The sequence below is a fragment of the Bactrocera dorsalis genome, chromosome 1 (assembly GCF_023373825.1).
Source record: "Bactrocera dorsalis isolate Fly_Bdor chromosome 1, ASM2337382v1, whole genome shotgun sequence".
NCBI classification, from domain to species: domain Eukaryota; kingdom Metazoa; phylum Arthropoda; class Insecta; order Diptera; family Tephritidae; genus Bactrocera; species Bactrocera dorsalis.
In genome coordinates this window covers 79,256,774-79,313,034 of record NC_064303.1, presented here as the reverse complement: position 1 = coordinate 79,313,034, position 56,261 = coordinate 79,256,774, and the positions used below count along the sequence as shown (strand labels likewise).

The window sequence follows — 56,261 nt, the reverse complement described above, 5'->3', positions numbered from 1 at the left end:
ATTTTAAAAATCTAAGTTGCCTCTGGAAATGTATTAAAATAATAATACGCGCTTAGAAAGGGAACTCATATTTTCAAAAATATAACAAATCATCAAATAAACATATATTTGCGCGTTATGGCATTATTAATTGAGAGTGGCTAAGCACACAAATAGAATACAAATGTTAATGGCAGAAACATCTTCTCCCTTCGCTACGAGCGGCAAGCGTTTTGTTCTCGTTTTCATTCGAACAATGTTGCCATTACTCAATACGCCTATGTAGTTTTGTACACATCTAAGTTTTCAATTATATTTTTTCATAATATAAAATATCAAAACTGAAATCAAACTATTAAAAATAGTTTATATAAATATTTATAAATAATAGCATTCAACTCTGATTTTGAGTTAGTTTAAGAAAATTTCAAACATATTGAAGACATTTTTTATAATTACTACAGTATATCGAGATTGGCACCCCTGCGTTGTGAGAGAGCAATTTGCTGACTCGTTTCTAACCCCATATCGTTGGAAATTTTATGGTAAGTGGGCGGTAGAAGTGGTGTTTGCTAATCATTTACATTGCGCTCTCATAAGATTAATTTCATTACTTTTCAGGCTGAGCTCAGGCCACCAAGGGTCACAGCTTGGCGAACTGTTGACGACCTAAGTTCTTAGGTTAGCTGCGAATATCCAATAAGCAGTCCCTGACCAAGAGCAATGGGATATCCGAGCTAGACGAACTCTTCGATATTATCGGTAGCCTGCGCCCAAACTGGAAAAAGGCAGAAAGGGACACGAGACGCACGTACCCAACTACTTCCTTGGATGCATGCAACGAACAAGCCGATGTTTCAAGGCCAGTGACAACTCTTTCCAAACGAACGGCACCAAGTCCAATAGAACAGGAGTCAGAGAAAAGGGGGCGAGGACCCGGAAACACGATGTGGCACGTAGTAAAAGGAAAAAGGAAACAGCAGCCAAAACGACATCAAAGTGAAGAGCAAATTCAAGGACAAAAAGAGGACAAGCCCCAGAAGCAGAAACGGGCACCCAGAACAAGAGTTCGACCAGAAGCAGTGATAATCAAACCGGCAGAAGTCCGGAGCTACGCGGAGGTGCTTCAAAACATATGGCAACACGTCATGACAGATCAAGACAAAGTGGAAGTCCGAGCAATACGGAAAACAAAATCAGGCGCCCTGCTCCTAGAACTGAAGAAAGGAGAAAAACCGAAACCAGAGCTCTCACGAGAAATCTACGTGGTATAGCTTCTGTAAGCGAGCTAAAGCAGAAAGCCACAATTGAGTTCCGAGACCTCGTCTCCTTAACCCCCGCAGCAGAAGTCACGACCTCCGTAAGACGTGTGCTAGAGAATTCAGATGAAGAAATCACAGTGAGGACAAGCGCTCCAAACACTCGCGAACAAATACGCATATATGTGACGCTGACAGCCGATAGCGCAAACAGGGTACTAAGAGAAGGTCACATAAAAATAGGATGGATCAGCTGCAGGATGAAGCTTATGAAGGAAGTCAAAAAATGCTACACATGCTTCGACTTCGGCCACTTACAATGGGAATGCAAAGGGCCCGACAGAAAAGGCTAAGGATTATGTATAAGATGTGGGAAACCCGGGCACAAGCTGAAAGACTGCAAAAATTCACCGAGCTGTTGTCTCTGTGCAGAACATAAGCATACCCAAACAGATCACATCTCAGAGTCTCGGTCATGCGAGTCGTATAGAGAAAAAACAAGGACATGAAGATCTTACAGTGCAACATGCACAGAAGCAAAACGGCTGACCACCTCCTGCCTCAGCTCATGCTGGAACACGGAACAGAGGTAGCAATCGTTAGCGAGCAATACAAAATAGCGCAAGATGGAAAATGGCTGGAAAACATCACCGCAACAGCGGCAATATGGCAAACGGAAGGGAGTAGTTTCAAAAAAACAAACAGCGGGAGAGGAAACGGTTTTGTCTGGATAGAAAACGAAAGCACTAGGGTAATAAGTTGCTACCTGACACCGAGCGACCCTATCACAGACTTCCAAGCAAAGCTCGATGCTATAGAGGATGCTGCACGTCAAAGAAACCGTCACTTAATCATAGCCGGAGACTTCAACGCCAAGGCCACGGAATGGGGCACACCGACCATAAACTCAAGGGGGCGGAAAATTCTGGACATGGCGACTAGATTAGGCCTTACCGTCGCAAATAAGGGATCCCAAACTACCTTCAGAACACCAGGATGCAACGGCACAACCCCCGATATCACGCTGGTATCCGAAGGGTTCGCAAGCCAGCTAGGTAGCGACCAGGTAGCGACCACTAATACATATCCTCCCTCATAGGCCCAGATAAAAATCCAGCAACGACGATAAGAAGAGAAACACGTAAATGGAACGCTTCCAAGCTTCTCGCAGCCATAGATGAAAACCCACCAAAATATCACGCAAGTAGCACAACTACTACCTGCTGATTGATTGCATTGCAGTCTGCAGACGCAGGTCTAAGGCCCTTGGAACTACATTTCCGAATAGGGATCACATCGACTCACTAGCTCCCAGCAAAATGCTAAAATTTATCGAATTGTTGGGGCTTGGTGAGTTGCTGTGAGTTTAGGAGAGGGCACAATAGACCCAAGGTCGCAGTGCTTACCTCAATTTATTCTATTGTCTATTGTCTATTAGCACAACTACTGATTGTCCAAGCAACTCTGAGCACCATCACTGAGGCATGTAAAGTAGCAATGCCCAAAATAAAAGGCGGACATCTAAAAAAAAGCAGTTCACTGGTGGACGGACGAAATCCGCAACCTTAAACAAACTTGCCTGCGCAAAAGACGACGATATACAAGAGCTAGAAGAAGAGGAAGAAACGGAATGGAAGAACATAAGGAATATAAAACTGTGAAAACTGAGCTGAAAGACGCAATAACAAGGACACAGAAAGATAAATGGGAAGAGCTACGTAACGATATAAACAAAAATCCGTGGGGTCTCGGATACAAGATCGTAATGAAAAAACTCGGAGCAAAACAATCCCTCCCTGAGTTAAACGCCGCAGCTATGGAGCACATCGTAAACACTCTGTTCCCAACCCATGACCTGGGAAGAGACCCACCAGAACATACACAAGAGAGCCCATGTCCGCCTTTCACCTTGGAGGAAATGAAACGGCAGCAAACACCTTAAAGACCAAAAAAGCCCCTGGGCCTGATGGGATACCAGTGGAAGTGTTAAAGCTAATCGCTAAGGAATGCCCGCTCTTACTGCTATCCATGTATAGCGCATGCCTGAACGAGGGTATTTTCCCAGAAATATGGAAGAGACAGCATCTAACCCTAATAAGCAAAGGCAAAGGAGACCCAGGAACACCATCAGCATACCGACCTTTATGCATGCTAGACACAGCAGGAAAGCTATTAGAAAGACTGTTGAAACCCCGCATCATAGCCGCCATAAACGATGCTGGAGGCCTATCAGAGCGACAACATGGCTTCAGACCAGGCAGGTCCACCATCGGAGCCGTGGAAGACGTCGTGCGCAGCGTGGAGGAAGCTCATCGAAAGAACAACTTCTCGAGGCCAATAGTCCTCCTCGCAACAATTGACATACGAAATGCTTTCAATAGCGCAAAATGGGAAAATATGATCGACGCACTAGAAAGTCGCTTCAAAACGCCCTTCTACTTGATGAAAATGATACGAAGCTATCTTAAGAACAGGAAACTACTGTACGATACGAGTGACGGCCCACAAAGTAAGGAAATAACCTCTGGAGCAGCGCAGGGATCAATACTTTGACCAGACCTATGGAATGCCAGCTACGATGGAATTTTAAACGTTGAAATGCCTGACGATTGCTACTAGGAAACATATCCCGCTGGAGGTAAACATGCAAGTTCATTCAGAAACTATTAAAATGACGAAACCTCTAAAATACCTAGGAATAAGAATGGACAACAAATTGACGTACTGGGCTCAAATCCAACATGCTGCAAAGTCAGCCAATATAACGATGGCGCTATCAAGACTCATGGCAAACACCGGAGGCCCACTTGCAAGTAGAAGGAAATTGCTTATGGACACAACACAGTCAGTGCTACTATACGGTAGCGAAATATGGGCCGATACATTAAATGCAGAACATAGACGAAAAGTGCTTGCTAAAGTGCAGAGGACAGCAGCCCTGAGAGTCGCCTCGGCGTACCGCACTGTATCCGAATCCGCAGTGCTAGTGATAAGCGGCGTCATCCCAATAGACCTTCTCATCCCTCCTTCCTCAAAGGAGAGAAGACAACTATGGCTATGGAAGAAAGACGGAATGGAAATACACATGGCCACAAGACAACAGGCGATGAAGCAAACTCTTGAGTTCTGGCAAGATCGGTGGACAAGGGAGAGCAAAGGAGGATGGACGGCCAAACTGATTAAAGAAATAGAGAAGTGGCACAGTAGAAAACACGGCGAGGTTAATTACTATATAACACAGATGCTGTCCGGGCACGGGTATTTCCGAAAATACCTATACAACATGGGAAAAGCAAAAAGCCCAGCTTGTATTTATGGAGACGAACCACTAGACGATGCAAACCATACCATTTTCAAGTGCCACTGGTGGAAAGAAGCCCGAAGGACTGTACAAAACAAACTCGGAGAAGTAAGTGCGGAAAATCTCGTAGAAAAAATGATATCTAGCAGCGAAAACTGGAAAATAATTGCCTTGTACGTGGAACATGTTCTACGCACTAAAAAAAGGGACATGGACGCGGACTCCGATTACTAAAATAAAATATTTGTTAAACTTTTTATTATTTGTCTTAGATTTTATAAATTTATAGTAATTATAAATAAACTTAAAATTGTTAGGAAATTTTACAGTTATTACCCACAGTGCAACTTCCCATATATGCGCGCGCTCTCATTTGTAAATATGGAGTGGTATAATACGTTGCTCTCACTTCCCTCTTCATGTTTGCCCGCGATGATCCCACATATAGCCCTCAAAATGTGTACTCGTGTCCGAACGGGCAAAATGCTACAGAGAGCTAATATGCCCACGCCTGCTCTAGAGTGCTCGACACGGTATTATGTAGTGATGACCGATTTTTATTATCATTTTTATTCCGATCACAACTAAAACGACTTAAGTATGAAATTATTTGTACTCTATATTTATTTTTTAAATTCATCACATAATCTTTGAATTTTATATTACATTATACAACTACCTTAAAATAAAAAAAAAATGTTTGCTTAAATTTATTTCCGATGTTTTGTAAAAAAATTTCGTTTTAAATAATTACATATTATATACATACATATATAATATTATGGCACAATTCCGATTTTTTTGCCGACGCAATTTGAGGGTACCGTTGGAAAGAGGAGTTTAGGAGATATTCGACCTTCTTCTTCTTCTTTACTGGCGTAGACACCGCTTACGCGATTATAGCCGAGTCAACAACAGCGCGCCAATCGTTTCTTCTCTTCGCTACGTGGCGCCAATTGGATATTCCAAGCGAGGCCAGGTCCTTCTCCACTTGGTCCTTCCACCGGAGTGGAGGTCTTCCTCTTCCTCTGCTTCCCGCGGCGGGTACTGCGTCGAATACTTTCAGAGCTGGAGTGTTTTCATCCATCCGGACAACATGACCTAGCCAGCGTAGCCGCTGTCTTTTAATTCGCTGAACTATGTCGATGTCGTCGTATATCTCGTACAGCTCATCGTTCCATCGGATGCGGTATTCGCCGTGGCCAACGCGCAAAGGACCATAAATCTTCCGCAGAACTTTTCTCTCGAAAACTCGCAACGTCGACTCATCGGTTGTTGTCATCGTCCAAGCCTCTGCACCATATAGCAGGACGGGAATTATGAGCGACTTATAGAGTTTGGTTTTTGTTCGTCGAGAGAGGACTTTACTTTTCAATTGCCTACTCAGTCCGAAGTAGCACCTGTTGGCAAGAGTAATCCTGCGTTGGATTTCTAGGCTGACATTGTTGGTGGTGTTAATGCTGGTTCCTAAATAGACGAAATTATCTACAACTTCAAAGTTATGACTGTCAACAGTGACGTGAGTGCCAAGTCGCGAGTGCGACGACTGTTTGTTTGATGACAGGAGATATTTCGTCTTGCCCTCGTTCACTGCCAGACCCATTTGCGTTGCTTCCTTGTTCAGTCTGGAGAAAGCAGAACTAACGGCGCGGGTGTTGAGACCGATGATATCAATATCATCGGCATACGCCAGCAGCTGTACACTCTTATAAAAGATTGTACCTGCTCGGTTCAGTTCTGCAGCTCTAATAATTTTCTCCAGCAGCAGATTGAAAAAGTCGCACGATAGGGAGTCGCCTTGTCTGAAACCTCGTTTGGTATCGAACGGCTCGGAGAGGTCCTTCCCGATCCTGACGGAGCTTTTGGTCCCGCTCAACGTCAGTTTACACAGCCGTATTAGTTTTGCGGGGATACCAAATTCAGACATTGCGGCATAAAGGCAGCTCCTTTTCGTGCTATCGAAAGCAGCTTTGAAATCGACGAATAGGTGGTGAGTGTCGATTCTCCTTTCACGGGTCTTTTCCAAGATTTGGCGCATGGTGAATATCTGGTCGGTTGTGATTTTCCAGGTCTGAAGCCACACTGATAAGGTCCAATCAGTTTGTTGACGGTGGGCTTTAATCTTTCACACAATACGCTCGATAGAACCTTGTACGCGATGTTGAGGAGGCTAATCCCACGGTAGTTGGCGCAGATTGTGGGGTCTCCTTTTTTATGGATTGGGCATAGCACACTTAAATTCCAATCGTTGGGCATGCTCTCATCCGACCATATTTTGCAAAGAAGCTGATGCATGCTCCTTATCAGTTCTTCGCCGCCGTGTTTGAATAGCTCGGCCGGCAATCCGTCTGCCCCTGCCGCTTTGTTGTTCTTCAGGCGGGCAACTGCTATTCGAACTTCGTCATGGTCGGGCAATGGAACGTCTGCTCCATCGTCATCGATTGGGGTATCGGGTTCGCCTTCTCCTGGTGCTATGTGTTCACTGCCATTCAGCAGGCTGGAGAAGTGTTCCCTCCATAATCTAAGTATGCTCTGGGCATCGGTGGCTAGATCACCTTTGGGGGTTCTACAGGAGTATGCTCCGGTCTTGAAACCTTCTGTAAGTCGCCGCATTTTTTCGTAGAATTTTCGAGCATTACCCCTGTCGGCCAGCTTATCAAGCTGTTCGTACTCACGCATTTCGGCCTCTTTCTTCTTCTGTCTGCAAATGCGTCTCGCTTCCCTCTTCAACTCTCGGTATCTATCCCATCCCGCACGTGTTGTGGTCGATCGTAACGTTGCGAGGTAGGCAGCCTGTTTTCTCTCCGCTGCGACACGGCACTCCTCATCGTACCAGCTGTTCTTTTGCACTTTCCGAAAACCAATGGTTTCGGTTGCAGCTGTACGTAAGGAGTTTGAAATGCCGTCCCACAGTTCCCTTATACCGAGTTGTTGACGAGTGCTCTCAGAGAGCAGGAGTGCAAGCCGAGTAGAAAATCGTTCGGCTGTCTGTTGTGATTGCAGCTTCTCGACGTCGAACCTTCCTTGTGTTTGTTGGCGTGCGTTTTTTGCTGCACAGAGGCGGGTGCGAATCTTGGCTGCAACAAGATAGTGGTCCGAGTCGATGTTAGGACCTCGGAGCGCACGCACATCTAAAACACTGGAGACGTGTCTTCCGTCTATCACAACATGATCGATCTGGTTGGTGGTTTTTCGATCCGGAGACAGCCAGGTAGCTTGATGTATCTTCTTATGCTGGAATCTAGTACTACAGATAACCATATTTCGGGCCCCGGCGAAGTCGATCAGCCTCAACCCATTTGGGGATGTTTCCTCGTGGAGGCTGAATTTACCGACCGTAGTGCCAAAGATACCTTCTTTGCCCATCCTGGCGTTGAAGTCGCCAAGCACGATTTTGACATCGTGGCGGGGGCATCTCTCATAAGTGCGCTCCAAGCACTCATAAAAAGCATCTTTGGTCACATCGTCCTTCTCTTCCGTCGGGGCGTGGGCGCAAATCAGCGATATGTTGAAGAACCTCGCTTTGATGCGGATTGTGGCTAGACGTTCATTCTCCGGAGTGAATGATAGTACTCGGCGACGGAGTCTCTCTCCCACCACGAATCCAACACCAAACTTGCGCTCCTTTATATGGCCACTGTAGTAAATGTCACAAGGACCTACTCGTCTCTGTCCTTGTCCCGTCCATCGCATTTCTTGGACGGCGGTGATGTCAGCCTTTATCTTTACGAGGACATCTACCAGCTGGGCAGCGGCACCTTCCCAATTAAGGGACCGGACATTCCAGGTGCATGCCCTCAAATCATAGTCCTTATTTCGTTTGCCATGGTCGTCATCAAAAGGGGGGTCTCTCATCCGAGGCTGTGTTTGCTTTTTCATTGGGGGTGTTTTTTTACGTGGCGGGTCCCAAACCCAGCGCACAACCCTATGCAGGGGATGTTTCGCCTTCTCACGTTAGCTCGCCTTCAAACGGATGTTCTTAGGCTACCCAGAGGATACTTGGTCAAAGACCGGAAGTCGTGAGCTGCTTGAGTCATATGTAAAAGAATCGTTTCTGGCCACTCCCAAGTGAATGGCGATCAGAGAACTTTCCTCACTTGCGTGAACTTCTACACATGACTCCATCCTCCCGACTCGACCTTAAAGTTCAAAAATTCCCAAAACTCGAACATTTCGAGATGCCATTTAACCAAATTAAGCACACTTTATTCACATTTTTTCTCTTCAAATTAATTAAATTAAACTATAAACTTTTAAATAAATCCACATTTTACACTTTTAGCAGGTGTTTTACCTAAGAAATCTTTATTTTAAAAATTACATTTTACAATCGAAGTGAACACCATTTGTTCAAAATTACGACGAAATGGAGCGCTGCCATATGATGATAAGGCAATTCCCTGAAATTCCTCTTTTTCGCAAAAATTTCTCTATCCATGCATATGGATATTTTCTTTTTTAAATTTATTAAACAAATACGTAATATTATATACATATATGTATATGAATTATACTATATATATTGTCACCTAAAATACAAAATAACGTATTATCAAAAATAAAGGGAAATCGATGACAGATATAATAACCAAAATTTAACCATTATATGTATAACGAAAACTCAAATTTTGTTTCTATATGAGTGCATGCGGTCGAAGGCCGCCAACGCAGAAAGGAGTTCTACGCGAAAGTACTTCAGTCACCCTAATATGATATAAATTTTATATTATCATAGAGTTTTAGTTGTTTGTGTTTCTTCTTCTTCTTCTTCTTTACTGGCGTAGACACCGCTTACGCGATTATAGCCAAGTCAACAACAGCGCGCCAGTCGTTTCTTCTCTTCGCTACGTTTCGCCAATTGGATATTCCAAGCGAGGCCAGGTCCTTCTCCACTTGGTCCTTCCACCGGAGTGGAGGTCTTCCTCTTCCTCTGCTTCCTGCGGCGGGTACTGCGTCGAATACTTTCAGAGCTGGAGTGTTTTCATCCATCCGGACAACATGACCTAGCCATCGTAGCGGCTGTCTTTTAATTCGCGGAACTATGTCAATGTCGTCGCATATCTCGTACAGCTCATCGTTCCATTGAATGCGATATTCGCCGTGGCCAACGCGCAAAGGACCATAAATCTTTCGCAGAACTTTTCTCTCGAAAACTCGCAACGTCGACTCATCAGATGTTGTCATCATCCAAGCCTCTGCACCATATAGCAGGACGGGTGTTATGAGTGCCTCATAGAGTTTGGTTTTTGTTCGTCGAGAGAGGACTTTGCTTCTCCTTTGCCTACTCAGTCCGAAGTAGCACCTGTTGGCCAGTTATCCTGCGTTGGATTTCCAGGCTGACGTTGTTGATGGTGTTAATACTGGTTCCTAAATAGACGAAATTATCTACAACTTCAAAGTTATGACTGTCAACAGTGACGTGAGAGCCAAGTCGCGAGTGCGACGACTGTTTATTTGATGACAGGAGATATTTCGTCTTGCCCTCGTTCACTGCCAGACCCACCGATGATATCAATATCATCGGCATACGCCAGCAGCTGTACACTCTTATGAAAGATTGTACCTGCTCGATTCAGTTCTGCAGCTCTAATAATTTTCTCCAGCAGCAGATTGAAAAAGTCGCACGATAGGGAATCGCCTTGTCTGAAACCTTTTGGTATCGAACGACTCGGAGAGGTTCTTCCCGATTCTGACGGAGCTTTTGGTGTTGCTCAACGTCAGCTTACACAGTCGTATAAGTTTTGCGGGGATACCAAATTCAGACATCGCGGCATAAAGGCAGCTCCTTTTCGTGCTGTCGAAAGCAGCTTTGAAATCGACGAAGAGGTTGTGTGTGTCGATTCTCCTTTCACGGGTCTTTTCCAAGATTTGGCGCATGGTGAATATCTGGTCGGTTGTTGATTTGTCAGGTCTAAAGCTACACTGATAAGGTCCAATCAGTTTGTTGACGGTGTACTTTAATCTTTCACACAATGCGCTCGATAGAACCTTATATGCGATGTTGAGGAGGCTTATCTCACGGTAGTTGGCGCAAATTGTGGGGTCCGTTTTTATGGATTGGGCATAGCACACTTAAATTCCAATCGTGGGCATGCTTTCATCCGACCATATTTTACAAAGAAGCTGATACATGCTCCTTATCAGTTCTTCGCCGCCGTGTTTGAATATGCTCTGGGCATCGGTGACTATATCACCTTGGGGGGTTCTACAAGAGTATGCTCCGGTCTTGAAACCGCCTGTAAGCCGCCGCATTTTTTCGTAGAATTTTCAAGCATTACCCCTGTCGGCCAGCTTATCAAGCTCTTCGCACTCACGCATTTCGGCCTTATTCTTTTTCTGTCTGCAAATGCGTCTCGCTTCCCTTTTCAACTTTCGGTATCTATCCCATCCCGCACGTGTTGTGGTCGATCGTAACGTTGCGAGGTAGGCAGCGTGTTTTCTCTCCGCAGCGACATGGCACTCCTCGTCGTACCAGCTGTTCTTTTGCACTTTCCGAAAACCAATGGTTTCGGTTGCAGCTGTACGTAAGGAGTTTGAAATGCCGTCCCACATTTCCCTTATACTCTTACAGAGTGAAATACAGTGATAAAATCACAGAAAGTGAAATACCGCTCTTCACTACTATCATGTCATTCTTGATTTTGTTTTGTAGTGTGTTACTACCTTTAGGAAATAAAACGACAAAGGGTGTATCTATCGATTCTTTGATGTATAATCTGCTGATACAGAAGAGTGATCGCTTATAAATTGTAACTAAATTGCTGTAAACTATTGATCGCAATACCCTATCTTCCAAAAAATATTTAAAATTAAAGAAGGTAAATATGGGATGTGATGGTGGAACTATACCGCGCCGAGATGAACTTGTGCGCACTGCAAAAAAACCGGAGCAGGTAAATTATGTTATTATGCATTTTGTTTATATTTGTACCAATGTTTTGATTTTCAGAAAGATAAAGATGCTGAACGCGAATTTCGCTGGTTACATTGCGCTCTTACCCAAGAATATTTAAGAGAGCCAATTGTAATGTGCGGTTTTGGACGCTTGTATTCTAAACAAAGTATCATTGAACAATTGTTAGAAAAAGAAAAGAAGCCTGAATCTATCAAGCATATTCGTACCTTAAAAGATATCAAAACACTTAAGCTTACCCCGAACCCAGCATACACAGCTGAAGATAAAACAGAAGGTTTATTAGATACTCGTCATGCTCCTTACGTATGCAAGTTAATAGGCCTTGAAATGTCAGGAAAATTTAGATTTGTAGCTTTATGGTCTTGTGGATGTGTAATATCGGAGCGTGCTCTTAAGCAAATTAAACGAAATGATAGTGGGGGTAGTGCATGCCCTCTCTGTTTGGAACCTTTCAGTGTTGAAGATGTGGTTGTATTAAATGGGTCCGAAGAAGATTTAGAATTAATGCAAGCAAAAATGGAAATACGTAATATAAAAAGAAAATCTAGTAAAAAAGATAAAAAGTCTCAAAATATTTCGGTTGAATCAAATGTTGGTAAATTATCAAATGAGAAAACCTTTAGCGATGAAAAAACACAAGATTTTGAAAAAGGACAGAAATGTAAAAAAATTGAATATCTCAACGACAGCACTCCCTCTACAAGCAAATCTTCAACAATTGGGTCAAAAAAACTAAAGCGGTCGGTTGTGGCTGAAAATGCATTAGAAGATCCCGAGTTAAAGCGTTTAAAGAATGACTATAGTGTTGCTAAAGATCCAAAAGCCAGCGATGTATATAAATCATTGTTTACTACACATAAAAGCGAAAAGGAACAATCACGAGCGCACTGGGTCACATACAATCCATTCTACAATTAGTGGTTAAAATCTAGTAACAAAGAATTAAATAAGTTCCGGGTCCGATTCCGATGACTTCGGAGGGTAAAAAACGAATTTCGGAATGAATGGCGTATGTACTGATAGAGGAGCTTTTCCAGAGGAGGAATATTCAAAAATTATGTTGCTAACACTTATATTTTTTAAAATATTCCCGATTAAAAATTCAAAAATTTGTATTAATAACACATGGTAATTCTCGATGTTTCACTAAATATTGTTTTATTACACTTTGTGTATTTAAATATACATTTTAAACATTGAAATAAGTTCACATTTATAAGGTATACGAGCGTTCCCACATCTTAAACACTAATTATGAAGGATTTTTAACGAGAGCGCTTTCTTTGTTTGCATTTTTGCGTGATTCTTTTTTCTAAATTAACTATACTAAAAAATTCTTCCAACGTTTTTAAGTTATAATTGAGTTGTGAACACTTTTTCCATATATGTAAAATAATATGTGATTTATATTTAATAAACACAAAAAAGTAAAACTCTATGATAATATAAAATGTACATATATCATGTAGTATACAATTTTTATATAGGTTTATATTATATTGTCATGTAGCTCTAAAAAAATAATTATTCTTGAGGAGACTGAAGCACTTCCGGGTAGTACTCTTTTCGGCGTTGGCGGCCTTTGGACGCGCTCTAAAAAATTATCCTGGAGGAGCCAATACCTGGGGTAAAGTACTTTTGCGTAGTACTCCTTTAAAAAATAATCCTAATCGAGGAATTACCCGGGGTAACCCAAGTATTAAAGGGGCACATCTAGTGTGACAGCGTAAAAAAAAGGCATTTTTTGGGATGAAAAAAAACGAGTCAATCAATCGTTTTAAAATCTTGAAGGTATATTTATACATGTCTTAAGAGTACACAAAAACATTTTTGAAAGAAAATATTAAATATTTTTTAAATGACAAGCGATCTCCGGCGGCGCCAAAAAAAAGGTCCTCCACTGCTGCCATGATTGCAGCCTTCTCTGTTGATAAAACCTAAAAACAAATTCTCGTTAAACTAAAACATATTGTCTGTACGGTGACCCATGGGCTAATAAAAAAATCAAAAATTGACAAAATGGCGGCATGTTGAAAAATAGTTAAATTTCACCCAAAATTATGGTCGTTTTTGGCCTGCCAAAATTCGATTTTTGATTAGATCAAAAAATTGGAGGGTCATCGTATGGAGAACTATATAGAGAAAATGCAAAAAAAAATTGATAGCGATCGGATCATGTGTCTCCGAGTAATCACTGCAGCAAATTCGAAAAATGCTATTTCGAGAAAAACGCGTTTAAAGATATCCAATGCAACTATCTAACTGTCGAGCGGCTACTCCTTTAAATAGCTGTAACTCAAAAACTGTTTCAGATATCGATTTGAAATTTTAGTATGTTATTTTTAAAGGTATAACCTATCTAAATGTGAAAAAAAATCGATTTTTTGAATATTTCATACTAGGTGTGCCCCTTAATTACGTAATATTATTATATTATTTCTTATTTGTTTATTAAATTTAATTAAGAAAATATCCATATGCATGGAAAGATGTTTATACTCATTTTAATTTACCTATAACCCGATATATTTTTTAATCAGGAGGACTTCCTCTTCCCAACGGTACCTTCAGATCGCGACGCCAAAGAAATTATAATTGTGCCAAGTTTCGTATATACTTAACAACTTTATTTTTTCAAACCTTGTTAAGTTTACAACTTTCGATTCATAATAATATATAAGCAATACTGAAAAGCCACAGGTCAAAAATGTCAGCCGAGGAGTCCATATACGTAAAAGATTCTTAACCTAAAAACGTAACACTAATATAATAAAATCCTTCATTCCTCTGTTTCCACTTCTTCTTCGGCACCGTAATCATCAAACGAATTATGGTCGAAATTTTGTTTAACAGTTTCCATGTTGCCATTTCCATTATACTCGTTATCTCCAATACTTTCAAAATTACGAGGTCTTGCTAATTCCCCATCGCTCTTCCTAATATCGATATCCATAGCAATTTGCGGCAATACATTGCTGGTGCGCATAATTAATTGTAATTGTTGTATATATTGTTGCTCCTGTAAACGGCGCTCCTCTTCGCCCACATAATCAGAAGACTTTCGAATTTGTTTTGTACTGCTGTGTTCAGTATCTTTTAACAACACAGCATGCTTCTGTGTGACATGTAGTGCTAATGATCTTACGTCTTTATGCAATGCTCCGCAAACAATACAAACTAGCGTGTCCTCCGAAGGCACAATACCAACTGATAATTGAACATCATTCGCAACATTCATGGCTATGTCGTTTTGTTCAGCTGTAAGATGAGCCTGGATGTGTTTGTTTAGATAGGTTTGCCTATAGGATTTACCGCAGATATGACAAGGGTATGACTTTTCACCAGAATGAATTTTCATATGAACACTGAGACTAGATGCTTGCGTAAATGCTTTTTCACAGAGTTTGCATTGAAAAGGGCGTTCACCAGTGTGAATACGCATATGAATTCCAAGACTCCCTGATTGCGTAAAAGAACGATCACAAATAGAGCAAGTAAAAGGTTTTTCACCCATGTGACATTTCATATGCTGCACTAACTCCGATGATGTTCGGAAAGCCGCATGACAAATGGAACACTGATACACAAGTTGTTGCGTGTGCATTTGTAAATGTTTCTCGAGTAAGTCTTCTTGTTTAAAAGATTTATCACATTCAGGACAATTGAAAACTTCAGTGTCATCATGTGATTTGAGATGTAATACGAGCGAGCTTGAGTTAATAAAACCTATAAAAAATAAATTAGGAAATCAATATATGTAGTAAAGGGGATGCCATGAAAAAAACACTACCTTTGTCGCATAAATAACACTGATGTGGCTTTCGTATGGAATGAGAACGCACGTGCACCATTAGGCTGCTTGATTGTGTGAAAGCCTGTCGTGAAAATTTTTTTATTAACAATAATTCATTAAAAAAATTTTCTTATTTACCTTTGGACATAATTCGCACTTATACGGTTTCTCACCACTATGAATTCTAATGTGAGTATTCAAACTGCCGATGTGTGTAAAGGTCTTTTCACAGATTGCACACTGAAATGGTTTGTTTGTAATATGGCATCGCACATGTTTCGAAAGGTCCCCGGCGTTTTGAAATGAGGCTTCGCAATGTGCACATTGAAAACATTTTTGGTCTCCATTTGTTAAAGCAGCAAGTTGTGCATTTTGTGCTGCGCTGCGTCTTCCCCTCCCTGGCTTGGAGAGAACGGGTATTATAGACATATTAGTTAAGCATTCATCGCTAATATTCTTCGTCAATGGCTTAAGTAATATGATCGAAGTAGATTCACGAGGATCCGCAGTCTTTAATTTAATCATTGGATACGCAGACTCACTAGTTGTACAGAAAGAATTTGTGGACTCATTTCCAACAATCTCTTCATAAATAGCGGGTGGCACTGTGTTGGTACTTACTGAAGTCATACGTGTGTAATCTTCGTCTTGACCTTGATGGTTGTTCAAACTCGTATCTATAGTTACCGAATTGGAATTGGAAACGCTAACAGTAGTTGAGCTACTGCTTGAAGTTTGAGAAGAACTGCTGGTCGAATCATCGTCTGAATCCGAATCGCTATCCGAATCATCATCACCATCATCGCCCTCCATATCAACTATTTCGCAAACTGGTTCAAGTACCCAACTATAATCTTGATCATCATCAGATGCGGTTTTACTCTCTTCGTCGCTTTCTAATGGTTGTGGATGTTGATTGTTCATATGTTGATATAACATATATGGATTTATAAAGTATGCAGGGCAGCACATACAATGAAATGTTAAATCCGGTTGCAGAGAATTCGTATCTGATTTCGACGCAGTAGAAACAGTTAGATCTTTCAAAGCGGGTATAATAGGCGTTATTGTGAGAGGAAGATTCATATTTGCCATATTGAATGAATTTAACTGAACTGTCATTTTGTTATATGACCTTCCTTTGCAATATATATATGTTGAAATTTTATTTTAAGGCTGAAATTATAACCGAGAATGATGAATATATTAATTAATTTTAATAAAGATTTTTACCTTTTGTTTGAACTTTTATAATTTAATTTTGCTCCTAAGTGCTTGCTAGGATTGTTACTTTCGTACGACCGTATCCCTCAATATCATTAATACACTGAATTTAGATGTAAAATCTTCAAAATACATTTTTTCCGGTTCTTTAGTTTCATACATAAGTTTTCACTACTTGGCTGTTTTACTGGCTCGTAACAATTAATTTACATATATAAAGACCCGAAATTATTAATGAAATTAAATCGGAAAAGATTTTTTTAATTTGTGTTTCATATTTAAAAAATACTTGTTTGCTATTATAAAGCGTCAGCTCCTTAAATGCACGCCATAATTGTTGATTTTTGTTTTAATACCAAATCACTTACAGCGTTACAAATGGTTAAGGTATACACAGACCATGGATAATATGATACGAAACTCTCGCATTGGCTCGCATTTTTCCCTCAAACGCGTTCCCTGATTATTTGACAGCCAAGGAGATCAGGGAATTTTTGACAGTTGATTTCAGAAAAGGCGGGATGCCAGAAGAAAAGCGCTATAATTACTTGACGAAATTAGTGTGAAATGAAATTTCATTGAACTGTGCGAACATATTTTGGCAAAATAAATGTTTATGTAAATTAATTAATGATTTTGCATTTATATATTGTTACGATTTTACTGCTTGCTAGTTTACTTTGTTATACTAGGGGTATTCTCTTGCTCTTGCAAGATTGCAGATTGCAAAAATACTACACCGAAATATACAAGAGCACGAGAGCACCTATTGCAGAATCTAGTGATATGTGAGCGACTGATTCAGTCAATTTATTGTAAATGACTATTGTGCATGGCTATTGTGAATTGGCGCACCTTCTGCATACATTTTTAACAAAAAAAACTGTAACAAATCTTTGTAATTTAAATAAAAATTATAAAATCTACTTAAAACTTACCTTCCTCAACAATTTAACGTCAAAATATGACTTTACGTAAAATGGCAACTACAACAGGGTTGCAATTTTATTTTTGCGTGTCATTGCACGCTAATATACACGGGTTTTGGTCTGACATATTTCACAGCCCTTGCAAATATTTTTCTGCGTGTGGTTGTTGTTGTGCCGTTGTAAATTTGCAATGCTTGCACCGTGCACCGGGTTTTGCAAGAGCAAGAGAATACCCCTATTATGTTCAGACCGACACTTAATCACACGATTTCGGCTGTTGAATGGATTATCCCACTAATCTTAAAAATTTATCAAGATTTCGCCATACAAAAATGACAGTTCCAAATCACTTCATTGAAATGATTTGAAACTGATCCACGCTAAATCTGTCCGTGCGACTCTGATTTTGCCCAATCTACTTGTCAGCACTGGAAAACTATTACATTATCACAGCTGATTTCGACACTACAAAGGGGAAAAAATGTAAACAAACAAATTTTTTTTAAAACAATGAATCTAATTTCACCTGAAAATCGACCAAGCAAATGAAAAAATGCATCCATTATTTCTATTATATGGAAAATATTAAAAAAAGACGGCTTTTATTTCAAAATACTATATGACAATCTTTTCTTTTGATAAATATTAAGCGATGTGAATTCTTGAATGACAATAACAGCTGTTTTTTGATCTTTCTAACGGCAGAGAGAACACTGTTGGATTATGAAATGCTTAAATGTAATCTAATCTTTGAAATTTTCGGTCTGAACATAGTATTAGGTTCGTATCTCTGGATTGACAAATAAAATCAACACTGTTTAATTTAATTCAACAACTCTTTATTTCACAACTCGTCTACACTATAGCAGTTTACTCTTAGCACTGATTGATTACGTTGGCGTTGCCACGGCTTATATAGCCACGCACTTCTCGCTGATGCCGACGTGTCCTTCTAGAATATTGCGTCTGGAAATTACCGAAACATAATGCTATACGACGACAGCCGCGGCGCCAGACTCAGCAATTGTTTAAGTAGACAAGCAGACAGTGCGGCGCCAGATGTCTATTGTTTCGCGGCGCCAGATGTCTACAACAAGACAAATGCTATTCCATATACCTACAGCTATTGAGTGACTGGTAGTTGGCACCACATAATTGAAAATTCATTGGTTTTTTTATTTAGATCAATAGTAGGACCTTTGTAGATCATTGTAATACAATTAAAAAATTTTGTAGACCCTTCCTTACTTTTTAATTAATTAAATAAAATAATGATGGGAAGTTAGCACCCCACCCCACTAATTTTCATTTGTAGACCGAAATAATATTAACCAATGGAAAGCAAATCGTTTGTAGATAATAAATACCTTGGTTTCATTCTTTTACACGTAATTATTCATTATATTTTAATTAATTTAAAAAAAGGTCTATGGTATTTCACTATGTATTTCAATCGTACAATGTATACGTGATGCTCCCATACCGTAAAAGTTCAATATCGAAAAAGATAGTGTGGGCACACAGATATGGCAACTCTGTTTTGTCAGTTATTCATTCTCTGTACATTCTTGGAATTTCAATTTCCACTGAATTCCTTTTTCTTAGTTTTGAATTTTTAGAAGCGTCACTCTTTGTCTAGACGCCATTAAGAATAGAAGTGCTTATTAAATAAATATTTGTATCGTTTTAATAATTGTGGTGTTTCACAACGCCACAATAGTAAGTTCGCTCAAAACTGACCGACACTTGTCGAATATATCGATAAAGTAGATTGATTCACATCATTATTGAGGTTTATCAGGCTGGTTTTCGATTTGGAGTTTTGATTAAAGGTAATTGAAATCAATAACTATATAATAAGTGATTTGTTAACGGTAGGAATTTTGAATTGAGCATATTCTCAAAGTTTGGCGACTTTTTAATTTTTTATTACCAATTTTTCGAATAAATTTTCTTTTAGGCTACATCAACAATGGCACCTCATGCTAAAGTAGCTGTTGAGGATGTCGTAGCAGTTATTAAAAAGCATATTGACCATTTTAAAGAGAGAAGTAATTTTCCAATTTCTTCGCATATAATATGGAAAACCATGAGCAAGGAGTTGAAAAATAAATGGACACCATATAAAGTATATGTGAATGTCATTAATAATAGGAGAGAGGTACTTGCTATTGCCTGTGATGAATTGGGAATTCCTTTTCGTGAAGAGGTGAAAAATGTTTCACTTCACAAATCAACGTTCGAAGACTCAGTGACTGATCCCTTTAATGAGTCGTTTGAACTGCATGAGGAAAGTGCGGATTTAGATGAATTCAAAGTGCTCGTCACTGCAGCTGAATGGATGAGCATACAAGGAGATGAAAAAACTTATAATGATGGACGAACTTATACTACTCCCCGTTCAGGTATCAGAGATCAGTAAAAATATTACTCTTTAAACTATTAATGGCTTTTTCAAAATTCAATTATTTTTATGACAATATTAATGCCGAATAATGTTTTGAAAAAACATTGTGATGATATATAATTAATTATTGGAATTATTTATTTCCTGACCTCCCTTAGGTACATGGACAGATGAACTTTTCGAGATCATTCAACGTCAAACTAATCTCCCATGCTGCTTCAATTTCAACAAGCACAAAATTTCACGATCGGGCACAGCTACTCATTATCTGATCGTCACTGGTCACTATGCTAGCAAACAATGCAATAATCCTTTATATTGTTATCTGGATGAAGAACCCGAAGAAGGAGATTTTTTTATGACTATTAGGATTATTGTAGGTAAAATTATTATTTCTAGGTAAAAAATAATCCTTGAATTTTCATTGTAGACCTAATTGTTCTTTAAATACTAATAAATTAATGATATCAATGACAATGTGTCCATCTGCGCATGTGTGGATCAATCCATGGATCAATCTGGCCGTACTTTTCTTCATTTTCGACATTCGTTAAGAAAATTCAAATGAATTAGAATTCATCATTCGATTAATTGATGAAGGTAACTAGTTACACTCTCATGTAATTAGGAAAGAATAGATTTAGGGACAAGCAAATGTGTATCGGAATGTAACATTATTTATAAAAATGTATAAATAAACCGTCTTGAACTTTCACGCAGATATTCGGGGTTGACTATTTCAACAACCTGAATAGTTGGTGTCTTATTTCACTCAGTTATAAAAAAGTTAGCTATGTAATGTAAAGGAGATTCTAAAAATGAGATATTTGAACGTCTTAAAAATTGATATTTCATTCTGATTTGACATTCGCTTGATTTTGGATTTATTTCTCTTTAATTACGTGCGATCGTTAATTACCTTTTAATAAGTGACTTTTCATTGAGTTTTTTTTTAACGGGCATCGCTAATGAGGGTACAAAGTTAATTGTTTTATACCAACTTTGAAATTTTGGTATATTCCATTACGAAAGACAATTTAATTTTGGATTGGAACACTTGTATTTTCTATTTCATATTTTCGTTTAAACCAATTATTTTTCGATAATTTCAACTTGGTTGTTTTAAAAACTATTCATATAGAAGATGCATTTTAAAGTAATTGTTATTTTTTTACATTTTCCTTTGATAATTTTGAATACGTCCTGTCTGACTCTAATAATGGTTAACAGGAGTTAAACCATCTCACATCGTAATAAGAGTTAACATCAATTAACCGTCTTCAACTAAGATTATTAAACTAATATATATTTGGGTTAATCTTGCAGTACGTAAATAAGTCCGGAAGGACGAATTTGTTCACAGCCAACTATTGTTTTATTTACTTTGTGATAACCATCGTACAATAACCAATTTTGTAGCGCTGAACAGTAGGCAACATATCGATCTCCGAGACGACTAATTATTCCAGCTAATCTGTTGGAAAAGAATTGTTAGAATATTATTGTTTGTTAATTAGGAACGAATTGTATGAGATTCGTAGGCGGAATGAAACAATGTAAAATAAAACGTAACTGATAAGACTGAGTTGCGTAAGTAAATTTATATACTCTACCTGTAATTGAATTCTCGGCATATCACTGTAGATATTTCGTCGATCAGGCACATTGAAGATTGAGAGATGTCAATGAAGAGATGAAAATTCGACGAAGTGGTCACTACACATTTTCCTGGACATGATTCCTTTATACATCGAACTTTCTTCAAGTATTTATAGAAATGTAGAGCTTTCTGCAAGTCAATGCATTTTTGGGAACGGTTGAAGAAATTAGGACACAGTACTGCGATATTTTCAACGTATTCTCCGCAAATATTACAGTTATACAGCTTCTGTTCACTGGGTACACTGTCAAAACATGCTTTCCAAACTTTAGCAGATGTCCCACTAGTAGTTAAATCAATTGTCGATATTTCTGAATCGATGCTGGGGCTGATATGATAAATTTGTGTCTCAACGAAAGAAGGTGAGACAAGAACTCGGTGCTCATTTGTTGATTGCAGATTTTCATTATCCACTAGCTGAGCAATTAATTTTAATGTGTCATTTTCGGTGGTGGCATATCTCATTAATGTCAAATAATTGGTATTACATTCAGTTGCATACCATAGTACGTGTATTATCGAATCAAGACAAGAATTTTTCCGGACATGTATCACATCCCCCTTAATCGCAATTGCACTTTGAGAATCACCGTTTTGATGTAGCTTTACTTCACGATCATCACATTTTTTTTCTTTAAAAACATCTGTATAAAAGTTTTTAGTATCGATACAATACAATGAAGAATTTTCTTTATTCCTCCAGTTGTCTCGAGAATTTGTGTCAGGGTCCTCATCTGGGGTAACATAATGGAATTCTTTCTGTGATGAATCAGCTTTGATGGGTCCTGTGAATGTACTATAGTTTTCCTCATTCAGCTGAACATAAACTGCTGCTTCTGGTGTTACTCGTGTGGTAGAATGACAAAATTTAATTTTTGATTGTTGATCATCGTGTAGCTCCCAACGAACCATTCCTCTGAAACAATATGCAGTAAAATGTTCGGATTCGTAGTGAATTACACCTGCCAATCGATAAATTGTGGCGTTTAACTCCAATGTCGTGGGAAACTCCTTCAGTCGACAACGTTTCCCAGATTTGTAGCTCAAATCCGGACGAACGTTCAACTCCACGAACACTTGATTTGAATATACAGTGTTAACACTGCATTGCATTTCACATGATGAATTAATACAAGAGTAGCGTTTATGCTCGTTAAAAGCCTGGAGATCCTTAAGAGCTTCAAATCCATTCGGCTCCCTGAAATTTTTATGGTTAATATATAAAAGTGGTACTGGTACTGTGTATTCACCACAATTGAGGCACGTATAGTGACGTAATGCCGAAGGTTTTGATTGGAAACATTTTTTAACAATAGACGACAAATAATCTTTCAAATCGACGATATAAGATTTCAGTGCTTTGATCACGCCAATACACTCTTTACTTGGAAATAACTCTGTTAGTAATTTCACTCTGTCATTTTCTATGCGTTGAGATGGTCCATTTTTTACAAAATCAGAAACAAACTTCAAGGTTGGATTCTCTGAATTTATCATCTCCTGATTGTAATTTTCGTCGTCCATAGCTGCCGTGCTTAAAATTTGAATAATCGAATCGAAACCACAAGTGTTGATTGCGAAATGATGATTCGTGTTAATCAAAGTAGGCTTTTTCACAAAATTGCCATTACGCAACAGCCAGGATTTATGGGAATGACCAGCGAGATTATTGCGGCGTCCTATATCGGGTTGAGGTTGAGAGTAGACGCCCGTCACGTTTGCAATCAATTTTCTATGCCACTTGCTTCGATTAGTATTATCAGTATCAAAATCCGAGTTCTTCAATGGATCAATCGTCGAAGATTGAAAGCTAATATTCGAGATTAACTCCTCAGGCATTGGGGAGTTATTATCATTGGCAGAATCTTGTGATTCTCCATCATAATTAGCATCTGGAACATCAGAGATATCACCTTCAGGTGACGGGGCTCTTTTGAAATTTAAAGACTCACCCTCTGGACTTCGATTTTTCTTTGCCAGAGGACTCTGGCAAGGGCCTTCGTTTTCGCGAGATACTTTTAATTTCGAATGAATTTCGATTGCACTCGATGAGGCGTCGTCTAGAAGAATTTTAACGAGTTTATCTGCTCTAATTAACCCAGAAAAATTTTTCAATACATGGTTTTTTATATTAGAAAAGTGACCTTCTGAATAACTGGAAGTAGCACGACCTCGTATATATGGCAATGGCACTGCACTCCATAGACAAAATTCTGTTGCTAGGGGCATGAATCTAATTAGGAAATCATTAAAATAGAAAGAATTAGGTTCGCAGCCTTCAATTGATACTTTTTTCGAATCTTCTAAAATTTTTGTTATCCATGCCTTCACACGGCTTTGCTCTTGAAATTGTTTTTCTTCAATACTCTCATCATACAAAGTCTCTTCACCCTGCCACTGCTTATCGTCAACTTTAGTGTTATAGCCATGGTCAGCGATTTTTTTTTCCAATGTTTTCCGACTTTCCAATACAAAAATCCCATTTTTAAGCCTCGTGTCTTGGTGTTCATGCCCAGCAACAATACATGTCAGACGGAAAATATTCTCAAACTCATACAGAGACTGACTGTCAATCATTAGTGAAAAACAGAGCATGAAAAAATGTCTAACTTTGGAAAATTTCATTTGTTGGAAACAAATCCATCGACGCACCATGCTCATCAAATGAGCAACATCTAATCGTATAAACGTAAAAATTTCCGTACGATGTTTGAATTCTTCATGTTCACTGGCTAGTAGAAAACAAGTTTCATTGTAAGTTTTCACAGTTTGAAAATTAAATCCTAAGCATAATCCGTTCATTAATGCCCGGGACGAGTCACAAACTACTTGCTTTGGTTTCAAAGCTCCATTGTCCTGCCAATCTTTAATAAACTTCCAAATTATCCCTGTGTCTTGAGATTCAGTCAGCATATCATGCACAGACCCAATTACGCCGTCATAGTGGATTACAATTGAATACAAAAATATGTGTCCTGACAAAGTCAAAGTTGGCCGTTCTATTTTCCGAACAAGGCTACCAGTCCCATCAACAGATATTGAAGAATAATCCCTCGTTATTTTACGATATTGATTATATGCATGAAGCTGTTGATGTGTGCTGAAGATGACCAAAAATTTATTTGAAATGACATTGTGGATGGATCCTTGGTATTTCCCATATCTCATCATTTCTAAATTTTCCACAACGTTTTTTTTGCCTGCTTCAATTTCGTATAAATTATTGGAAAATTCTTTTTTTGCCTGACGAACAGCTTCTGTTTTCGGAACTTGAGGAGGCAGACGACCACCAAATTTAGTTTTTTCCTTCATTTGTACTTTCATGTAATTCCGGCAGCCTTTGTAAAACGCCTCTTCTCCCACCTTCTTTCGACGTTCACCGCGTAATTGCCGCTTTACGTCCTCATGTTTAGTACTGAGAGTATTTTGTGTCCTAATAGTCATAAAAACATCTCCTTCTTCGGGTTCTTCATCCAGATAACAATATAAAGGATTATTGCATTGTTTGCTAGCACAGTGACCAGTGACGATCAGATAATGAGTAGCTGTGCCCGATCGTGAAATTTTGTGCTTGTCGAAATTGAAGCAGCGTGGGAGATTAGTTTGACGTTGAATGATCTCGAAAAGTTCATCTGTCCATGTACCTAAGGGAGGTCAGGAAATAAATAATTCCAATAATTAATTATATATCATCACAATGTTTTTTCAAAACATCATTCGGCATTAATATATTAATATAATTACAGACGGACAGTCACCTTGATTTCAACTGATCTAGTCATCCGGATCATTTATGTATATACATATATGTGGGGAATGAAACACCACAATTATTAAAATCTAAAACTATTTATTGTAATAACGCTTGTATTCTCGTTGGTGTCTAGACAAAGAGTGACGCTTCTTAAAACTATAAATTAAGAATTCAGTGTAAGCTGAAATTCCAAGAATGTGCAGAGAATGAATAACTGACAAAACAGAGTTGCCATATCTGTGTGCCCACAGTACTCCCCCCAAATAAAGTCCTGGTGGACTTTTTTAAGGTTGAGTTCCTTATTAGATCCTAGTCCGGGTGCTTGGTGCAGTTAGGCTCGTTGATGTATGTAGCGAATTCATATGCTTGGTAAGAGTACGGCTGTGCGGCGTACTGTTGTCACTGGCCAATTGGTATGGTTAAGTGGTTGTTGCGAATTTATTTGCTCGGTGAGAGTATGGCTGTGCGGCGTACTGTTGTCACTGGCCAATTGGTATGGTTAAGTGGTTGTTGTGCAGTTCTCGGTTAGGGCTATGGCGGTTGCATAGGAGCCTAAACGTGCGAGACTGGGTTAGGGTCTATAAGCGACCGATTGGATGTTTGTGCAGTTCTCGGTTAGGACTATGACGGTTGCATAGGAGCCTAAACGTGCGAGACTGAGTTGAGCGCCTTATCCCTGTAGGTTCCGACTTTGCTACCGTTTGCAGCTTGCAGTCGAAAAGAAGTTACTATTTTGAGTTTACGAGAAAGCGGAGTTGCCGAAATCCGTGCCATTGTCGACGAGGAATTTCGTACTCGATGTGCGGTCGTAAATGAATAGTTGGCGATGTGTTTCATAGCGCGTAGCGTAGCGCAGCGGCCGGTTGGCAACCTGCGCGAGGGTTGATTGTGGCGTTGTGCACTTGATAGTGTTGCATGTAGCATGGAGGCGGCGACTGATGCAAAGTGCGTTGAGCCGAATTCACGTTGACATGTACTGCAGTGATTGTAGCGTCGTTTTTGGTTGTGCGTGTTGCATGATGACGGTTTGTAGTACCTGCGACAATTGATATGTGGCCGGAGGTTGTGATATTGGTTGATGAAGAGGTCAGAAGTTGGGTAGTTCGTACATCAGGATATGGAGGAACTGTTGCTAGCAAAATGATGATGATGATTGCTGCTGCTACAAAGTTTGCGGCAGTGGTGGTGGTGGTTGCTGTTGCTGCTGGTAGATAAGCGGTGCTGTACTTATGTGCGTTGCTCCAGCGACAGGTCCTGTTGAAAAGATAGTGATTTAAGTTAAATATATGTAGGTGATGTTGAATTGGCAACTGCAGTTGTAGCGTCCGTTGTTGCTATTACTGCGCTGTTTTTGGGATGGTGCTGTTGCACCTGCGATTGCAGTTGCATTTGTACGTGTTGGTTTTGCTGTTGTTGTTGATGGTTGTAGCCATGTTGTTGCGCTGTACCAGCGAAATGCGGCGACATACAGGTGGCGGTGGCTGTCAAATTGGTCTGATACAAATCGCTGGCGCTAATGTAGTAGGTGGTGGTGGCATCGTTGGCGGCTGACGCCTGAATGATGGCTGGCGAGAGGTCCGTAAGATCGGTACTGGACGCCCATTGGATATCTTGTCCGATGTCGAGACCGTAGGCGTACAGGTGGCGTATTGCGTTGGCCGTTTGTGCCAGGTGCAGTTGCGCGGCCTCGTAAGCGCAACTGGGCGGCAAGGTGATGTAGTGTTGATACACTGTATATTGTACCAACTATGGTGTGCTGTTCAGTCATAGGGGTCACCAATTATGTGGCGTTGTGAAACACCACAATTATTAAAACGATACAAATATTTATTTAATAAGCACTTCTATTCTTAATGGCGTCTAGACAAAGAGTGACGCTTCTAAAAATTCAAAACTAAGAAAAAGGAATTCAGTGGAAATTGAAATTCCAAGAATGTACAGAGAATGAATAACTGACAAAACAGAGTTGCCATATCTGTGTGCCCACACTATCTTTTTCGATATTGAACTTTTACGGTATGGGAGCATCACGTATACATTGTACGATTGAAATACATAGCGAAATACCATAGACCTTTTTTTAAATTAATTAAAATATAATGAATAATTACGTGTAAAAGAATGAAACCAAGGTATTTATTATCTACAAACGATTTGCTTTCCATTGGTTAATATTATTTCGGTCTACAAATGAAAATTAGTGGGGTGGGGTGCTAACTTCCCATCATTATTTTATTTAATTAATTAAAAAATAATGAAGGGTCTACAAAATTTTTTAATTGTATTACAATGATCTACAAAGGTCCTACTATTGATCTAAATAAAAAAACCAATGAATTTTCAATTATGTGGTGCCAGATACCAGTCACCCAGCTATTGTTCATAATAAGGGATGCATATAGCAATACAAATACATCTTAATACTACTTTTGTAACAATATGTTTGCATGGGAAATGTTTAGTATCGCGCCGGTTTAGTATCGTTTGTGGAGAAAAACAGGGGTGGGCTACCTCCCCTCACGCCCCCGTTTTGGAAAGAGGACGGATCGAACTTTTAAACACCGGGGTGTATCAATCGCATAGAACTCTTTTTTGCGTGGGCGGCCTTCGGCCGCGCTTCAAAAAAAGTAACCCTGGTCGGTCCAACACCGGGGTGTATCAATTTTTTTCGCATAGAACTCATTTTTGCGTGGGCGGCCTTCGGCCGCGCTTTAAAAAAATAACTCTGGTCGGTCCAACACCGGGGTGTATCAATTTTTTTTCGCATAGAACTCTTTTTTGCGTGGGCGGCCTTCGGCAATGCTTTAAAAAAATAACCCTGGCCGGTCCAACACGGGCTACGCCATCCACAGTATTTTAGCACTAAACACCTTTTCGCGTTCACTTCACACATTTGTTGCTAACTGGGTTTAATTTATTCCCTTTTGTTCGTGCTTTCTCGGCAATTTGACAGTTCAAATTAGGCAGTCATTTTGGGTTTCGCATTATTGAACTTAATGCAGAAAAAGGTGTATTTTATTTAAAGATTTACATAGAAATTAACAATCAAAACAATTAAAAACATTACTAGTGGTTTTTTTAATTCATAAGTAATATATGTGCGTGAAAATGTATCCATAATTGGTTTGGTACAATGCACAACTGATGAAAATACACTAGCATATATTGAGAAATTTGCAAAAAATAGCATTTTTTAAAGTGAAGTTTTGGAAAAATTTGTGAACCGATTTTTATAAAATATGTTTTAAAATAAAGTTCAATAATTTAAGTATACATGCGTGTTTAAAATTTTCAATTTGGTTCTCTCGTTTAGGTACAGTGAGCCAAAATTAACCGGCGCGATACTAAACCCAACCCGTTTGCATTTTTGGTAAATGTTCAGCAGAGCGGCTTTTCTGAAAACGTGCACCAATTTTCACGGGAAATGTCTTAAAAAATTCGTTTTTAATTCCGATTCACGAATATGTATGGCGCGTTATCTAATATAATGTTTTTTTGCAATAAAAACAATAAAAAATACTACGATTTTGCACAATATTTACGCTATAAATGGCATCACTGTTCGAAATTCAATTGAGAACTAGTGATACAAGCAGTGATCGGGTTCGAAATATCGATACTCTCGATATTCGCGACTAAACAAGAATTGATAAAAATGAGAGATATATAATAGAATAATATTATTAGTTGGAAAAATAAAAAGAAATTAAAATATCGATATTCTCAATATTCGAGTCTGAAAAAAAGTGGTAAGAATGAGAAATACATAATAGGAAAATTTATAATTCATTTTTATTGCAGAAAGAAGAAGAATTTGGACACAGAAGAATTATGAACATTCGAGCGCTCGAAAAAAAATATCCCTGGTCGGTTTAAAACCCTGGTGTTCATAATTCTTCTGTGTCCAAATTTTCCTTCTTTCTGCAGTAAAAATGAATTATAAATTTTCCTATTATGTATTTCTCATTTTTAGCAATTCTCTTTCAGACTCGAATATCGAGAGTATCGATAATTCGAAAACGTGCATGAAGTGGCCACTCGAATTTACAACAGCTGTGCCATAATTTCGAACATAACCCTGCCATTTTCGTTGAAGTGAAGTGATTGTAAAGTTTTTCATATTTTTATAAAAATAACATAAAAACCAATTTCTCTTATTGATTAACTAAACAACATCAATAATTACGTGTATATAACTTATAGAAAGTATAATTTTAACATCTAAAGACGTCTAAAGTGCAAACGTGAGTTTTTGGTTTCGGGAAATACGATGTTTTTCTATTAAAACAAAAAAATATTGTTTTTAAAAGCACGCGCCTAACATATTCATAAAGTAGAACTAAAAACGAGTATTTTAAGCTATTTCCCCTGAAAATTGGTGCACGTTTTCGGAAAAGCCGCTCTGCTTAACATTTACCGCATTTTTAAAGTGTTTAATTTAGTGTTTTGTATAATTTATTAAATACCCAATCTAATATTTTTCAGCAGTGGCATCATTGGCAAATATTATAAAAAATGCGAGTTTTGACAGCTCTCTCTCGATCCAAAGAGTCTCGTATCATAATATCCATGCCTGTGTGCCAAGCGGTAGTGAAGTGAAAGAGGCGTCTTAATTGGCGTAGACACCGCTTACGCGATTATAGCCAAGTTAACAACAGCGCGCCAGTCGTTTCTTCTTTTCGCTACGTGGCGCCAATTGGATATCCCAAACTTAGCCAGGTCCTTCTCCACTTGGTCCTTCCAGCGGAGTGAAGGTCTTCCCCTTCCTCTGCTTCCCCCGGCGGGTACAGCGTCGAATACTTTCAGAGCTGGAGTGTTTTCGTCCATTCGGACAACATGACCTAGCCAGCGTAGCTGCTGTCTTTTAATTCGCTGAACTATGTCAATGTCGTCATATATCTCATGCAGCTCATCGTTCCATCGAATGCGAAATTATCTACGACTTCAAAGTTATGACTGTCAACGTCAACAGTGACGTGAGAGCCAAGTCGCGAGTGCGATGACTGTTTGTTTGATGACGGGAGATATTTCGTCTTGCCGTCGTTCACTGCAAGACTCATTTGTTTTGCTTCCTTGTCCAGTTTGGAGAAAGCAGAACTAACGGCGCTGGTGTTGAGGCCGATGATATCAATATCAGCTTACTCAACGTCAGCTTACACAGCGGTATTAGTTTTGCGGGGATACCAAATTCACACATTGCTCCTTTTCGTGCTGTCGAAAGCAGCTTTGAAATCGACGAAGAGGTTGAGTGTGTCGATTCTCCTTCCACGGGTCTTTTCCAAGATTTGGCGAATGGTGAATATCTGGTCGGTTGTTGATTTACCAGGTCTGAAGCCACACTGATAAGGTCCAATCAGTTTGTTGACGGTGGGCTTTAATCGTTCACACAATGCACTCGATAGAACCTTATATGCGATGTTGAGGAGGTTTATCTCACGGTAGTTGGCGCAGATTGTGGGGTCCCTTTTTTATGGATTGGGCATAGCACACTTAAATTTCAATCGTTGGGCATGCTTTCGTCCGACCATATTTTACAAAGAAGCTGATACATGCTCCTTATCAGTTCTTCGCCGCCGTGTTTGAATATGCTCTGGGCATCGGTGACTATATCACCTTGGGGGGTTCTACAAGAGTATGCTCCGGTCTTGAAACCGCCTGTAAGCCACCGCATTTTTTCGTAGAAATTTCGAGCATTACCCCTGTCCGCCAGCTTATCAATCTCTTCGTACTCACGCATTTCGGCCTCTTTCTTTTTCTGTCTGCAAATGCGTCTCGCTTCCCTCTTCCCGCACGTGCTGTGGTCGATCGTAACGTTGCGAGGTAGGCAGCCTGTGTTCTCTCCGCTGCGACACGGCACTCCTCGTCATACCAACTATTCTTTTGCACTTTCCGAAAATGAATGGTTTCGGTTGCAGCTGTACGTAAGGAGTTTGAAATGACGTCCCACAGTTCCCTCATACCGAGTTGTTGACGAGTGCTCTCAGAGAGCAGGAGTGCAAGCCGAGTATGCTATCTGTTGTGATTGCAGCTTCTCGACGTCGAACCTTCCTTGTGTTTGTTGGCGTGCGTTTTTTGCTGCACAGAGGCGGGTGCGAATCTTGGCTGTAATAAGGGAGTGGTCCGAGTCGATGTTAGGACTTCGGTGCGCACGCACATCTAAAACACTAGAGACGTGTCTTCCGTCTATCACAGCATGTTCGATCTGGTTGGTGGTTTTTCGATCTGGAGACAGCCAGGTAGCCTGATGAATCTTCTTATGCTGGAATCTAGTACTACAGATAACCATATTTCGGGCTCCGGCAAAGTCGATCAGCCTCAACCCATTTGATGATGTTTCCTAGTGGAGGCTGAATTTACCGACTGTTGTGCCAAAAATACCTTCTTTGCCCACCTTGGCACTAAAGTCACCAAGCACGATTTTGATATCGTGGCGGGGGCAGCTCTCATAGGTGCGCTCCAAGAGCTCATAGAAAGCATCTTTGGTCACATCGTCCTTCTCTTCCATCTGGGCGTGGGCGCAAATCAGCGATATGTTGAAGAACCTCGCTTTGATACGGATTGTGGCTAGACGTTCATTCACCGGAGTGAATGATAGTACTCGGCGACGGAGTCTCTCTCCCACCACGAATCCACACCAAACTTGCGCTCCTTTATATGACCACTGTAGTAATGCCACAAGGACCTACTCGTCTCTGTCCTTGTCCCGTCCATCGCATTTCTTGGACGGCGGTGATGTCAGCCTTTATTTTTACGAGGACATCAACCAGCTGGGCAGCGGCACTTTCACAATTAAGGGACCGGACATTCCAGGTGCATGCCTCAATTCGTAGTCCTTATTTCGTTTTCCATGGTCGTCATCAAAAGGGGGTCTTTTATCCGCGGCTGGTTGTTAATTTTCATTGGGGGTGTTTTTTTACGTGGCGGGTCCCAAACCCAGCGCACAACCCTTTGTAGGGGATATTTTGCCTTCTCACTTTAGCTCGCCTTCAAACGGTTGTTCTTAGGCTACCCAGAGAATACTTTGGTCAAAGACCGGAAGTCGTGAGCTACTTGAGTCACATGTAAAAGAATCGTTTCTGGCCCCTCCCAAGTGAATGGCAATCAAAGAACTTTCCTCACTTGACTCCATCCTCCAATAACAATATATAACTTTTTGAATTATTCAATTTGGTCTTTCCATTCGAAAGATATCACATGTTAAATTCACCCGGATTTTATCCAGCCAAGGGCAATTTTTTCGGCTATGTAACTCCGTTTGGATCGGTAAGTGTTAATCTAGCTTTGCTGTCATTAGAGCAATGCCTTGCTGCAGGGTTGCTCCGTATCCTCTTGACTCGTGCTGGCATTGAGTCCAGCCCGGGCTAAAGTTTACGCTAAAAGGCTCCATCTGAACTCCACGTCGGTAAGTGTAACAATGGATAGAGCCATCTTAAGACCTGATCAGGTCACACATATAGACTGGACCACGAGTAACGTGGCCACATGCTGCCAACGCAATACAGCGACAGTAACCTCTACGGCTGTGCAACATAGCTCCCATTCTGACTTGTCCTTCCCCACCTCAACCTTCATCCCGCTCCAATCCTCGTGCGAGATCCACTCAGCAACTCCTGGTTCCCCGCACAGTCTGTTCCGTGTGACAGACCGTCTTACGTCGGAACGTCACAACAGTCAAGTGCAATTCCTGCACTTGCTGGTGTTACTTCCCGGCATGTTCCGGTCTGCGCACCACGCGTGAGTGGAGTGAGTCGTACGTTGCCACATGCTGCAGGAGTCTGCCCCCGCAACACTGAACAGTGACAACACTACAGTGCAAATCCTGCGAGTTCTGCACCTACAACAAACACCACCTACACGCCACACTCTCACCCGCAGAATCACCCACGGACAACCGCGAAAAGCCCGTATACTTCAATTCAACTACAACGGACTCCAGAGTAAGATCGAGGAGATAGTTGCACTTATGAACCGAGAACGCGTATCGATATCTGCGGTCCAAGAAACCAAGCTAAACAGCCGATCGTCTAATCGATGAAGACATCGACCGCAGGGGTACTACCCTAGAATGTTAGGGTATAGCTATCCGGTCAGGCGACGTCGAGTTCGAAATATTTAATATATACAACCCCCAGTTACATGTTGCCTTACTGTATATCACTCGAATATAGGTGCACTACTTCGTGGTGAAATCCGTCTGATATTATACTAGGCGACCATGATCTTTGGCATTCCTGCCTGTCAAACGATCGTAGGGGATGGAGTTGGCGGAACAGTTTGCCGATTCGACATTCTGCACAATGAATGACGAAGCCCCCAACAGAATTATGGGCATCTGTAGTAGCTTACCCGATATTACCATTGCTAGTAGTGGTCTTAAGGACCAGTAAGCCAGGACCTGGCTTCGCTTGGAATATCCAATTGGCGCTACGTAGCGAAAAGAAGAAACGACTGGCGCGTTGTTGTAAGCTCGGCTATAATCGCGTAAGCGCTGTCTACGCCAATCAAGAAGAAGTGGTGGTCTGATAAATAGCATAACCTGGCAACCTATGCTAACACTCGTATCAGACCATCTGCCCATAATTATCTCGATCGAGAAGCCTCCTGATTTTGTTTCTGTGGACAACTGCACCTTCGTTAACTTTAACAAAGCTAACTGGGTCGGCTTCACAGAATTTACGTCTTCAACGCTCTGCCCATTCCTATGGACGTATCAGTTGGCGAACGTCGATTGCGCAAAGTGATCGTAGCAGCTACTGCTCGCTTCATCCCGACTGGAGGAATAGCGGGACTCCGTCCTAATGTCCCAGCCGAAGCAGCCGTGCTAGCTAATGAGCGCGAAACCTTACGCCATGCCGATTCCGCAGATCCCCCAATAAGAGATCTCAATTTGGAGATTCGGCGATTGGTAAAACAGCATAAGTGGATGAAATGGATAGACCACCTGAAGTCCTGCAACCTCTCCGCCGGTGTGAGTAAGCTTTGGTCTACTGTCAAGGCTTTGTCTAAGCCGAAAAAACATGATGACTGAATTGAAGTTCAATTCAATGGTAATTTCTCTTCGGACGCGAAGAAGTGCGCGAGCTATTTTATCCGGCAATTCAGACTGTACCCTTCGGTAGACAAGCAATGTGTTACCCGACTGCTGCGGAAAATGCCAAAAGACTATGCACCACTTACTTTCACAGATGAGGAGGTTCAGAATGTCATCAACAAAGCGAAATCATCTAAACCCACTGATGTGAAGACACTTAAGGCCTTGCTACTCCAGACCTTCACTAACCACCTGAGCCTACCCTGTGAGAGAACGTTCCTCGTAGCGTTGAGCTTGACAAAAGCTTTTGGCACTGTCAATCACACAACGCTACTACAGGACATCGACGCTCGAAAATACGCTCCCTCCCGGACTGAAGAGGTGGACCATGAACTACCTGAGCGGTCGACAATCATCCGTACTATTTCGAGAAGAAACATCTAAACTGAGAATAATTCAACAGGAGGTTACGCAGGGTGGTGTCCTCTCTCCGCTACTGTTTAACTTTTACATCTCGAAACTCCCACAGCCACCAGAGGGAGTTTCTATAACCTCGTACGCTGAAGATTGCACGATATTGACGTCGGGCAATGGAATCGATGGCTTGTGTTCAAAAGTAAACGGAACCTAACACTTTCCCCCACCAAATCCACAGCGACCATAATTACGAACTGAGTAAAGAGTTAAGCTTAATATTGCAGTCAATGGTGTCAAGATTCTGACTGTCAATAATCTTATGATTTAATGTGTAACATTTAAATATCTATGCTCCTTCACTCCTCATACAACCGCGATTATCGCCAATGTACAGAGTCGCAACAAAATCCTCAAGTCGCTAGTCGGCAGCACATGGGGAAAAAACAAAGAAACGTTGTTGGCAACTTACAAGACAATCGGCAGGCTGGTCCTCAATCACGCCGCACCAATATGGCCGCCTGGATGCAGTGGTACGCAGATGAAGAAACTTCAGACCTGCCAGAACACTGCACTCCAGACCACGACGGGATGCCTCCTGATATCTCTCATTGAATATCTACATAGTGAGACTCTGTGGTCCCAATTAAGGAGCATAATGAACTCCTCTCCAAACAGTTCCTGCTAGGATGTTTTCGCAGAAATCAACCCTGCAGCCACCTGCTTTGAGTGGAACCGCCTCCTAGGAACGGACTTCGGACGCAACTAACTTCCGACAGGTTTGGCAGCCATTCACAGCGGAGCTATCAATACCTTCAAGGACTCCCTTCCAGTGAATGGCATTCTTGGAGTCAAATCACCACCCATTGCAGACGAAGAGCTCTAGTTGCCGCGAGAAACGCGAGTGACCCTTGCGCAACTTCTTTCTGGACACTGTAGCAGGTTAAACTCCTACTTGTCCAGATTAGACCCTGACTTATCCAACAAACGTCCTGCGTGCAATGAGTCTCCGCATGACACTGGCCACCTTTTTGCATGCCGCACCCATATGCTACAGCTAGATAACCCTTATCATCCTAACGGGGATTATATATCCGTTAGAACAACAACAACAGGCAAAAGTTTATAGCATACTAACTGTCAAATTGATTGCTATTGCAGTTTGGAAATTCTTTATGTAGGCTTTTAATGACGCCGAGCAGGTTCGAGCTCTTAAACTATTTAAAAATTTGAAGAGCATGAAAAAAGTGTAGTGTTACTATAATTTATTCGAACTACTGCATTTTTAACACAAATATATACTCCATATATTATTATTTTACAGGATTAATGATTTCAATAATTTTTCCGGAATAGTCCTTGATCAATTTAAGAGTACTAATTTAAGTATTTCATACTGTTACGATTTTTACTGCTTGCTAGGTTCGTATCTCTGGATTGACAAATAAAAGCAAAACTGTTTAATTTAATTCAAGAACTCTTTATTTCACAACTCGTCTACACTATAGCATTCTGCGTCTGGAAATTACCAGAACATAATGCTATACGGCGCCAGACGCAAGCAGACAGTCGCGGCGCCAGACTCAGCAATTGTTTAACTAGACAAGCAGACAGTGCGGCGCCAGATGTCTATTGTTTCGACAAGCAGACAGCCGTGGCGCCAGATGTCTACAACAAGACAAATGCTATTCCATATACCTACAGCTATTGTTCATAAGCAGGGATGCATATAGTAATACAAATACAACTTAATACTACTTTTGTAACACTGCCCTCCACTAAAGCCTAATCGTCCCGATTAGGCACAAATCCTCTTGAACCAAATGGGGCGAGCCTCTCCAAATGTACTACTTTCATTTTACATCGTGCTTTTCCATTTCTTTGTATGCGGTATACCACGTCATTAAGTCGTTTCATCACCATATAGGGTCCTTCCCAGGCTGTCTGCAGTTTCGGGGACAAGCCTTTCTTTCGAAGTGGATTGTACAACAGGACCAGATCACCTTCTTCAAAACCTTTTGAATTTGCCGCTTGATCGAACCGGTCCTTCATCTTATTGCTCATCAGATGCGTATGCTGTCTTACCATTAGATGCAATTCATTCATTTTTTCCTTTAAGGCAGAGCAATAGTCTCCATCATTTCTTACAGCTGCAGGATTCGTTCCAAAGTTAAGATCAGCAGGGAGTCGCAGATCAGATCCGAAAATAATCTTTGCTGGCGTGTAACCAGTTGTCTCTTGCTTCGCTGAACGATACGCCAGCAGGAACATCTGGATGCACTTGTCCCAATTCCGTTGGTCTTTATCAACGATTTTCCGCAGATGTTCTTCGAGCGTTCGGTTGAATCTCTCTACCATCCCATCTGATTGTGGGTGTAACGCTGTTGTCCGTGTCTTGTGGATGCCCAATAATGTACAGACTTCTTGGAAAATGGAAGATTCGAAATTCCTGCCTTGATCTGAGTGTAATTCGACGGGCACTCCGAACCTTGTTATCCAATTTTCTACAAACGCTTCGGCTACTGTCTTCGCTTCCTGGTTTGGTAAGGCATATACTTCTGGCCATTTACTGAAATAGTCCATGACAACCAGTAGATATTTGTTTCCGGCCGTACTGGTTGGGAACGGACCTGCAATATCCATTGCGACTCGTTCAAATGGTGATCCCACGTTGTACTGTTGTAGCCTACCGCGACTTTTGGCTTTAGGACCTTTAGCTGCCATGCACTCTACGCAATTACTTATCCATTCTGCTATGGAATCTCGACAACCGATCCAGTAGAACCGTTGTTTAATCTTCTCTATAGTTTTTGTAATTCCAAGGTGCCCTCCACTAGGTCCATTGTGATATTCTTTCAATACTTTTGGGATCATGGACTTCGGTACTATGATCAGCAGACGAGACTGTTTGCCATCTTCGCTTTCCCAGGTACGATGAAGGTATCCATTAACGAGGTTTATGCTGTTCCATTGGGCCCAATATGCTTTTGCCGTTGGACTCTCGTTACTTATTTGTTCCTTTGGTGGTCGTACCCCATTTTCTTTGGCCATTACCAGCTTTGTAAGATCAGGGTCCTCCAGCTGATTGATTCTGATGCGATGAGGAGTCCAATCATCTTCAGGTTCTATATTCAGTAATCGCACGTCGATTATACCTTCTTTTCCCTCTGATTTGGAGCAATGTTTACATTCCAGTGGACAAGGGCGACGTGATAATGCATCCGCATTTTTGTGGTGAATCCCCTTTCGGTGTTCTGTTTCGAAGTCGTAATTCTGTAATCTTTCAATCCATCGTGCAATTTGGCCTTCCGGATTCTTAAACTGTAATAACCATTTTAGTGCTGCATGATCAGTCCTCAGCAAGAATCGTTGTCCATACAAATACTTGTGGAAATGTTTTACGCATTCCACCACAGCTAGTAGTTCTTTTCGCGTCACACAGTAGTTTTTCTCTGGTTTCCCGAGCACTCTACTGTAATACCCAATTACTCTTTCTTGCCCGTCGATGAGCTGAGACAGGACACCTCCAATTCCATAAGCGCTCGCATCTGTATCCACGATGAATTTCTTTCCAGGTATTGGATAAGCCAACATCGGCGCCGTACAAAGTAGTTCTTTAAGCTGCTCAAACGCTTTTTCTTGTTCCAACTGCCATACAAACGGGCGATTCTTCTTTGTTAAATCATGTAAACTTCTAGCCACGTTCGCAAATCCAGGTACAAAACGGCGGTAATACGTGCATAAGCCGAGGAAGCTGCGGAGTTCGTGTATGTTGGTGGGTTGAGGCCAATCTTTAACTGCTTTTATTTTTCCCTCCTCGGTGTGAATCCCCTCAGTTGACACTTTATGTCCGAGATATGTGACCTGCTTCTTCCATAATGAACACTTTTTGGGATTCAAGCGTAATCCGGCTGATGCTATTCGCTGAAAGACTTCCTCTAGATTTTTCAGATGATCATCAAAACTTTTTCCCATGATGATAATGTCATCAAGATACACCAAACATGTCTTCCAGTTGAGTCCTTTTAACACATGTTCCATCAGTCGCTCGAACGTTGCAGGCGCATTACATAACCCAAATGGCATCACAGAGAATTCCCACAACCCGTCGCCCATACTGAAAGCGGTCTTTTCACGGTCACATTCATCGATCTCGACTTGCCAATATCCACTTTGTAGATCTAATGTAGAAAACCATTTCGCTCCAGACAAGGTGGCTAATGTATCGTCGATTCTTGGTAGAGGATAACTGTCTTTCTTTGTGACATCATTCAACTTCCTATAATCTACGCAGAAACGGGTGCTACCATCTTTCTTTTTAACTAAGACGATAGGTGAGCTCCATGGACTTATTGAAGGTTCGATTACACCGTTTTTGTGCATGTCTTCAATAATTTTGTTAGCATCCTCACGTTTTGCTAGTGGAACCCTACGCGGAGCTTGTCGGATTGGTGTAGCGTCTCCGGTATTTATGCGATGTTTGACAATGCCGGTTCTTCCTGTGTTTCCTTCGTTTGCAAATATGGATGCGTATTTTTCTAATAGTTTTTCTGCTTTTAATTTTTCATTTCCATGCAGTTCGTTCAGCAAATTATTTAGGAGTGTAGGACTTATCTGCTGTGGCTCAATAGTAGGCTTCTGTTGTGACCGTTCGCATCGTGCTATTGCACTTATATTCTGGCACTGTCCAATTACTGCTCCTTTCTTCAGACTTATAGGCGTGTTGAATTCATTCACTACTCTGACTGGAATGGTGGCGTCTTCTCTAGTTTTCACAAGCGTTCTTCCTACCAATATGGGTGTATCTATTTTTGTTGGTTCCACAATATACAACTCTTCAGTCCCACCTCCTCCATTCACTTTAGCCCATACAATCGCCTCAGATTTTGGTGGAATACTCTGATTATCATCAACAATCACCCTCTTACTTTCAACGTTGGTCACATATCCGGTGTTTATAGGCATCTCCATGTTCTGGCAAAACAGCATTTGCTTGTTTAAATCCAAAGTAACCCCGTGATCAATCATGAAATCTACTCCCATTATAATTTCATCCGTGATTTCTGCTACGATGAAGGTGTGATTAACTTCCAGGGTACCAATCATCACTTCGCAAAACACTTTTCCCGTGACAGCTGCTTCCTCCCCGGTGGCCGTTCGAAGCTTGCAACCGACTAATGGTTCAACCGTTCCTCTTACCACATCCGGTCGGATAATTGAATGTGTGGCACCAGTATCCAAAGTAAGCGTTGACAGTCGTCCATTTACGATGCCGTTGATAGTAAGATTGTTGTCATGGCGACCTATTTGTGATATCGAGATGGCGGGGCAAATAGTTGTGGGAACCAGCTCACGCCCCTTTGAACTGTTCCGTTTTAGTTTAACGACTTGTGAGATGTGGATGCTCCGTCCTCGTTATCTGTTGGTTGTTTCCGTTTTGATGGGTTTACTTTTATATTGCAATTTCGGGCAAAGTGACCCGCTTTTCCACAGTTGAAACATCTTCCTGTTGTATTTACTCGCGGTGCAGCAATTGTCTTCAGAGTCTTCAATATTTCTTCCATCAGCGCCGGTTGTTCCATTTCAACCCTTTGTACTTTGTGTACTGGTTTACTTAGTAGGGAAGCTGTTTCCTGTGTGAGGGCGTGCGAAACCGTTTCAGCAAACGTTCTTTTTGGCAATGCATATGTGGCGCGTTTGGTGTCCACATCACGAATTCCATTTATGAAACATTGAATTTTTACCCTCTCAATGTAATCCACAGGTGCATCTGCATTTGCCAAATGAGCCAGTCGTTCTATTTCAGTTGCGAACTCTTGCAATGACTCGTTCATCTTCTGACCCCTATTTTGCAGTTCGATCTGGTATATTTGTTTCCGGTGCTCACTACCATATCGTCTTTCTATCACACTCATCAATGCCTCATAGTTGTCCCGTTCACAGTCTGGAATAGTCTGAAGAATTTCTGCCGCAGGTCCTTTCAATGATACAAACAAGGACGCCAATTTGTCCACTGCATTCCAGTTATTGGCCATTGCTGTCTTTTCAAACTGAAGTTTGAAAATTTGAAATGGAATACTTCCATCGAATGTGGGTGTCTTCAGTCTTGGATTATTTGTTGATGGTGCAGGGCCATGCAGTTGCAGTTCTCGCATACGATTACTCAGTTGAAGAAATTCTGATCTTAAATTTTCTTCGTCATTTTTTAAAGTGCTTAATTCGTCTTCAAATTTTGAAAATTTCTCTTGCACTTGTGTATTATTTTCTGTAATCTGTTGTGCCAAACGCTTTTCTATCTGCGTATTATTTTCAGTCATTTGTTGTGTAAGGCGAGACTCTAACTGTGATGTATTTTCAGCTATTTGCGTTATTTGCTGTGCCAGACGATTTTCTGTTTGCACTACATTCTCGGCTATTTGCTGTGCCAGACGATTTTCTGTTTGCACTGCCTTTTCTGTTATTTGTGATATATTTTCAGCTATTATTTGCTTAAAAGCCACTAACAGCATGTTCATGTCCACGCTCGATGATGTTCGTTGTTCTTCTACTTTTTCTTCTACCTTTGTAGAAGTTTCTGGCCCAACAAATTCGAACTCGTCCACATTAATTCCTTCCGCTTCCATTGCTTCACGTAATCGTGCCTGCAGATCCGCCTTTTGCCCGCTTATCGGCAAATTACGCTCCTCCAGTTCCTTTTTTAATTGCTGAATTCTCAATTCTCCGAATTTAACCATCTTGAATTTGGATTATTTGACAATCCCACTTCTGACACCAATTGTTACCATTTTTACTGCTTGCTAGGTTCGTCTCTCTGGATTGACAAATAAAAGCAAAACTGTTTAATTTAATTCAACAACTCTTTATTTCACAACTCGTCTACACTATAGCAGTTTACTCTTAGCACTGATTGATTACGTTGGCGCTGCCACGGCTTATATAGCCACACACTTTTCGCTGATGCCGACGTGTCCTTTTAGAATATTGCGTCTGGAAATTACCAGAACATAATGCTATACGGCGCCAGACTCAGCAATTGTTTAACTAGACAAGCAGACAGTGCGGCGCCAGATGTCTATTGTTTCGACAAGCAGACAGCCGTGGCGCCAGATCTACAACAAGACAAATGCTATTCCATATACCTACAGCTATTGTTCATAATCAGGGATGCATATAGTAATACAAATACAACTTAATACTACTTTTGTAACAATACATATTTTAATAGAATTTTTTTTTCAAATTTCAGTATTCGAACTGCTTTGAGACTCAAGTAATTCTTATAATTTTTCAATTACATACTTGTACTTCCCAGACGAGGGTATCAAAATCAGGCGGTGATGGACAATCTGCATCTGAAACTGTAAATCGTCTTGCAAGTCGAAGAAAATAGGTATCGCAATCGCGTGCCGGAGATTCGAGTATCGAACGATCGCAGCAGTTTACTGAACAAAATTTCAGAATCTCCCCAATATGCAGGGGCCGCCTTAGCCAATCAAAAATTTATTGACAAATAATCACAAACATTCTGTACATTTTTCAAACAACAAACTTAGGTCCAATAACCTTTTTCAAAAGACGTCAATTTGTCCAAAAATTCTTATTTTGCTCGATCTGGCCATAATGGAAAATGTTATAAAAAACGCTTATTTTGAGGCGCTCTCACACTGGAATAAGTTGTGCATCCCATTAGCTCTGGTTTTTAATATACTTTTAGCTTTATTCCTGCTTTTCAGTATACAGTACACCGGACATTTCAAAATTAAATTCTTACCAGAAAGAAAATTTTATCTATATCCTCCAGTATAGTTTTCTCAAAATTGAGGAAGTCTTCAATATTAGCATATGACTTGCTTGGTATAATATTAGCGTTATTATATAATATTGTTACAAAAGTAGTATTAAGTTTGGTATTTGTATTGCCATATGCATCCTGTCGGGGTTGTCGACGATATATTTGCCGGTGTGCCAAATAAAATAAAAACTTTTAGTAATTGGGTGTGTGTAATTCGGATGTGTGTATTTGTGGGTGTGTAATATATAATTTGAGTAGGTACAATTGTATATTTGTGTATGAGTTTATACAATAATAAGGGGTTATTTATAATATAATATAAATATAAGGAAATTAATTAAAACCTGATATGGGTACTTATTCCCGCGTTGAGACCTTTGATTTCCCGCGTTGATACTTTTAGTTCTGCTGCTGTTATTGCTGCTAATACTGCTGTGGTTGTTATTGCTGCTGCTGCTTTGGCGCCTGAATGTCCGTCCGCTTTGCTGACTTATTTCATTGTGTCTTTTTGTTTTGTTGAATACTTCGCTGTTATGTTGGCGCTGTTGGGTGTTTTTTGCATTGTCCTCTAATTCGTATTTAGACGAGTTAAGCTTAGTACGCAGCTCTCAAGAAACGTAAAAACTTCATATAAAAAAACGCTTAAGAAACGGTCCAGAAACGTTCCTGCGATAAACTTACTTGTGCTAGGACGCAGCTCTCAAGAAATCTAGTACTAATTTTTAATACTTTTTTTCAATAAAATGTGAATATGGCAAACCTGGTTTTGCGAAGAAACATCAAATCAACAATTGTTTCTTGAAGGAAATTCGAAGTAATCGTCAAATTCATCCTAAATTAGTTGAAATCATTATTATAAAGTATATTCCATTTTGAAATGTTGTATAAAACCAACCAATCATCAACAACATTCCTTAAATCTCAATGAAAATATTTGTGTTACCATACACATACATACATATGTACATACATACGCACAAAGTTTGTTTACTTTGTTTATTCTCTCTTGCTCTTCTAATGTGGATCATTCACAATGCGTAACCAGCTGTCAAAATTACTTGAGAAATAATGTATTTTTGTTCTTGAGCAATTACTTGAGAGCTGCGTACCAACCTTTAGGAGGACAATGCAGGGATGTGTTCATTTGGTATGAACATCCCGGCCGCCTTGCAGTGTCTGCGAATAAAAATGTTTTTAGATCTATTTTGAATTGGGTAAATGAGTATTGTTATAAACGGGTTGGAGGTATACTTTGGGTTTAAATCGCACAAGCACCGGTTAAAGTCCAACCGAGTGCGGTGTTTTGTGCGATCACGGTGCTGTTATCGGGGTTGAATAAGCCGGGTTTCATCAATTTTGGGTAGATGTCAGCTCCCAGTTCCAACATGATTTTGTCGTCTTTCCAGAATGTAGGGTCGGCTAGGACTAAGTGGTCGAACTTCTTAATGATTTCGCCACTTAAGTCACAGTTATAGGGTCGGGTCGGTAAATCGTGCGTCAATAGGCAGTTAACTTCGACATGCCAGTCGGAATCAGTTAATGATCCTATGACGACTTTGCATATACGATGCGAGTCGAGGTACGTTTTTGGTAACCGCAATCTCTGCACCAGTTCTGATGCAATTACAGTCACCTTTCGGGTCGGATTGATTATGGCTCGTATTTTATTCCATTTGCCATCGTGTTTTAATTTGATCATGACTGTTGGGATGAGGGTCGACTTGGCCAGTAACGTGGGTAGATCTTTTTGTCTATGCAATCTTTCTTCGTTCTTTGATGGTTTCGTTGGCTCTTTGCAGAACAACCTGGGGTGCCCATGTAGGATTGAATGGTGTTCCCCATTACAGGTGGCACATCGTTTTTTACTTGTGCACTTTTGGATGGAATGTGATCTGGCCAAGCAATTGTTGCAGTATTTGTGTTTGTTGACTGCGTCAAACTTTTCGTTGATGTTCATTTGAGTGAATTTTGAACATGTTACCAGTCTGTGATTTTTTTTACACAATCCACAGGCGACGTGTTTGTGTGCTCGTTTTGTTGAACGGCTGATAGTACGCCGGGCCGTGCGATGGGTACTTCCTCGTTCTTCTCGAAGAGGGGAAAGGCTGATGTTACGTCGGGCTGTGCGATGCGTATTTCCACGCTCCTCTCGAATGGGGGAAAGGGTCGCTTTAAAGCGATGCAGGCGTCTTGCCAGGGTTCCTTCGTCGGAGAGGGGGCTGATGCTACGGGTCACGCTGAGCGATCGCACAGTGAGTGTGGGGCTGCTTTGGCGGCTGCAAATTGACTTCGTACTGCTTTGAGGGGCCATGTCACTATAAGGAAATAAGATTAATTATTTGGTAAAGTGACTATTTTGGTTATTGGGCGGGTAATTGTTCCCTGAGAGGTACGTATGTCAACTACTCTTGCTTTATTGTCGGCACCGAGATATGTTTTTTCGATGCGACCAAGTCTCCACTCATTTGGGGGTAGAGTTTTTTGACGTATAACTACCATATCGTTAACGTCTATGTTGCGTTGAGGGTATTTCCACTTATATCTTTTGTGGAGTTCTTTCAAATATTCTTCTTTCCATCGTTTGCAGAAGTGTTGATGGAGTATATTCAGTTTTTGCCATCTTTGTGCGGTGCTTAGATGTGCATCTTCTAAGTTGGGTTCTGCTGGGATTAATAAAGGGATACCTATTAAGAAATGGCCTGGAGTTAAAGGTTCTAAATTTGTTGGGTCTTCACTTAATGGGCTTAAAGGGCGAGAATTCAAGCAACTTTCGATTCGGGTTAAAAGGGTAGCTAGTTCTTCGAAAGTGTATTTCTGGTTCTGAGACACCTTTTTCAAGTGGCTCTTTAAACTTTTCACTCCTGCTTCCCAGAGTCCACCCATGTGTGGAGCTCCTGGAGGGTTAAAGTGCCAGTTGATGTTTTGGTGTGCTTCACTAGTTGTTAATTGAGTTTTCAATGACTTCATGAATTCTCGGCGATCTTTAACAAAAAGTTTAGACGCTCCAACAAAATTAGTACCATTGTCCGAATAGAGATCGGCGGGACATCCGCGCCTGGAAAAGACACGTGCGAATGCGGCCATGAATGCGTTGGTGGTGAGATCACTTACTGGCTCTAGATGTATGGCTTTGGTTGCAAAACAAACAAATACGCATACATAGCCTTTTGTGATCAGACATGCTCTGCCGGTGTAATTTTTTATGTCATAAGGACCGGCGAAATCGATTCCTGTTGCTGCGAATGGACGGGTTAAGGTGGTACGTTCTGCGGGTAATGCTGCCATTATCTGAGTAGTGTTACGCTTTTTGTGCAAAACACAAGTTTTGCACTGATGAATGGTAGACTTGATGAGGGTTTTCAGCTTCGGTATCCAAAATTCCGAACGCATAAGTCGTAAGACTAGCTGGTTGCCGCCATGAAGGGTTATTAAATGGGTAAATTGGGTGAGTAGTTTGGCTAATCGACTGCTATAGGGTAGAATAATCGGATAACGCTCGTTGTATGATAATGCCGCTGAATTGCTCAACCGACCATTAACTCGCATTATTCCTTTGGGATCGATTAAAGGGTTTAGTGTCAAAATTGTACTGTTTTGGGGTATGCTGGTTTTCTGGGTTAAGGCTTCATACTCTTCTTGGAAATACTTCTTTTGGGATAAAATAATTAGCTTCGTACGGGTAGTGTTGAACTCCTCTGGAGTTATTTCCAACGTCGTGTATGACTGTTGTGTTTTATTGGGTGACGCATTCGAACAGAATCGGAACAAATATGCTACAACTCGAATGGCTTTGGGTAAGGACGAGAATCTATCCAGGATATCCTCTTGTGTTGTGTTCACGAAGGTTCTGATTGGCCGGAGTTCCAGTGTTGTATCGCTTGATTTTTTGATAGCTGGCCAGTGTATTGGGTCGAGTGTTAGCCATTGGGGTCCGTGCCACCAGAGGTTATTATTAACCATTTCCAGAGGTGTGCTTCCGCGAGTAGCTAGATCTGCCGGGTTGTCTTGACTTTCGACGTGAGTCCAATTTTTGGTTCCAACCTTTTCTGCGATTGTGGCAATTCGGTGGGATACAAAGGTTGTCCATGTGCATGGGGGTTTGCTAAGCCATGAAAGAACAATAGTGGAATCCGTTCAAAGGTGAGTATGGTATTGGGTCATGTTTAGTTGGGGTAGGGTCGCATCCACTAGATTCGCCAGAAGAACTGCTCCGCAAAGTTCTAGCCTTGGTAATGATATAGTTTTTATTGGGGCCACACGAGTCTTGGATACCAAAAGGGTTGTCCAGGTATTTGCGTTTGTAGAAACACTGATATATAGGGCTGCTGCGTAGGCTTTTTCAGATGCGTCAGAGAATCCATGAAAATTGATGATCGCGGATGTCGAAAAGTGGGTCCATCGAGGAATTTCAATGAGATTTAAGGAATCGTAGTCCTTTATGAATATTTTCCATCGATGGAGAGTTAAGGGTTTCAAACATTCATCCCAATTGGATTTATCCAGCCAGATCTGTTGCATTATTATTTTTGCGGTGACTACAACGGGGCTGAGCCAACCAGCTGAGTCGAACAATTTTGCGATAATCGATAGTACTTCTCTTTTAGTATACGAGGTTTTATCCTGAATGGGGTTGATGAGAAAAAAGAACGCATCTTTTTTTGCATTCCATCTGAGTCCTAGTGTTTTTGTGTTATTGGATTCTGGTAAACTGAGTGAGTTGGTATCCAATAGATGTTCTTGTGGGATTCCAGATAAAACTTTCGGGTCATTTGAGGTCCATTTGCGTAGAGCGAATCCTGCGGACTTTAAAGATGAAGTGAGTTCATCTCGTGCCAATATCGCTGTTGGTACGTCATGTGCTCCTGCAAGTACATCATCAACATACATTTCGTTTCGAAGTATCTCTGCTGCCAGTGGGTGGGTTCCTTGTACATCATCCGCTAATTTGAGGAGGGTACGGATAGCTAGAAATGGAGCACAGTTAATACCGAACGTAACGGTTGTAATTCAAAATCTTCTATAGGGTCGTTAGGGGATTTCATAAATAAGATTCTTTGAAACGGAGTGTGTCTGCTTTCAACGAGTATTTGGCGATACATTTTTTGGATATCTGCGTTGAATACGATTCGAAACATTCGCCATTTTACTACTAGGATGACGAGGTCTGCTTGTAGAATGGGTCCAGTATGTAGTACATCATTGAGGCTGTTGTTCCTGTTCGAGGTGGGGCATGATGCGTTGAATACCACTCGCAGTTGAGTCGTTATGCGATCCGGTTTAATGACTGCGTGATGTGGCAGATAATACGTTTTCGTATTATCCGCAGGGTTGTATTCAACTTTGGTCATATGACCGAGTTCCAAATACTCGTTGATGGCCTTGTCGTATTCCGCTTTTATTTCGGGTTTTCTCGACAATGATTTTTCATTTCTAAGAAATTGAGCTAGAGCTATGTGTCTTGAGTTGCCCAATTCTATGTTGTCTGGGGTTTTAAAGGGTAATGTTACCACATAGCGCCCAACTGAGTTTCTGTGGGTGACCCTCACTAAACTAAAACCGAAATCTGTATTAGTGATGATCGTACTAAGTGAGTGAGTGGGTAAATTATCGGTTAAAGATTTTAAGATAAACGCATGTGTTATATCTTGAACTTCTTTCTTGTCGGTGAACGAAGGGTGAGTTCACAATTTTGGAGGGTGTCGCCGAAACGGTGTTGTTCAATCCAGTCACTTGTGCATTTCTCCTGAACGTGGGTATGTCCAATTTTCTCTGGAATTTCTCTGAAATAAAAGTGGGTTCTGACCCGGAGTCGACTAGTGCGCGAGCTGTGAATGTTTTCCCTTTGTATAAAACTTGGACTACAGCAGTACTAACAAAATCTGCTTCCCACTGAAGTTTTGCGAGTCTTGGGTTTTATTTGTAGTGGACTGTAAGAGGGTTGTGTAGGCTTGCGGATTTATATTGGTATTAAGGGTTTGGGAGGTACTACTGGTGTTTGGGTCAAGAGGCGGGTTTGAGGCTCTTGATCCTTGCGGGGGGGATTGGGAACGGGTTGGTGTATCCCTATGCAGAAGTGTGTTATGTTTCTTTCTGCATATTCTACAAGAACATTTGCTCCTACAATCTCTGAAACTGTGGGATAATGCAAGGCAATTGAAACAATAACCATTATTTTTTACTGTGGTTATTCGGGTCTCAACATTCATTTGTAAGAACTTTGGACATTCTCGAATTGAATGTTGTGTTCTACAAAGCTTACAACTTTCAATGTCTTGAGGCTTTTTTGAAAGGTTGTTGCCTCTAACTGGGTGTGCACTAGCGTGTGAAAAATCCAGGGTCGAAGTTCCGGAAACATTAGCGTGAAATGTGCTGAACTTCCTGTCTTTTCCTTTCCTATAGGATCCACTGTCGGATTGGGTCACTGGAACGGGTTCAGTTAGATTTCCGACTGCTTCCAAAGTGAGAAACGCGTCGAAAGTTTTCTAGGATGGTATTTCCGAGTTATCTTCTAGGGTGTCCTCGAATTGATGAAGTAGGGTTTTGGGTAATTTCAATCCGCATAAGAAGATTAAGATGTGGTCCCAGCTACTAGTGTCTATGTACACGTTGTGTAGATTTGTGAAGCAATTGTGGTCTGAAGGTGTTTGATCGCGCTTTCACTTTCTTGGGGTAAGTTGAATAAAATCTTCAATTGCGCGTTGACCTGAACTCGTTTGTTCTCGTATTGGGATACCAGGTCTCTCCATGCCATCAGGAAACCATCATTTGTTAAGGGTGTATTTTTAACAATTGCTCTTGCTTCTCCTCGGGTTTTCTGAATCAAATGGAACAGTTTTTCCACGTTGCTGATTTTGTGATTGTTTACGTATATAGCCGTAAACATATCTCGGAATGAAGGCCAGGTTGCGAAATCTCCATAAAATATGTCCGTATCACAAGGGGGTATATGTATTGAGGGTCCTATGTCCCGCGATGTAAATTCTTCTGAAACTCTTTCCTTTATTGGGGTTGGGGTCTTGAGATCATCAATAGCTTGATTAATGGATCCTAAACATTTTAAATATAATTGATGACCCTTTTTAAATTTTTCTTTGATTTTTTGCAAAATCAATAGTTTCACCGGGTTTTTGTGGGGTTCTACGAAAGGCATCGTACGATTTGTTTGCATTATCATATATCGCGTTGAGTTCAACACTTTTTATTTCCAGGGTATAAATTGACTCATCTTCGGATTGGGTGTCGTAATGTTCCTCAATGTATTCGAACAAATCGGAAATACAAAATTTAAATTCTTCCATTATTATTAAAAAATCACTTAACCGGTTTTACGACGACGAATTAAATTGAAATAAAACAAATAATAAATTTGAAAAAATATTTCTTTATTTAAGTTGAAACTTTAATAAATTAATAAGAAACGACTTTATTTTTTGTTTGCTGTGTAAATTTTGAACCGCAAATTATGATGGGTGAAATTCCGAAGAACGAAAAATTTCCTATTGGGTCTTTTGAAATTTTTCCTACCGGGTCTGTTTTTTGCTTGCTCACACTGCACTTGCAGTCAACGTTAGTTCGTTGTTAGTTGAGCGGGTAAAGCAATAAAACATATGTACGCGTAGGTACGGGTGGGTGCCAAAGCAACGCTACTTGGCTCTCAATAATTATATGCGTATGTATATATGTTAACGGGTAAGGTGCAAAGCGGAATATGGCAATAACAAAGTTAGCAAATACTTTGTGCTTAATACCGGCTAAGCAAAAGATTTACTTTGAATAGAGTATTAAATTTTTTTTCTTGTTTCACTTTGCCGTTTTATTCCGATTTTCACTAATTTATGTATGTATATTATTATATTTTAAATAAATTTGAATTTGGGTACTTACAAATTTTCCACGTATGAGTTTGATGATAAAGTGATGATTGGGTGGGTGAATATCCTGAAGATGGTGGTTGTTGGGAAGGTGAATATTAATCCGGAGGATCCAAAATACGGTTGATTGGGTGGGTGAAAATATGTATGTATGTGCACAAATCCTGATGATCCGAAATCCTGATCCAAACGATGATTAATTGGGTGGGTTTATTTTATTAGGCGGAAAATCCGGGTCGAAGGACCAAAATGTCGGGTTGTCGACGATATATTTGCCGGTGTGCCAAATAAAATAAAAACTTTTAGTAATTGGGTAACAATTCGGATGTGTGTATTTGTGGGTGTGCAATATATAATTTGAGTAGGTACAATTGTATATTTGTGTATGAGTTTATACAATAATAAGGGGTTATTTATAATATAATATAAATATAAGGAAATTAATTAAAACCTGATATGGGTACTTATTCCCGCGTTGAGACCTTTGATTTCCCGCGTTGATACTTTTAGTTCTGCTGCTGTTATTGCTGCTAATACTGCTGTGGTTGTTATTGCTGCTGCTGCTTTGGCGCCTGAATGTCCGTCCGCTTTGCTGACTTATTTCATTGTGTCTTTTTGTTTTGTTGAATACTTCGCTGTTATGTTGGCGCTGTTGGGTGTTTTTTGCATTGTCCTCTAATTCGTATTTAGACGAGTTAGGAGGACAATATAAACATTGGGTGCCGCGTTTGTCTACTTAAACAATAGCTGCATTTGGCGCCGTATAGCATCATGTTCTTATAATTGCCAGACGCATTATTTTAGAAGGACACTTCGGCATCAGCAAGGAGTGCGTGGCTATATAAGCCGTGGCAGCGCCAACGTAATGATCCAGTTCCAAGAGTAAACTGCTATAGTGTAGACGAATCGGGAAATAAAGAGATTTTGTTAAATTGAATTTAACAGTTTTTTTGGTTTTATTGGTCAATCCAGAGATACGAACCTAGTCAAGTAAACTAGTAAGGAGTAAATTCGCAACAATTGGTGTCAGAAGTGGGATTGTCAAATAATCCAAATTCAAGATGGTTAAACTCGGAGAATTGAGAATTCACAATTAAAAAAGGAACTGGAGGAGCGTAATTTGCCGATAAGCGGGCAAAAGGCAGATCTGCAGGCACGATTTCGTGAAGCAATGGAAGCGGATGGAATTAATGTGGCCGAGTTCGAATTTGATGGGCCAGGAACTTCTACAATGGTAGAAGAAAAAGTAGAAGAACAACGAACATCATCAAGTGTAGACACGAACATGCTGTTAGTGGCTTTTAAGCAAATAGCTGAAAATACATCACAGTTAAAGTCTTGCCCTACACAACGAATGACTGAAAATAATACGCAGTTAGAAAAGCGTTTGGTACAACAGATTACGGAAAATACTACACAACTACAAAAACAAGTGCAAGAGAAATTTTCAAAATTTGAAGACGAATTGAGCACGTTAAAAAAATTACGAAGAAAATTTAAGATCAGAAGTTCTTCAATTGAGAAATCGTATGCAAGAACTGCAACTGCATGGCCCTGCACTATCAACAAATAATCCAAGATTGAAGGCACCCACATTCGATGGAAGTATTCCATTTCAAATTTTCAAACTTCAGTTTGAAAAAACAGCAATGGCCAATAACTGGAATGCAGCGGACAAAGTAGCGTCCTTGTTTGTATCATTGAAAGGACCTGCGGCAGAAATCCTTTAGACTAGTCCAGATTGTGAACGGGACAACTATGAGACATTGATGAGTGCGATAGAAAGACGATATGGTAGTGAGCACCGGAAACAAATATACCACATCGAACTGCAAAATAGGGGTCAGAAGATGAACGAGTCATTGCAAGAGTTCGCAACTGAAATAGAACGACTGGCGCATTTGGCAAATGCAGATGCACCTATGGATTACATTGAGAGGGTAAAAATTCAAAGTTTCATAAATGGAATTCGTGATGTGGACACCAAACGCGCCACATATGCATTGCCAAAAAGAACGTTTGCTGAAACGGTTTCGCACGCCCTCACACAGGAAACAGCTTCTCTACTAAGTAAACCAGCACCATGAACAACCAGTGCTGATGGAAGAAATATTGAAGATTCTGAACACAATTGCTGCACGGCGAGTAAATATAACAGACAGATGTTTCAACTGTGGAAAAGCGGGTCGCTTTGCCCGAAATTGCAATATAAAAGTAAACCCATCAAAACAGAAACAACCAACAGAACACCGAAAGAGGATTCACCACAAAAATGCGGATGCATTATCACGTCGCCTTGTCCACTGGAATGTAAACATTGCTCCAAATTAGAAGGAAAAGAAGGTATAATCGACCTGCGATGACTGAATATAGAACCTGAAGATGATTGGACTCCTCACCGCATCAGAATCAATCGGCTGGAGGACCCCGATCTTGCAAAGCTGATAATAGCCAAAGAAAATGGGGTACGACCACCAAAGGAACAAATAAGTAGCGAGAGTCCAACGGCAAAATCATATTGGGCCCAATGGAACAGCATAAACCTCGTTAATGGATACCTTCACCGTACCTGGGAAAGCGAAGATGGCAAACAGTCTCGTCTGCTGATCATAGTACCGAAGTCCATGATCCCGAAAGTATTGAAAGAATATCACAATGGACCTAGTGGAGGACACCTTGGAAATACAAAAACTATAGAGAAGATTAAACAGTATTCTACTGGATTGGTTGTTGAGATTCATTAGCAGAATGGATAAGTAATTGTGTAAAGTGCATGGTAGCTAAAGGTCCTAAAGTCAAAAGTCGCGGTAGGCTACAACAGTACAACGTGGGATCACCATTTGAACGAGTCGCAATGGATGTTGCAGGTCCGTTCCCAACCAGTACGGCCGGAAACAAATATCTACTGGTTGTCATGGACTATTTCAGTAAATGGCCAGAAGTATATGCCTTACCAAACCAAGAAGCAAAGACAGTAGCCGAAGCGTTTGTAGAAAATTGGATAACAAGGTTCGGAGTGTCCGTCGAATTACACTCAGATCAAGGCAGGAATTTTGAATCTTCCATTTTCCAAGAAGTCTGTACATTATTGGGCATCCACAAGACACGGACAACAGCGTTACACCCACAATCAGATGGGATGGTAGAGAGATTCAACCGAACGCTCGAAGAACATCTGCGGAAAATCGGTGATAAAGATCAACGGAATTGGGACAAGTGCATACAGATGTTCCTGCGGGCGTATCGTTCAGCGAGGATACAACTGGTTACACGCCAGCAATGATTATTTTCGGATCTGATCTGCGACTCCCTGCTGATCTTAAGTTTGGAACGAATCCTTCAGCTGTAAGAAATGATGGAGACTATTGCTCTGCCTTAAAGGAAAAAATGAATGAATTGCATCTAATGGTAAGGCAGCACACGCATCTGATGAGCAATAAGATGAAGGACCGGTTTGATCAAGCGGCAAATTCAAAGGTTCTGAAGAAGGTGATCTGGTCCTGTTGTACAAACCACTTCGAAAGAAAGGCTTGTCCCCGAAATTGCAGACAGTCTGGGAAGGGCCCTATATGGTGATGAAACGACTTAATGACGTGGTATACCGCATACAAAGAAATGGAAAAGCACGATGTAAAATGAAAGTAGTACATTTGGAGAGGCTCGCCCCATTTGGTTCAAGAGGATTTGTGCCTAATCAGGACGATTAGGCTTAAGTGGAGGGCAGTGTTACAAAAGTAGTATTAAGTTTGGTATTTGTATTGCTATATGCATCCCTTATTATAAACATTGGGCGCCGCGTTTTTCTACTTAAACAATAGCTGCATTTGGCGCCGCAGCTGTCTGCTTGTCTTCTTAAACAATAGCTGCATTTGGCGCCGCGGCTGTCTGCTTGTGTAAACAATAACTGCATTGGCGCCGCGGCTATCCGCTTATCTTAACAACAGCTGCATTTGGCGCCTTATAGCATTATGTTCTTATAATTGCCAGACGCAATATTCTATATTCTTAAGGTTGGTACGCAGCTCTCAAGTAATTGCTCAAGAACAAAAATACATTATTTCTGAAGTAATTTTGACAGCTGGTTACGCATTGTGAATGATCCACATTAGAAGAGCAAGAGAGAATAAACAAAGTAAACAAACTTTGTGCGTATGTATGTATGTATGTATGTGTATGGTAACACAAATATTTTCATTGAGATTTAAGGAATGTTGTTGATGATTGGTTGGTTTTATACAATATTTCAAATTGGAATATACTTTATAATAATGATTTCAACTAATTTAGGATGAATTTGACGATTACTTCGAATTTCCCTCAAGAAACAATTGTTGATTTGATGTTTCGTCGCAAAACCAGGTTTGCCATATTCACATTTTATTGAAAAAAAGTATTAAAAATTAGTACTAGATTTCTTGAGAGCTGCGTACTAGCACAAGTAACTTTATCGCAGGAACGTTTCTGGACCGTTTCTTAAGCGTTTTTTTATATGAAGTTTTTACGTTTCTTGAGAGCTGCGTACTAAGCTTTACCAGACGACGTTGCAATATCCAAAGAAGTTTTTGTTGTGCTTGGACTTGGTTGCGTCACATAAATAGTTTGTGAGAATGCGATTTCATCATTAATGGGGTCGACGATGTTATTGAGATTGTTCTGTGACATGATCTGCTATATGACGATCTGGTGTAGAAGCATATAACTTTTGATGTTACTTCGTCAAGCGTGCGTTGATTTGGTGTGTCGTTAAAACTAAGATTTTCGGCACGGTAAATATTAAAAAGCGATGATTGAAGCGGCTTATGGTATAAGTTATGCAAGTCTTGCACTCTTAGCCCGTGAAATACAAATCGTTATCGGCAGATCTTGATATGGAAATAAATTTGAAAGGTGCAATAGATGATAAATAAAAGTTTTAGCAACCACGAAAACTGAATCACTACATTCACTAAAATAGGCCACACGCTCTTCAGCGAACTTTTCGAAATTGGTAACACATCGATGTTAAAGTCCAATTCTAAAATATTTGTATGCACTTTATATTCCCGCAAAAATCTGTCAAACAGCCGCTCAAGGCATAATGTTAACGAGACAGTTGGATCATCATCTGATATCTTTTGATAGGCCTTCAATTTTGTCGCTTAATAAGTAAAATTATTTACATTGGTACATTGGACACATTGCTCTCTTCAAACCATTCAGCTAAACGTTTATTGAAATCAATAACGGTGCTATCCGACGAGTTCTCACTTTCATCAGAAATATAATTCTCGTGTTCAGAAATATAATCTTCGTTAGGCAACAAGGAACCTAAATTATTTTGTACCTTAGGCAAAAACTCCCTCCACGAATTCATTCTGGGTACTTACAGAACTTCCAGCCGCACCGTTCCATAGATGCTCAAAAATTTCGGTGCTGCTGCGCACAACACTTTTCTTCTTTTTTTGCTGCAGACATTAAACAAGTAGATAATTACTTTTTAATAGCAAATGATAATTAAAAGTATCAAATACACTTAATTTAATAATTTTAAAAACAATTTATTAAGACATCCATACTGTTGTCTAGTAAATTTATTGCCAGTAAGTTTTCAAGACTAGACAATCTATCTTAAAACTTTCGACAAGATTTGCTGATTTCGTCTATAACAAAAGGTATATTCAAGTCTTTGTGGATTTCGAAGTTACTCATATACCAAGGAGCACTTACAATGCTTCTTAAAGTTTTCGATTGATATCTTTGGAGGATTTCAATGTTGGATATACTCGCCGTACCCCATAACTGCATTGCATACGTCCATACTGGCTTAAGGATTGACTTGTAAAGTCGTACTTTATTTTCAAGGCTAAGTTGTGATCGCTTACCTAAAAGCCAGTACATTTTTATACTCTCGCAACAAAGTTGCTAAAGAGAGTATTATAGTTTTGTTCACAT

At 40.4% G+C, this 56,261-nt stretch overlaps 3 protein-coding genes across 4 annotated transcripts; 1 reads left to right on the top strand and 2 right to left on the bottom strand.

Annotated features, from left to right (window-relative positions):
* Positions 1-11,246: 11,246 nt before the first annotated feature.
* LOC105223818 (replication termination factor 2) lies at positions 11,247-12,910 on the top strand. Of its 2 annotated transcripts, none has more exons than XM_011201677.4 (2): positions 11,247-11,432; positions 11,489-12,910. In XM_011201677.4, the coding sequence occupies exons 1-2, from the start codon at positions 11,364-11,366 to the stop codon at positions 12,371-12,373; spliced, it is 954 nt and encodes a 317-aa protein (XP_011199979.1). In that variant the 5' UTR covers positions 11,247-11,363; the 3' UTR covers positions 12,374-12,910. The 2 variants fall into 2 exon arrangements, with proteins under 2 accessions (XP_011199979.1, XP_049310801.1); XM_049454844.1 differs by having other exon boundaries at positions 11,279-11,432; positions 11,493-12,910.
* A 1,150-nt stretch (positions 12,911-14,060) lies between these two features.
* On the bottom strand, positions 14,061-16,999 carry LOC105223806 (zinc finger protein 829). The gene is made up of 4 exons (XM_011201665.3): positions 16,482-16,999; positions 15,387-16,424; positions 15,246-15,330; positions 14,061-15,181 (listed from the first exon to the last, which is right to left on the bottom strand). Exons 2-4 carry the CDS (start codon positions 16,368-16,370, stop codon positions 14,235-14,237), a joined length of 2,016 nt encoding a protein of 671 aa, XP_011199967.2. The 5' UTR covers positions 16,371-16,424; positions 16,482-16,999; the 3' UTR covers positions 14,061-14,234.
* Positions 17,000-20,902: 3,903 nt separating this feature from the next.
* LOC109580079 (uncharacterized) lies at positions 20,903-23,471 on the bottom strand. The gene is made up of 2 exons (XM_049454788.1): positions 21,422-23,471; positions 20,903-21,282 (listed from the first exon to the last, which is right to left on the bottom strand). The coding sequence occupies exons 1-2, from the start codon at positions 23,305-23,307 to the stop codon at positions 21,123-21,125; spliced, it is 2,046 nt and encodes a 681-aa protein (XP_049310745.1). The 5' UTR covers positions 23,308-23,471; the 3' UTR covers positions 20,903-21,122.
* Between the last annotated feature and the right edge of the window lie 32,790 nt (positions 23,472-56,261).

Bases quoted from the DNA above. Each gene is read 5' to 3' on its own strand.
- LOC105223818 (XM_011201677.4), top strand. From the start codon at position 11,364: ATGGGATGTGATGGTGGAACTATACCGCGCCGAGATGAACTTGTGCGC. The intron at 11,433-11,488 runs GTAAATTATGTT...TTTGATTTTCAG, and splicing joins CTGCAAAAAAACCGGAGCAG to AAAGATAAAGATGCTGAACG.
- LOC105223806 (XM_011201665.3), bottom strand. From the start codon at position 16,370: ATGACAGTTCAGTTAAATTCATTCAATATGGCAAATATGAATCTTCCT. The intron at 15,331-15,386 runs GTAAATAAGAAA...TTTTCACGACAG, and splicing joins AGTGCGAATTATGTCCAAAG to GCTTTCACACAATCAAGCAG. The intron at 15,182-15,245 runs GTAGTGTTTTTT...TATTTTTTATAG, and splicing joins GTGTTATTTATGCGACAAAG to GTTTTATTAACTCAAGCTCG.
- LOC109580079 (XM_049454788.1), bottom strand. From the start codon at position 23,307: ATGCCTGAGGAGTTAATCTCGAATATTAGCTTTCAATCTTCGACGATT. The intron at 21,283-21,421 runs GTAGAGTATATA...CTTTTCCAACAG, and splicing joins TGCCGAGAATTCAATTACAG to ATTAGCTGGAATAATTAGTC.